This window comes from Dermacentor silvarum, chromosome 8 (assembly GCF_013339745.2).
Source record: "Dermacentor silvarum isolate Dsil-2018 chromosome 8, BIME_Dsil_1.4, whole genome shotgun sequence".
Taxonomy (NCBI): Eukaryota; Metazoa; Arthropoda; class Arachnida; order Ixodida; family Ixodidae; genus Dermacentor; species Dermacentor silvarum.
This window is the reverse complement of record NC_051161.1, coordinates 101,303,359-101,375,447: the sequence shown is the minus strand read 5'-3', so window position 1 is coordinate 101,375,447 and position 72,089 is coordinate 101,303,359. Positions and strand designations below refer to the sequence as shown.

At 44.4% G+C, this 72,089-nt stretch overlaps 1 protein-coding gene and 1 pseudogene across 1 annotated transcript; one reads left to right on the top strand and one right to left on the bottom strand.

The window, feature by feature from the left end:
• The first annotated feature begins 21,683 nt into the window (after nt 1-21,683).
• Nucleotides 21,684-28,268, top strand: LOC125947695 (uncharacterized; annotated as a pseudogene).
• Nucleotides 28,269-37,676: 9,408 nt separating this feature from the next.
• LOC119462781 (uncharacterized) lies at nt 37,677-44,046 on the bottom strand. The gene is made up of 3 exons (XM_037724038.2): nt 43,870-44,046; nt 43,265-43,376; nt 37,677-37,847 (listed from the first exon to the last, which is right to left on the bottom strand). The coding sequence occupies exons 1-3, from the start codon at nt 43,973-43,975 to the stop codon at nt 37,736-37,738; spliced, it is 330 nt and encodes a 109-aa protein (XP_037579966.1). The 5' UTR covers nt 43,976-44,046; the 3' UTR covers nt 37,677-37,735.
• Between the last annotated feature and the right edge of the window lie 28,043 nt (nt 44,047-72,089).

The window sequence follows — 72,089 nt, the reverse complement described above, 5'->3', positions numbered from 1 at the left end:
TGGCATCTTTGCAACTGTATTCATAATAGAAGTGCGTGACCTAAGGAATGTGCTCAAGTAGGTCAGAAGGAAGCCCATCTAGGCAGGCGTGCACTTGCTTAAAGAGGGTAGTTTGGGAAACGGAAGTTAGAAAAAAAAAAAGGTTTTGCAGGAAGCAGACCGACCGATTGCTGTGTGTCGGGAATGGACTGGAAAAAAAACATCTTCTGCAGTTTCTTTTTTTTCTACCTCGGTTAAAGAAGTGTAACGTAGAAGCTATCCACGTGGGTTATCATTACCAGAATGAAAAGGTAATCGCCTTTGTAACGAGGCACTTCTTCTAAACCTAGGATAACACTGATCAAATTTGTTATTCAAAATGCAAATAAGTAATTACGCAATATTATATGGACATGGAACAGTTTTATGAAGATCTTCAATTAGCAATGGGGAAGGTGCATACTCAGTATACTGTAGTAATGGGCGATTTCAATGCAAAAGTGGAGAAAAAGCAGGTTGGTGAGCAAGCAGTTGGCAATTACGGCATCGACTCTAGGAACACTAGAGGAGATATGTTGGTAGAATTCGCCAAAAATTAATACCTTCTTCAGCAAGCATTGCAACAGGAAGTGGACCTGGAAAAGCCCTAATTGAGAGACCAGGAATGGAATAGATTTCATACTCTCTGCCAATCCCAGCATAGTGCAGGATGTAGAAGTGTTAGGTAGGGTAAAGTTTAGTGACCATGGGTTAGTAAGGTTTAGAATTTCTCTGAATTTTAAGAAAGAAAGAATAAAATTAGTGAGGAGGAAAAGCCAACCTAGATGCAGTATTGATAAAAACAGACCAATTCAGGCTAGTGCTAGTAAACAAATATGCAACTTCAGAACAGAACCTTAAAGAAAACATAGAGGTAATGAATGAAACCGTAACTAGGCTGATCTCGAAAACAGCAAGTGAATTGGGAGGTGAGGCACCAAGGCAACAAGTAGGTAAGCTCTTTTAAGTAAGAAATGACCTGATAACAAAACAACAAAGCTTGAAAGTGTCAAACTGGAGAGATCAGATAGAAGTCGCTGAACTGTCGAAACTGATCAACAAGAACAAACTAAGGGATACCTGAAATTATAACGTGGCAAAGATTGAGAAAGCAGTAAAACATGGACGCAGAATGAAATCAGTGAGAAGAAAACTTGGCATAGGACAAGGCAAAATGCATGCACTGAAAGATAAGCAGGGTAATATCATCAGCAATTTCGATGACATAGTAAAAGCAGCGGAAGAATTCTATACTGACCTGTACAGTGCCCAAAGCAGCCAAGCTACTGTCATTCGAAGAAGTGTTGAACAGGATACAAAGGTTCCTTCTATAACTAGCGAAGAAGTTAGAAGGGCCTTGAAAGATATGACAAGGGGAAAAGCTGCCGGTGAAGATGCAATAACCGTCGATTTAATCAGAGATGGAGGAGATATCATGCTTGAAAAGCTTGCGGCCCTTTATACGCAATGCCTCATGATTTCAATTGTACCAGAAAGCTGGAAGAACGCTAACATTATACTCATCCATAAGAAGGGAGACAATAAACAATTGAAGAATTATAGACCCATTAGCTTGCTTTCGGTAATGTATAAAATATTCACCAAGATAATTTAGAATAGAATCAGGGCAACACTTGACTTCAGCCAACCAAGATAACTGGCTGGCTTCAGGAAGCAATATTCTACGATTATTCATATCCATGCCATCAATGAGGTAATAGAGAAATCTGCAGAGTACAATCAACCTCTCTATATGGCTTTCGTACATTGAGAAAAAGCATTTGATTCAGTAGATGTACCAGCTGTCATAGAGGCACGCCGAAATGAAGGAGTACAGGAGGCATACGTGAATATCTTGTCAAATATCTACAAGGATTGCACAGCAACCTTGGTTCTCCAGAAGAAAAGTAGAAAGATACCTATCAATAAAGGGGTCAGGCAGGACATACAATCTCTCCAATGCTATTTACTGCATGCTTAGAAGAAGTATTCAAGCTCTTAGATTGACAAGGATTAGGAGTGAGGATCAACGGCAAATATCTCAACAACCTTCGGTTGGCAGATGACATTGTCCTATTCAGCAACAATGGGGACGAATTACGGCTAATGATTGAGGACCTTAACCGAGAAAGTGTAAGAGTGGGGTTGAAGATTAACATGCAAAAGACAAAGATAATGTTAAATAGCCTGGTAAGAGAACAAGAATTCAGGATCGCCAGTCAGCCTCTAGAGTCTGTAAAGGAGGACGTTTATCTAGGTCAATTACTCACAGCGGACCCTGAAATGAGAAAGACATTTACAGAAGAATTAAATTGGGTTGGAATGCACACGGCAGGCATTGCCAAAGCCTGACTGGAAGCTTACCGCTGTCATTGACAATAAATGTGTACAATCACTGCATTCTACCGGTATTAACATATGGGGCAGAAACTTGGAGGTTAACAAAGGAGCTCAAGAACAAGTTGATGGCCGCACAAAGAGTGATGGAGCGAAAAATGTTAGACCTAACGTTAAGAGACAGGAAGAGAGCGATGTGGATCAGGGAACAAACAGGGATAACTGGTATTGTAGTTGACATTAAACAGAAACAAATGTAGCTTGGTAGGCCATGTGTTAGGTTGGCGTAGGATGGATAACTGGTGAACCATTAGAGTTAAAGATTGAATACCAAGAGAAGGGAAGTGCAGTCGAGGACGGCAGAGAGAGAGAGAGAGAGAGAAAAACATTTATTTAGACCATTCAGATCGTTGATCTTGAGGACGAGTGGGTGGTGTCCTCATTCCAGGACTCCACTGGCCATGGCTGCTCGACGTACTTGCTGGACGAGAGCTTGTTGTCCCGCCAGGGTATCGCCGGTCAGCTGTACCTCCCACCGCTCAAATGACGTGTTAGGCGTCTTTAAATGTTGAGGTTTGCCCCCGCACCCCCACGAGATGTGAAAGAGTGTAGGGCGTGTGTCGCCGCACCAGGGGCATATGCCGCGATATGTTTGTGGGTATATTTTGCTGTATCTGTGTAGGTTTGGGAATGTGTTTGTTTGGATAAGTCTGAGGGCTATTGCCTCTTCAGTGCTGAGATTTTTGTGAGGGGGAGGATAAATCCTGCGGTTGAGTCGCTGGATTTCGAGTCGGTCGCAGTAATTTGATGGCAGGGGCACAAAGGTAAAGGAAGGGGATTGATAAGACGATTGGTTTTGCCCCGCTCGGTTAATTAGCGCTCGAGCTAAGGCGTTCGCCCTTTCGTTCCCCTCCAGTCCCGCGTGACCCGGCGTCCAAGTGATTTGATGGGTTTCTTGTAGCCTCGGGCCTAGAATTTGAGCCGCCAGCACCGGTGTTCGTCCGTTGGTAAAGTTTCGGCAGGCCTGTTGCGAGTCGGTAACGACATGAACTTCCCTGCCCACCCTGTCATGTTGTTTTATTACTAGCGCTGCGGCTATGGTCTCAGCCGCAGCTGGGTGCTCTGCCCTGACGGAGGCCGCGAGGGTTAAGGAGTTGTCTCTCCCGTTCACGGCGGCTACCGCGAAGAGGCCCCCTGCGGGGTACGCCGCCACGTCCACGTACTGTACGTACGGGTCACTCTTGAATTGTCGGCGCTGTCTGTTGACCCGCGCCTTGCGTCGTCCTTCGTGGAGTTCATGACTCATGTGCTTTGGTATGGGGTTCGCCGTGATCTTGCTTCTGACCTCGGGCGGGAGTGATCGTTGCCCATCGAGGGCACGAAGCTCCGTGGCCGTGCCGGTCCGGTGGAGGATGGCTCTGCCCGCCGCCGTGTTCTGTAGTCTGGCTTTTTGCGAAGCCATAACCGCGTCCGACAGCTCAGCGAAGGTGTTGTGGATGCCGAGAGCCGCTAACCTCTCGTTTGAGGTGGTAACAGGGAGACCCAGGGCCGTTTTGTACGCGCCTCTGATGATGGCATCGACTTGTTCTTGATCGCGTTTGTTTAGCGAGTCGTAGTAATACGGCATGCTAAACGTTACTCTGCTGATCACCAGAGCCTGGACGAGGCGGAGCGTGTCCTCTTCTCGCATGCCCTTGCGGCTTCTTGTTATTCGTTTGATAATCCGCGAGATCTGGTTGGTGGTGGACCTTAGGGTTTGGATGGTGTGGGTGGCTTTCAAGTTGCTCTGGATCCAAAAACCCAGAATCCTAGTCTTTTTGCTTTCCGTGATCTTGTGGTCCTCTAGATAGAGTTCGATAGGGCCGGGTGACTTATAGATTCCTCCTCCATGAACCCGTATGACCTCGGACTTCTCGGGTGCGCAACGCATCCCGCTCGCTGCCGCAAATCTCTCCACGGCCGTCGCGGCCTCCTGAAGGGTCGCCTCCTTTTGCGCGAGGGAGCCCTTGGTGGCCCAGAGCGTGATGTCGTCCGCGTATAGGGCGTAACCGAGGTCCGGTATCTTCCGCAGCTCTTTGGTCAGCGCTAGCATCGCGATGTTGAAGAGAATCGGGGAGACTATCGCCCCTTGCGGCGTTCCTTTGTTCGGCACGTCGATCGTATCCGATCGAGTCTGGCCTATTCCGATGGTTGCCGTCCGGCCCGTCAGGAACGATTTGACGTAATTAAAGATGCGCTCTCCGCAGCTGATGTCGTTCAGTCCCTTGAGAATGGCCTCGTGAGAGATGTTATCGAAGGCCCCTTTCAGGTCGAGTGCGAGCAGGAGGTGTTCTCCTCCCTTCGGGATGCCCTTGAGAACTTCTTCCTTCAGGATTAGGAAAGCATCTTGCGCAGAAAGTCCCGGCCTGAAGCCAAGCATGGTGTGCGGGAAGAGGTCACCGTCCTCTATGTAGTGTTGGAGGCGAGCTCCGATGACCCTCTCGTACAGCTTGCCGAGGCACGAAGTCAGCGAGATGGGACGTAGGGCGTCGATCGCGGGCTTCTTGCCTGGCTTGGGAATGGTCACGACTTCCGCGTGTTTCCACTCGTTCGGTACGTGGCCCTTGCTCCAGAGTTCCTCGTTTAGGTATTCGGTCAAGTCCAGGATGTGCTTCGGGCTCAGGTTTCTAATCATGGCATTGGTGATTTTGTCAGCCCCGGGAGCAGTGTTGCGCTGTGAGGCTCGTGCCGCGGCATACACCTCTTCCTCCGTGATCGGAGCGTCCAGTTCAGGTCTTGGTTCCCCTTCGTATTTAAGGAGGCAGGGTCGTATGGGGTCGCTACCCAGGTATCTGGTTTTTAGGGTGTCAATCAGATCCTGGTCATTCCCGGGGAATTTGTGAGCGATTTCTTGAAGTGTCCGACTGGTTGTCGCTTTGGCCTTGTCGGGCTCGATCAGGCAACGCAGGATGGCCCACGTCTTCGCCGTACTCAGGGTACCTTTGAGCGAGGTGCAAAACTGGACCCAATTTTGCTGCGTCAGCTTGGTCGCGTAATCTCTGGCTTCTTCTGTTATTTGAGCGATTCGTAGACGGAGTTTCCGGTTTAACCGCTGTCGCTTCCACCGTTTGAGGAGGCCCTCACGGGCTTCCCACAGGTGTAAAAGCCGGCGGTCGACTTCGGGTGTCTCGACCGTGCGCTGGATGGTTTTGGTGGTTTGGATGTGGGCGTCTCGGAGGTGCTTCATCCATTCCGCTATGTCCGTTATACCGCTTTCGGGTGGGGGGTACTGCCTGTACGCCTCCCAGTCCGTGAGCCTAATTTCTCCAATTGTTCTCTTGAGTTTCGGGGTGGACACCGAGATGCTGAGGATGTAGTGATCGCTGCCCAGTGTTTCGCCCAGGTGCTTCCATGAGTATTCTCTTACGTTTTTGATAAATGACAGGTCCGGAAACGTGTCCCGACTAACACTGTTGCCTACACGGGTTGGTTGGAGGAGGTTGGTTATCAATTCGAGGCCCGTCTGGTCAACCGCATCGATGAGCGACCTCCCCTTCTGCGTGTCTTGTTGGTAGCCCCAAGCCGTGTGTCTAGCGTTCATATCGCCCACCACTACCAGCTGGTTGCAGCCAGCGGCTCTCGCGCTGTCGTAAATGATGTTGCGGAAGTCGTCCTTTTGAGCCCTCGGCGGACTGTACAAATTCAAGATGAAAGTGCTACGTCTACCCCTCTTTTGCGGGAGGACTTCCACTAGCACGTGGTTAATGTCATGATGTTGATAATGTTGTCCCACGGCCGTCACCGTTTTGTGAACTAAAACCGCAACCTTTGGTGATCCCACGTGTCTAATTACGTAGTAACCCCGTAGCTTGATGGGCTGGTTCCCGACCTCTTGAAGGCAGATGACGTCGGGGGGGTATGGGTGGTTTTGGATGAAGAGCTGGAGCGAACTTGCCTTCTTGTTGAAAGAGCGACAATTCCACTGCCAGATCTCGAGGTGTTCGTGGGCGCTGCGTGTGGTGTTAGCCATTGCTGACGTTAATGCCGCCGCCGTCGCAGTTGTCGGCGTCGCTGACGTCACCCGTATTGTTTGTGGGCCTGTAAGCCTTGACGCGTGTGTTGTTGTTCTCGTCGTCAACCCGCTTGCGCGAGCCAAACTCAACCTTGCGTATTCTTCTTTCAAGGTCTTCACTGCTTAGTGTGTTCTCCTTGACTTTATTGTTCAATTCGCCCATCTGGTAAAGCATCTGCTGCATCGTAGCATAAATGCTTTCGAGGGTGACTACACTTGACAGGCCTGCTGCTGCCGAGACAGCACCAGGGAGCGAGGAGGGCGTGGTGGTTCTTGAGGGGGGAGGAATGGAAATGGTGGGCTGGTAGCCTTTCGTTCCGCTTTGCGGCCCTGCCTGTGTGTTGTTGTTTGTTTTGCTTAGCATCGCTTCTAAGCGTTGCATGCGTTGATTTAGGTCATTAACCTGAGCTTTGAGTTTTTTATTTTCTTCCCTAATGCGCGTACATTCTGGGGAGCAGTTACTATTGTCACTGGTATTTTGAGCGGAGGAGGTACTAGACTGATTCCGGCTCACCTTGTTGTTGGCTTCTTTCTTCTTGCCCGAATGGTTTTTCTGCTTAGACGTGCATGACGAGGTAGAAGGCAGCCGCTGCCCTTGCTTCTCTCCTGGCTTTGGCCACTCCGAGCGGTATCGGGACCTGGACCTGGACTGGGACTGGGATCGCGACCTGGACCGGGACCTCGACCTGGACCGGGACCTCGACCTGGACCGGGACCTCGACCTGGACTGGGCCCGGGACCTCGAACGGCTCGCCGACGACTCCGAGCTGAACCACCGCAGGTGGCTTCGCCTTGTCCTTCCTCCACCATTGTCGTAGTCTTCCGTCCACCTTCCGGGCGGAGGATGCTTTTTGGTGGTAGTACTGTTGTTTTTCGAGGACGGCAGAAAACTAGGTGGGGTGATGAAGTTAGGAAAAATGCAGGCGCAGGCTGGAGTCAGCTGGCGTAAGACAGGGGTAACTGGAGATCACAGGGAGAGGCCTTCGTCCTGCAGTGGCCATAAATATAGGCTGCTGCTGATGATGATATGAAACGGCACTCTAAGAATGCTAAAATCAGAGATCAGAAAACATATTTCAATGTTCCGGGCACTCGGTGTACGTCACAAGGTAACACGCTGAAGTAACGCTACATGCCTGTCAGTTGCCATCAACAGTGTAAGAAGCCTCATGCACTCTATCCGTGTGCAACTGCAAATATCACTAAACTTGAAAAACAATGCAATTACACTACGTAAGAACATTCAATGGCTCAGGGCAGCGTAATGCTAACATTAACACCTGGAATACACAACACGAGTGGTAATTACAACCGATTTAACAGCAGGATGTCGCTACTATTGGTACAGACGATCGAGATACAAAATATTACCTCACAGCTGCGAAAGTCAGGGGTCGACACAAGGAGCTCGCTCGACACCAGACGTTACTCCAACCACACCCTCAAAAAATCACTCTTATAATAACTACTGCACAAAGCAGGCTTACAGGGATGGTCAGCACTTCGCGTTCCAGCGCACTATTGAACTAAAAAACTATACTGCTAAAAAGCACAATTTGTAACAGAAAATAATATTGGTTTTAACATTGAAATGCTTACAGGAATCGCCATAACCTCGCATTCCCGCATTCTATTCAATCGGATAACTCTGTTGCTAAAAACCGCAATTTATTACAGATCATTTTATCGTAACAATGAAATAAAGTTTATTGTTTTTGCGTTTTTTTTCATAAATCTTTGCAGCGAAATTGCATTTTGTAAACTCCTTGTAGTATCGACTCACCTGGTATCTTTCTTTAGCTTTGTTCTTCGGCCATTGATTCGCAAATTGGAGAAAACAATAGCGCCCATACACGCAGAATCACGTTTCACCGATGTACAGGGGCGTATAATAATGCTGGCTTTCCACTTTTGTCTCTGCAGAGTAGAAAAACAAAAATGCGGAGTGTTTTATCGAACGATGCCGACAAACATAAGACATTGATTGCAATACGTTAGGAAGAACGACTTTTCTTTTAAAGTTGGGTCAAATAAAATTCAGGACCATGTATCGTCGTCTAAATGCTCTCGACAAGCGCATTTAGGCCAGCACAATGCTAATTGCCTATCAGCACCTTTTTACAGCGCTCGGTCTGACCAACGTAAACAAGGTAAAGTTGTGTTTCCCCTACAGCACGCCTTGTGTGAGGAAGGAATAGCTCATGACAGGCCGCATACAGTCTTTTCATGTATACTCACAGTTTTCTTTCTTCAGAAACCAAAGCAAATTGTTCTAATTCTGCGTAAGGGAAGTATTTCCCTTGGTACAAGTATTTAAAATATATAGGAGCAATTTTCATGTGAGCGTTATAACCATAAAAAAACTTCAAATTCCACGAGAAATTTTGCGAGTAGCATTCCAGTGCAGTGATCAATGTTGCAGAGTCATTTAAGATCGTTATTCCTCATCCTTCTAGCAGAAGCGCTTTTTAAAATTAAATATGAAGCTTAAAGAGCGATACCAAGATAAAATATTTCCAAAAGTAGAGCCTGGATTTATATACTAATTATGTTCCGAAAAACTGTAACAAGTTTACATAAAAATTACAAATGTTATTACTTTGTGCATTTGTTTCTTGCAAACAAAAAAAAAGCATTTCTTGTTGGAACGTTCTGAATTCGCCAACACTCTTTGCTAATCAGACTAATTATAACCAAGAAAACAGCATCGGCCTACATGCTTCTCGCATCTGGTCGGTCCTAAAGATTTCTTTAAAACGTAATGCTTTCACCGTTTGCCTCGGCGTATGCAGGCCGTGATGGCTGAATGAGTCTTTAATCATCAGACCTAAGCTTAACTTCTAGGCTGCCGCCCAAGCTCCTCATGTGCAAGGGAAACGAAATGGCATCGTTTTCTCGCGGTTCTCAACCATGCCAGGCGTCCGGCCTAATTAGCTTAGGTCTGAGGGGTAAATTTCAGAGGAGTGAAACCGCTGAGCTGGAAACGGCACTGGAACCATGGTGACAATTTCGCCATTTTTTGTATGCCACTAATAACATGTTCGTAGGGCAAGTAGATGGGGAAGAAGACTATCAGTCAGAACATGGCGCATTCCCACCTATTATTTCGTTTTCCTTCTACAACGAACATGTTAATAAATACAACGGCAAACTAGCAGAGCGGAACAGAATTTTATATGAAAAAAAGATTTTGAAAAAAAAACTGGGAAATAATAGGGATTCCTGTTTGAGCTATATTTTAATATTATGGCGCCAGAAAACTCATTTATTAAACTCTGCTGTGCTCCACAGTCACTAAATATTCTCTACTCTCTTGCAGAATCACACAAGATAGAACGAATTCCACATCGCAATGGTCCTTGTTTATCAATGTCAGGGGAAAATAACACGGTGACAATATGCGCAATTGCCTATGAAATTAATCAAAAATCGTAACCTACAATATTTTGCTCCATCTCCTGGTGTACGACACTTGTCATAGAAACCTGATGGCAATAAAAACGCTTAATAAATGTTATTTGCAATAAAAGTATTATAGCACCGTAACATTTGATCAGTAGTGCTCTGATGTGTTATTTTTTTTAACTAGCCGCTGTGGCTTAGAGGCTATGGTGTTGCGCAGCTAAGCACGAGATCGTGGGATCAAATCCTGGTCGTGGCGGCCGCATTTGGATGGGTGCGAAATTCCTAAATGTCCGTGTCCCGTGCATTGGAGCAGGTTAAAGATCCCCTGGTGGTAAAAATTATTCCAGAGTTCCCACCAACGGCGTGCCTCATAATCAAATTGTGGTTTTGCCGCGTAAAACCCCCGAAATGATTAACTCCGATGGGTTTTTACATATTTTTATAGACGGGCATTAAATATGCCGCATATTGACTTGCATGAAAACACATAATTTTGCGCTCTATAGAAATACATTGCCCCTATTGCTAAAACCGGACATCAAGGTGAGGGTAACGTTCTCGGTGGTATTGGCTCTGTCTATACTTTAGTTAAATTTCTAAACTTTTGAGCAGTTGTTCAATTAGCGTTTTCGTTGCGCAATTTTCAGAAAGACATTTATACCGATTGCACGAGCAAACAAAATAACACAACATAAAAAGTCGACTGTAATCAGTCATTGAGTGGTGAATACTGTAAAGTTTTTCGTGTCAGCTAATTATGGTTCAACATAACGGTGCACATATTGTAATCAGGCGCACGACCACGCTATTCGCAAGTAATGTGCGAGACAGTCAGCAAACAAGTTTTAAGCACTACCGCATTAACTTTGCTTTTATTTAAATCCCCGTCGAAGACACAGGGCCTCTCACTGATATGAAGGTACAGGCTTAAATTTTCACTATGCTTGCGCACACAGTTAGCTTGTATTTCTCGGTACGTTGGCTGATATCCATGTGACTTATTTATTATAATTATGTAAAGGACAAATGGTGTATACTACGCTGCCTACGCAGTTGGCTGGAGCCGGCGGTCGGGAGGAAAGAGGACTAACGACTACATGAATAAGCACAGAGACATGTTTCTTACAGTTCTTATATCAACTTCAAAAACTGCCTTTTTTGCTATTTCACCTAAGTATATCCACACTTTTTAATGCGTTCATACCTATTTCGTTCAACATATGTAGTCTGTGTTTTTAGAGTTACTGAACTCATTTTTCTGCATGACTTCACGGCCGTAGGCAATCACCACTTCTCAGAACACCAAAAGCTCATGTTATAAAAAATCACATTTGTACGAGCTTTTTTGCTCTGTAAAGTAGTGTAAGCTGCCTATATGAATAGTTTGCGACAAGCCTGCCTAATTACTCGCTGTACTCAGCTGTCCTCTTTCTTCCTTCTACGCTTGTGTCCTTAACTAACTTTCTGCTGCCTTGAGTGGTTTTTCACAAAGTAATCTCTAATGTGCCGTCCCATAAATCACGCTTCCGTGTGATTAACCAGCTAATAAACGGAGCGTCTAAAATCTTATTTACAACACAATTCCCAAAGATGGTTTTTTTTCTTTATTTGTAAAATGCGAGCACAGTACGGCTTTGCATTTCCCTGAAAATGACCATGTTTCAATGGTGTTGGAAGCGCATTCTGCGCCTAATTCACGGGAGCGTGATGGGCAAGCGCTCCCAACAAAGGGGCGCACTCAATCAAATACCCTTGTCGTGAAGGGGTGCACAATGGCGGATGGCAAACGCAATTATCTTGCACTGCAGCGCGCATCAGATGAACCTTTACCTCGTCTCGCAGGCGAAGAAGAACTCCAATTCTCTTCACCCGTTCGCGTTTCCACGGCTTCAGCGTTAGCTAACAGAATAATGGTATCAGCCGTGATAAACCTTTTAGCAATTATCAGTCTCTCCATTAGTGCGTTTGCAAGGGACGAGTCAATGGGTTCTCTGTATAGAGCGCCTGCAACTTGCGTTTCATTGATCATGGATGTCACTACGAAGCCAACGCATCCAATAGTAACTAAGGCTAAAAACTTGCTGACACAAGTGTTTATTCGAACTAAGTTAGAGCTAATCGGCGTTAACCCATCGTAGAGCCTTCGCTTACAACTTTCACGTCTCTTTTGTCCCCAGATACACTAGCAGCAGTGAACAATGATGTAGATTCCACAAAGAGAGCGATGTAGTTGGCTTCAAGTCAGAACATTGGGCTTGCAATTATTAGGCTGAGGTTGGGAAAACTTTCTACTTTAGTCCCAATAGAAGGTATTGACTCTGCGGATTGTTCTTCAGCAAAGGTTGAAGGGGACTGCTCAGAGTGGTGGTTAGGTCGGCGCAGAGGCGCATCCAAAGAGTTGCCCTGCATAAGGTTAATATACAGAAAGCCACACTGCGCGATGTTCGCCTTACGTCACTCGTACCAAAATGCTTTATTACAACGGATGATTGCTTGATGAAAACAGACCTAATAAAGATCTCCTTGACCGGTAGTACAACTAGGCAGAATCACTGAGATTTCTCGAAGAGGTGGGCATACATGACATTTCGGAACTTTTTGTTAGCTGTTCAACTAAGTTTTAATGTGAACACTTTTTTTTTCATTTGGCTTAGTTAACATCTTCCAAATCTCAGGAACATGTGAACAAAGCTTTCAGGTTCCACACGTGTTTCCAAACAAAGTTTTTGTTTCTCAGAAACTAAGAACTCCTGATTAAATCAGACGGTAGAGCGACCACCCGTAAAGGCGTTGGTGCGCGCTCGAATCCGATTTCAGGACGAATTTTTTAGTTATGAAGCTTTCTTTCTGAGAAACCCACGTGGGTTTCCTTTGTAGCTTCGCGTTACATGAATTTGTCCTTTCAATCAGTTGTAATAAAGTATCATTCATTAAACAGAAATACTGTGCTCAGCAGCATATTCGAGTAAAGTCCTCAAATTGTGTGGCAAACTGATCCAATGTTTCGGTTAAAACTTACCAGCGCAGTGGAGAAATGCAGCCTCGTAATCAGTCAATGGGCTCCTAAGAAAGACGACCAAGATGGAAATACTGATGGGGATGGTATAAATGAGCTTGTGTTTCAGAAGTGACAGCCCAGAAATACATGGTCGTGGTTTCTCTTTTTTTAATATAAATTGGCGATGTGTTCCTTGCTAGTTTGCCTAAACCATAACAGTTCAGATGCTCCTCCAGGCTTGAACTGCAGAGGAAAAGTGCTCGTAAGCTCAATCATGGTCATTGTAAACTGTTCATCGCCGTGGAATTTTATAGCCAAATTTATAGCGGAATTCCTAGAAAAGCAAGCACTATTTGTGCTGTAAGTAGATCCGGAAAACCGGCCACTCACACCATTCATAAGCCCGAGCTAGCTTTCAATTGAAAAAAAAACATTACTCTAGTCATTTCAGGGAATGCCTCACGGTGTTGATGCATTGTTTAAGGGAAACCGCATTCTCCACTCACAATCGTGTCTACCCTGCAAAGCCACAACGCCAATTGAAGCCTCGGGCAAACAATATAACGTATGCATCAGTCTGCATAGATTACCTAAGAACGTTAAACTGACCAGAAACATTTGTTTCGGGGTATTCTTCTTCGACAAACTTACACATATTCCGGATGAGTACAGGCAGTCAACAACGTTTTGTTAAGAAAGAAACTGGAACGCCAACGCGTTTCTCCGGAAAGTTAGGGAATTGATATCTCGAAACTGGTGTCATTCTGAGAATTGGTTCCAGGTGGATACGCCTTGCGAACTCCACGGCTAGAAATGGTAAGTTGATATATGGGCCATAAGTTATTAGTTAAAAACTTAACTTGTGAGCTTTTTGTTAATTAGTTGAGTATGCATTTAGGTTTTTTTGCAAGTTATGTCCGCCTCTTCGAGTAGACCAGCTCATGAGCTAGAGAATTGGGATATCTGCCAAAGGCAACCTTTAAAAAATTTTGAAGTCTCGCTGAAACACCCGGTATATCGGTATATAGGAAGAAAGCGCGAGCGAAAAGTCTTTCGTGGAATTACACCGTAAATATTACGTTGCCGTAGCTCTCACGCACCTGACCACGAAGCGAGGATGCACTATTGCCACTCAACAGCCTTTGCCATCGTCGAACTTTGCAAGGTAGAAGAACGTGCAGTGTTCTGCGGTGGTACTCGTCTACGAGACTAGTAAAACGAAGTAGCATTCTTTTTCAACAGCTTTGCATTTATACATACAAAGCTATTAAATTTGAATGGTACTTAGCTCTATTTGACCGCTAGTCGCGAACTTTTCGGTTGTGAACTGCCTTTCTCGCTTACATGGCGCAACATTTTTGCAAATGGTCAATTTCCAGCGTTCTTGAACTAGCTCGCGCTCGAACTGTGCGCACCGATGTATACTGAACTGTCTTCTTTTACTTCATTATGGTCATGATCGTGATCAGCTAATTTATGTCCACTGTAAGACGAAAATCTCTCCCAGCGATCTCCAACTACTCAAGTCTTGCTGCAGCTGATTTCATCTTGTGCCTGCAAACATCCCTTTTTCGTCACACCGTATAATTCTCTACCGTCAAATACGGCGCTTCCCTTCCGTCGGCACCCATTCTCTAGATGTAATGGTCCCCCAGTTATCTACCCTACACATTACAAGGCCTGCCCCTCTCCATTTTTTTCTCTTAATGTCACCTAGAATACCGGCTATGCCCGTTTGCTCTCTATGTACACCGCTCTCTTCCCATCTCTTAAAGTTACGCCTAACATATTTCGTTGCATCGCTCTTTGCGCGGTCGCTAACTTGCTGTCTAGCTTCTTTGTTAACCTGCAAGTTTCTGCCCCATATGTTAGCACCGGTATAATCCATTGATTGTACACTTTTCTTTTCAACGACAATGGTAAGCCGCTGGTCATGATTTGGTAATACCTGCCTTTTCATTTATTCTCAAACTAAGAATATCACGTGTGCATGGATTTTTAATGAGAGGTGCGTGATAGCCACTGAGCTGCAGAATAATCTCATAGTTGTCTTTTGAGATTGGAATGAAGGATGACGTTTCCAGAAAGATCGCTTCAGTACATGGCCGTTTTTATAATCAAGAAATGCACTGATAAAGAGAATGAATACCAAGAATTCTAGGGGAAAACTGAATTTCTTGGCAACTCACAAGGAGCCGCTTAAAACTGAAGAATGCACTTCTGTACTTGTAATGCTAAGTCTTAACTGCTGTCTACAATTTGTACGGCGAGGCATTGAGATTTTTTTTTTGCACGGACCTCAGTTCACGTGCTTGCACATCACATATGTTGTGCGAGCTTGACTTGTAGTAGGAGGATTAATAATATGTGGACGACAGGGTTTTCATGCGAGTGGTGCGTTGCGAAACTTGTACAAAAACGTGATAGCTAGACAAACTGGCGTGAGGAAAGCTTAGGCAAAATAGCTATGATTTTTATATATGGAACGTAGATATTATACGGCTGTCAGCAACGTGCAGATTAATTTATACCTGAGGCACGTTTATGAGAAGAAAAAAAGATTCGTGCATTGGTTGTTTTAGGTGATGTAAGACGTGCATTACCACGGCACTAAGCTTCGTATGCCGCTTTCATGCTATTCCGCCACCAGGGACTGAAATAAAGTTGTCAGCTCTCCCTGAGGACGAAGCATTGCTGACAAAATGTCAACCCGCCAGAAAAGAAAAAAAAAGATTACCGTGACAATTTTGTGCAGCATGGAGTGATCGTTGAAAAAGAACTTAGCAGCAAGTTCGTATGATTGTTGAAGATTGCTTTAGCGAAACGCAATGCGCATACTTTCGAACAATCGGATCACGTCAGAATTCAGGGTGACCATTGTCACCCGGCCCTTAGTGACAGACTGTACAATGAAGTCAAATGCTCAGCGGTGTATGAACAGGGCCCGCACTTTGAACTGACTCCACATGATGCAGCGATTGTTCCTTCTTTGGCTTAGGAAGTTGCGGGGTACGATATGGCGTGGGTAGCGGAAGAAAATTGCGTTCCCACGTTCCTCAATAATAAGCCAATTTGTCGTAGAATGTTTCTAGAACGGGATTAAACGATCCGAAACCTGGGGCGCTTTAACGTAAAATGATTCCAAACTGTTTTGATTGCAATCTATGCAATCAGCCTCCACGATTGGTCAAAACATTTTCGGGCCACTCCCAAATTCACCTGTCTGTCACGTGACGTCACGAGAACCTCGATAGCTCCTAATCTTATATAACGTGTACACGCTGATTAGGCATTATTAAACGGCACAAAAGAAAAATAATCATTCCTGATTCGACGCCTTTTCACCATTAGCCCTCTGCTATTGGTCCAGTGTTTGCTACGCCCACTTCGCCTGTCTGTCACGTGATGTCACAAAACCGCGAAAACTCACCACGTTCAAACTGACGTGTACGCGAAAAACGTGCCAAATAAAATAACATTTTGGCATAATAATATGCCAAACAAAATTGAAAATTTTTCTGAATAGCCACAGACTGCCCCGTTCTGGAAATAATAGAAGATGGCTGCCCGCCGATCACTCAGGCCCTCGCTACTCGCAACTGCCGCTGATCATGTATTTATTTGTGCATCAGAAACCTTTTTGCGTGGCAGTAAAACGTTATCGAGCCCTTTCAGCATGCATACGACATCGCTCTGCCAACTCTTCCTTGCTGAGGATCCGTTTTAGCGGCATTCTTATCCTTGCGTTGCACGCCGCCGCGTTTTTCGACCAGCCACCGTAAGCTAAATAAGGCGAAGCGGACCAATCGGAGAAGCCGGCGCCAACCTCTTCGTGCAGTTATCTATTTTCACTGTTCTGGCTCAGCCCTATTGAAACCGTCTCCACTAGAGCGTGCGCCTCGCCTCTTGTCAGCCAATTACATAAGAAAAACCGCTGAGTGTAGACAATGTTATTCGTTTTGAAAGCGAACAAAGGTGACCTCCTATAAACGAGGAGAGTGTTTGATTGGGTTGTTCAGACAACGCTGCGGGTCACCGCCCCATGCTTGCGTTGGTGGTTACGTAAATTTGACGTCAGTAGTTTGGAATCAAAACATTTTGGAATCGTTTTATATTAAAGCGCCCATGGGTCCAAATGTTATTGCTGTTGGCAGTGTTCAGCACAATGTGGACAGAAACAAGTGTAACCTGTCACACTGGCAGTATACGCAATCAGGTTACTGGTTGTCCTACTTTCTTTTGCCGTAAGGTGATTTGGGAGGAGTAACTGAGGTTTTAGAACTAGGCTCCGAAACTCCAAGAAATCTTCCGAGCGCTCGTGTGGGGTGCTAAGCGCAGTCTTGTTGTGTGCCCTCTAGGATCAGGAATCAAAGTGGAGAGGCTGTTTTAATTTTCTCTAATGTGGAAAGGTGTTCCTGCTTTGTGGAGACAAGCCTCGTTATCTCTAACTGGAAAAACGCTTCTGGTGTCCCATCTTTGGTGGCAAAAAAAAAAAAAAAACGACCGACGGAAGCGGGGCAAATGAAGGCATATGTTTTACTCAAGAAGCTTAACGTGTGAGTTAGAAAAAAGAACTAGAGGTCAAAGAGGAGCAGAAATTTAAGTATTTGAAGATTGGGAAGCGTCGGCGTTTTCTTTTTCTTTGCTGTACACTATCCACTAGTTCCACCGTAACGAATGATGGTCCCCAGTAATGTCATTACTGTGCTCATTTTATGGGCCCTGCTGCGGACTGCCTGTACAGTCACCTTCACAAATCACCGCACATGACGTCGGATACACACAATTGGTGCAACTGCTGGTGGAATTCTGCATGTGTGAGTTTCTTGGCCCGCAAAAAGTTTATTACAGCCCTAAATTTGCCTCCGGCAAGAGACTACACTATACAATCCATCTCCCATTTCACTTCGCGTAACAATTGAACGGCTTCAGCAGCGCTCAAACCGAATTCACGCTGGGGCAAACGAATCTTGCTCGGACACCTGGCGCCACCTGTCGGCTGTCTTAAAAACCAACGGCTTCTCTAGAGCAATTTATTTTTACGTTTTGCCAGCCATGCAGGGCTTTATACCGCTCTGTGATCCTGGTTGCAGAAATTGTAAGAAAATTATGTGAATCACTCTCCCAGAGAAAAATGCTTGACATAAGGAAATAGACCTAATTCATCATTCTACTTGAGATAAGAATTGTTTCACATGTCCTCGTATCATTTAAAATGAATTGTAACTCTACTTGATAGACGCGCTTAATAAAACGTGAGTACTCCAAGCAGGCAGCACCTGTATATATATATATATATATATATATATATATATATATATATATATATATATATATATATCGTATGTAGACAAAATTTTCTGCAAGTGACAAAAGTGCCATGCGTAGAAAATGAACAGGTACTTTACGATTATTTTAATGCCACGAACTCTCCTTGCACCATGTATATAATTATATAGCTATGCGGCAGCGCTTCTAAACTTGTTGCGTGAACAATTGTTGTATAGATCGAAGGACGACTTCAATATCACGCGTTCTTATATTGTATCTCACTAAGAAGTACTAATTTTTTCCGAGACTTCTGACAAGTTAAGAGTCAGGTGGTGTTCATCTGACTGCGACTTTAGCAAGAGAATCATTTGTTTCGCGTTGTTTATGAACTTATCAGCCAATGTTCTTTGTTCTTCTCCTTGTGCTCCTTAATGTTCCCCAAAATTTATCCCAATTCCTTTCTACCTTTTGTCGGCGAACGCAATTTATCAACCAAACAGCTCTTGAGCCATTTATTGCGAATGACTTCACTACGTCTGATTATTGCGCCCATATAAAATATTTTGCACGAAATATATTTTTTTAATTACAATAGGTTTTATTTTAACGAATCATCCAGCAGTTCTTCCTTTTCTGTTCAATAAATTTTCCCGGCAATACCTACACTGCACAAGCATTGACTATGCTATGTCTATGAACCTGTTGCCATCCTGCCATTTCGTTTATAATCTAGCAATTGCTGCAATGCCTGCTGCACTGAATCGGCACTCCTACGTCTAACAAATTGTCATGTGATCGTTTTTAGATCATGTTTGCGAGATTTGTAATATCAGGTGCAGACTCTACACAAAATTTAGATCAATGATGCCTACGCGGTTGGTTCACGAGCCTTCCTTTGAGTCACAGACCGACTTTGTGCTGTGAAAGAATTGGCAAAATTATAAGAAAAGAAGGGCAATGCAAGAACTTAGGCGTAACTTTGTAACTCGAGTAACTATCAGACGTTTTTTTTTCGGTTATAACATATTTTTCAATAAATGTACGAACGGAGTCAGTGATTGCGCTGAGCCGTGTTTTGTAGGTTTAATACCGGGCAGGACAGGAAAAAAGAACAGCGTGGTGCAGGTGCAGCTAATAATTCATCCCACATTCACTCTGCTTAAAATCCACAGCTACAGTAACAGTAAATGTTAGGTGCGATGAGACAAGAGTCTGTCTAATGAAATATTCTCGTACATCATTACGCATCACATATGTGCGTGCTGTTAAAATGTGGAAAAATGAAACCAAGTAATGCAAATTTTAGAAACGTTGGCCACCCTTTATTATGTGGTACAAGTTCGCCAAGATTATCATGATAGCGAACAATCTTGAATAAATTAGGAAAGGGCACTTATCTCCCGCTGGAGAGGAGATGAGAAGAGCAGCTTGTAAGACCCCGGAGAAGTTATTACAACAATATGAGCTTAAACACACCTCATGGAAAAAGCAATGCAAGCAATGTCTTCTTTCGTAGCTTTCAACATGGAAGCAACAAATGCATTCACTACTACTATATTAGTAGCTGCTTCATATTAAAGTGTTGGCACAAAATGTTCGCCGCAGAGTATTTATTAGTTACCTATGGAAGACTTCACCAATAAAATTGCTCTCGAGGACCGCAGTGAGATTTTAATCCCGGCTTAAAGACAAAACTTTCGTGCTGCTTGGCCTGCCACCAACAATAAAACATATGTCCTCGATTACACGATGAATTCATTCCCTGTCTTATATCTATGCGCTTTGCCGATCATACCTCTCGCAGGCTCGACTACCTGTCTATGTGGACCACAGGCTTTCAGGCACGTCAGTAGAGAATCGGTACCATTGGCCACAGGTGAGTGTATAGCATAACGTCCACTTAGTTGACAGCAGCCAAGCATCTGTGGTGGAATTTTAATTTTGAGCCCTTTTTTCTAGACTACAGCAATTTGCGCCTACAAGCGTTACTTTGTATTCTATAGGGCAATACATAATGAAACGCCTACGTTATCTTTTCAGCCCCTCACGTTCACTGCATTCACATATTTAAAACCACGATGGGTTTTACATGCCAACCGCTTTGGAATGTGGTATGAGTCGAGTCTGTCGGCTGCAGCTAAACCTGATAAAACTATACGATAAAACAATAATGTTACGATGCGGAAGTCACATATAAAGATGTATACTATTTACAAGAGAGACAACGATACATACACAAGATGGCTGTCGAGACTGAGTCCACCCCTACACGCTAAATCGTTTTCTTCTGAATGGCGCCACTATTGGTTGCACCGTAACGTAACACTCGCCTGGAAAGGTGCCGTCTCGGCGCTAGCTATATGGCACGAGAACTCGCAGCAAAGTAAGGCTTCAGCCGGGACACATGCAGAACGTCAGTGGGGCCACGCGAGTCCAGCGGGACGATCTCGTAGTTCACATCGCCAAGCTGACACAATATCGTGTAGGGCTCTGTGTAGCACGACATCAGCTTTTCAGGCAAACCAATGCGGCGACGTGGTGCCCATAGAAGGACAACGGAGCCAGGAGAAAACAGAACGTCCCGATGTCGGCTGTCGTGCCGCATCTTCTGCGCGGCTTGAGACTCAGTGAGCCGGGATCCGGCAATCTGGAAAGCCGTGTGAGCTCGGGCGAATACTTCTTGGGCATATTCAGTGGGAGTGGTCGTCGAGGAAGGAAGCAGTGTGTAAAAGGGCAGAGTAGGGTGGCGGCCTAACAGAAGGTAATATGGTGAGAAGACAGCGGTCTCGTGACGGGACGAATTGTAGGCAAACATCACGAAGGATAACGTGTTGTCCCAATCACTGTGGTCCTCAGAAACCTACACAGAAAGCATTTCTGTCAACGTGCGATTGAGCAGCTCCGTGAGTCCGTTTGTCTGCGGGTGGTAGGCGGTGGAAAGCTTGTGCTCGGCCAGTGCCTCCTCCATGCTTTAGTGCCCGGCAATGCGCTCTCTCAACGCGGTCGTACTCCCTCCTCTCTACTGCTCTCGGCGGCCGCGCGAGGGCGCCACGCAAACAGGGTAGTTGCCGCTCCCATTTTTTTTCTCACGTTGTCAGAGGAGACACTGGTTCTGTTCGAGTGTGTCCTCACTGTGCGTTTTTTTTTCTGCATGAACGCATTTCATCTGAAATGGCATACTGTTGTGTGCCTCTGGGCAAGTCTGACAAGAAGAAGAAAACCACCGGGATATCGTTTCACGAGGTGCCGTCGGACTTGGAGTTGAGGCAAAAATGGCTGGCTGAAGTTCGGCGGGACGGATGAACCCCAAACGACTCATCGTGCTACACAAAGGTTTGTAGCCGGCACTTTAAGCAAGAAGATTTTATCGAAGGCAAGAGACAAAGGCTCAAGAAGGGTACTGTGCCGTCCGTGTTCGACGATTACCCCCTTCATTTTCAGCCAAAAGCTGTACAGGAGAGAAGTTTATCAAATGTAAACAAGCGAGCACGTGTTACCGTTGTGCTACAGACGAATGTTTCTCAAGCTGTCGCGTTCCCATCGATCTTGCTGCCATCTTTAATATCTGACAAGCCAATGGCTTAAGAGGAAGAAGACTCTTCCATGGAGGTGTCATTTTGCACGCATGAGCCGGTGGGCCAGTGCGACGCCCTCTATTGCGGAGACAAGGCGCAGCGTGATCGAAGCGTCCAAGTGGATATAGGGCGCCACCAAGCTTGCTGATTGCGGAAAGTACAAAAAGGAAGCGGAAAGAAAGAGGCCTCAAGATACAAATCCAGCAACTTCGACAGAGAGTTGACAGATATAACCTGGAGCTGAATCGCCTGAAAGAGGACAGCGTTACGGGTGACATTTGTTACATAAGAAAGGCAGCATCGGAGAAGCAACCTGCGGGGTTTTTCTGCTCGACCAGATCAGAAACTTCGAGAAGAAAAGACCAACTTGGTCTCAGGAGACAACTCGCCGCTGTGTTATTCTCAGGCGCTTATCAACAAGGGCCTATGAGCATGTGCGGGGCAAGGAACTTCTGAAATTGCCTAGCAGAAACACTCTATCTGCATATGTCGGTATTCAAAATGGAGAGACGGGCTTCACAAAACTTGTTGAAGCACGGCTAAATACAGCATGCCAGAATTTGCAGGCACCCCAGTCCAGGGTGTGCTCTCTAATTGTTGATGAGATGCGAGTGAAAGAGAAACTCCAGTACCACAAGCAGCAAGATTGTTTTGTGGACCACGCAGACCTTTGCGCGGCAGAGATCAAGGATATTGTGTTAGCAAACTCGCTCCTAGGTTTCGTGATGAGCGGATTGTCCACGTCCTACAGAATCCCGGTAGGCTTCTTTTTTTACCTAAGGGTTGCTGGCGCTCAACTCCATGAGCTAGTTCTCTTCATCATGAAGAAAGTGGAAACTTGTGGGTTTCGCATCTCAAGTCTCGTTACGGACAACCACAAGGTAAATGTGCATGCGTTTAAGCTCCTGTGATGTGGCTGTCTCATTTATCGGATTGAACATCCCTGTGACTGAGCGACCCCTTTTCCTAAGCTTTGATCCGTGCCATGTTCTGAAAAATATGCGCTCCCAGTTCTTGGCCCATGACATCGGGCCAAAAGGAGAAATATCATATTCGCATCTCAAAGCTGTCTACGAGCTTCAAAAAGACTTGATAGTAAGACCAGTGCGCTACCTCAGTCGCAAGCATGTCTACCCAAACAATATTTAAAACATGAATGTCGGAAGGGCCGTGCAGGTGCTGTCGTCTGCTGTAACTGCTGGCTTGGAGCACCTGAAAGAACAAGCGGGTCACACTTGCAGCGTATCATTTGCAAGCGCAGGCCCTAGTATTACATTCATGAAGTACATTTACCGTTGGTTTGTTCTTCATGATACAAACAACACAACGCAGCACCTTCGTCAGAACTTTGCAGATGCCTGGCATCATGATGATGTTGATGATGACCGGCTCGAGTGGCTTGAAGCTACTATGCCGATGTACTTGGAGTATTTGAAAAAGAGATGTAGCCATCCGAAGGAGTTTTTCACCAAGGAAACATACGAAGCATTTCTCATCTCTACGTATTCAACTGTGGCACGCATCAAGTACCTGTTGAGTATTGAGAAGTTTTCATTCGTGCTTACGCGCAATTTGTGACCCCATAGAGTCTCTCTTTGGGACATTGCGTATGTCTTCGGGTTGCAATGATACCTTGGATGTGCGTGCAGCCCTTTCAGGACTTGAGAAAGTGCTTAAAACAGGAATTGCTGCCTCAAATGCACTTTCCAACGTTGCTCCCAGCGAGACTGCAGGAATGTCCACTGCATTGCTTCGAAAGACACCGGCAGAACAAGTGCAGCCGCGGTCAGAAATTGCAAAAAACTGGAATGACTGTTCTAGATCCACTGAACACTACGCTCCTGCCTCTGCACTTGCCCTCCCTTCAGATTTCTGCGACAGTGTACATTGGAGGCTAGATTGCTCAAGTTATAACACAGCAAATGAACTGCGAAAACTGTGTAGCTCTTTGCACAAAGCCAGTAACTAATCAGCCACTCCTGACATTCACCCAAAGCCACGATCGAGGTGGATTGCTTTATCCTTCGTACCAGCTCCTATTTGTCCTTGACACCTGCGGACGTTTACTGAACAGGCATTGAAGGAAAATCGTACCCTTGAGAAACCCCTCACTAGACTTGTAGAACGTGCAGTTCCTGCTCTCTGGGGCTTCAACCTGCAAGGATAGTGATGAGCCGCACAGGCTGAAACTCATGGAACTGATTTCTGTGCTGTTCCTGCCACCTCTTCTATCGAACTATGCATTCTCCGTGACGGACAAGCGCGATGCCTATAGGTACTTCGCGAAAAAGCCCCTTTCAAGGAAGTGCCTCAAGCTTTTAGACTACAGCCAATATAATAAATGCTGCTGTCATTTCCGATACACACCATGTTATGCATTACTGCGCGGGCAGCCCCAGAAACGCGTCTGCTGGCTTTTCCGTTACACCGAAAGCGAGTGCGCACGCTGCTGGGTGGCGCCGCATAACAACATTAGTTACCGTTTACACTTCACAATTCGTACAGCAAGGAACAAACCACATATATGTGTGTGAGCCTCTGAGCTGCGAAATTAGACATTCAAGAAATGTGGGCAGTGCGGCCAACGCGTAGAAGCGCGCGTAGAGGGCCGCACTTGCCAGTCGAGCCCGGCCGTGGATGAGGGAGGAGCGCCCTGTTTAGGTGGCGGTGCCTGGCGGCGGAACGCTGTACTCGCCGCGGCGGCGGCGGCCCATTGTTGCAGCGCTCGTCTGCCGGACACTGAAGTATAGAGGAGGCACTGGCTCGGCAGAACAGGAGCGAAGGAGGTCTTCAACAACTCGGGACAAGAAGGTCCGGTCGTGATCAGTGAGGAGCTGTCGGTGCACGGCGTGATGGAGGATGGCGTCTTGTAGAAGGAAATTCGCCACCTCAGTTGTACAGCTTGTGATCAAAGCTCACGTGATCACGCACCAGGTTGCGCAATCAGTCATGACAATGAGCCACTATTGATAGATTTCGACGTCGAAAAAGGACCGGGAATATCGAGATTGACGCGACAGAATGCTTCTGAGGGCACATCGAAGGGGTGAAGGCGTACAGCGGGCAGCACAACTGTTTTTTTTTTTTTTTTTGCGGCGCTTACAGAGCGCACAGGCTGCAACGTAGCGGCACACAGAGCGGTACAGGCCGGGCCAGTAGAAGCCAGTAGAAGTAGTAGAAGACCAGTAGAAGTAGGTCGTAAGTACGAGAAACGCCGAGGTGGCCTGCAGTAGGCGCGTCATCCAACTGCTCAAGAACAGATGTCTGGAGATGGCGCGGGACAACGAGTAAAAATTCTAGCCCTTCAGGGCGTAAGCTGCGATGGTAGAGAACGTCGGCGCGGAGTACGAACACGTGCAGCGTGAGCTCCGAATGTCCAGAATTCAGACGATCGGTGACAACAGGTAATCAGTCATCACGTCGTCGTTCAGTGTGAATGTCACGCAGATCAAAAATGGCAAGGACGCAAGCGTCGCTGTCATGCGTATCATATTCAGGGTTGTCGATAGGACGGGAGAGGCAGTCGGCGTCCTTGTGCAAGCGCCCTGACTTGTATAAAACAGCAAATGAATATTCTTGGAGCCGTAGCGCCCATCTACCTAATCGTTCAGTGGGGTCTTTAAGAGACGAGAGCCAGCACAAGGCGTGGTGATCGGCAACCACAGAAAATGTGCGTCCGTACAAGTAGGGGCGGAACTCCGCTACTACCCAAACTAACGCCAGGCACTCCCGTTCAGTAATTGAAAAATTCCTCTCGGCGCGTGACAGGAGGCGGCTGGCGTATGCAATTACGCGCCCTTCGTTACGCTGCCATTGAACGTTATCCCCAATTCCATGGCCACTGGCGTCCGTGTGAAGTTCAGTGGGAGCCTATGGAAGATAATGAGCCAGTAATGGGGGAACCGTTAGCAAGCGTACAAGGGCGGAGAAGGGTTTGGTCTGAACAAGACCCCAGGTGAAAGCAACGTCCTTTTAAATAAGTCGATGAGTGGGCGAGCGGTGTCGGCGAAAGTCTTGATGAAACGGCGGAAGACGGAAAAGGAAAGTTCTTGGACAGCGCGATTCTTGTCATGTTCGGGTTGAACGCCCGCAGCACTGCCGAGATGGCCAAGAACGGTAATTTGACGCCGTCCAAAGTGGCACTTGGATGAGTTCAATTGCAGGCCGGCGCGCCGGAAAACAGCAAGAATGGCCGATGGGCGCGTTAGATGACTCGCAAATGTTGGTGAAAGGACTATCGCTTCGTCTAGATAACACAGTCATGTGGACCATTTACAGCCGTGACGTACGTAAGGAGTACATAATTCTTTCGAACCTTGCCGGGGTATTACAAAGGCCGGACGGTATAACCCTACACATGAAATCGTCTTCATCTGACTGGCGCCACTCTTGGGTGCGCCGTAACAATATGATAAAATATTTTGTTGGTCCGGCATTAGGAAAACGAGGAATATATCCCAGTTTATATGTGTACATGGTCTTACTCGCACATCTGTCTGTGTTACACAAGTCTACCAAATGTACAGATTCAGCAATATGAAAGGTAAGAGTAAAATATTTGCAAGCGCACGAGGGGGTTAAACAGATATTCCCTTCATAAAAGTGTTCAATGAGACTGAATCTACAACAGAAAACTAGTTGTTACGTAATAAGGTCCTGCATTTGAACACACGCATCATGAGTTCTTGTTAAAAAAATCCCTTTTTGCTTTCATTTTGCTTACGGCTGTACCCTCTGAACAGCAGGTTACTAATAAACGCTCGTGCCCTGAGCTTTAATTGTGTACACTAAAGCTGGACAAAAATTCTTCTGGACAGGTAACATGATAAAAGACGTAGTTGTAGTCTATGACCAAGTATGGTAAAGCAACGCAAAGACATTGAACAATGAACCCGTACGGGATTCGAAACGTCTGTGTTCTTTCACCTTGACTAGGTCAGTGGCAGAAACTGCTACTTCATAGATTTTTAATTGTGTATATAAATTCTAACTACTATGCAACCTGTAAAGTTCAGCAACACTCGGGATGAATTACAACAAATGGTTGAGGACCTTAACTGAGAAAGTGTAAAACTAGGGTTGCAGATTAATATGCAGAAGACGAATATAATTCTCAATAGCCTGGCAAGAGAACAATAATTCATGATCGACAGTAACCGTCTAGAGTCTGTGCACGAGTACGCCTATCTAGGTCAACTGCTCACAGGGGATCCGGATCATAAAAAGAAAACTTACCGAAGAATACGAATAGGTCGGAGTGCATACGGCAGCCCTTACCAAATCCTGACTGGAAGATTACCACTGGCGTTGGAATGAAAAGTTTGCAATCATTGCATTCAAACGCGGCATTAAAGATACGGGCCAGAAACTTGGAAGTTAACGAAGGCGCACGAGAACAAGTAAAGCACCGCGCAAAGAGCAATCTAACAAAAAATGTTCAGAACTTTAAAAGACAGGAGGATAGTGGTGTGAAGTCAGTGAGCAAACAGCGATAGTCGATATTCGAGTTGACATTAGGAGAAAAAATGGCGCTGGGCATGCCACGTAATGCGTAGCGCAGATAGCCGGTTGACCATTATAGGGTTGCGGATAGGGCGTCAAAGGAAGGGAAGAGCAATGAAATTAGGCAATTAAAAGGCGCAAGTTGGGAACAGCTAACCCCGGACAGGGGTAATTGGAAATCGTTGGGAGAGGCCTTCTTCCTGCAGTGGACATAAAAATAGGCTAATGATAATAATAATTTCAGGTTTTCAGCAACAAAAGAAGGCGTAAATTCAGCCTCCCTTCTGAAGTGATACTACCAAGCTACATGGCTTTAGTTAGAAAAAGGCAGAGTTAGACTGACAACACATACGCCGAGGTTTGTTTCTTTGTACTTGTCTTAGTGTCTGCACACCTGCCTTTTTCTAACATCGACACCTAGCAACTAGCTACATATTCCGTCGTTCTAAGTGAAGGATTTGCCTGCTGAACATAGTTTTTGCAAGAACTTATTACACTGACTTAATGTTAAATAATGGTACCTAAAATGATTTCGCTTTGTGAACTTCAAAAGCAAGAGTTCTTTTTTATGCGTTGTGAGGTTATACTTTCTTTTTTTTCATGTCTTCCTCTCTGTAAGTCATATGGCGTTCTTGATTTAAATCATGCAGACATAATCTTGAGCCATGCGCGCGTCTATAATGCATAAAAACAACCTAAAAGATATGAGGTACTAGACGAGCAGCCCCCCGAAGCAACAGTGGCAGGGCTAATCGCAGGCCTCAGATAGTACCGTCCTATATTGACTACTCAAACCACACCAAAGCATACAACATATTTATGTAATAGTATGCCATGTTCTTTCTTGTTTTATTGCGCGGTCGAAGCAGCTTTCCCACGTTTTTTGCAGGCATGCTGTCTCCCTCCCCTGCATTGTTCGATTGTGCAGTCTTCTCGACCACTGGACAACTGCCTGTGCCATGTAGATCCCCATATTTGCATGGAATAAATCTAATGCGCCTTATTCCTTGCCCTGAAGTTTCTGTCAACTTTCCATTGTTACCTGCTTTCAGATTCGAGAGCCAAGAGTTTCGTCTATCAAGCGTGCGTTGCTGACACGCGCCCTCTATAGCATTCGTGTCTTCCAATTTCTTTTGACACCTCTTCTATGCCATGGCGTCTAGCGTTTGGCGCATACTGTCCAGTAAAAGAGGAAGAGGGTGCAGTATACTGTAGACCTAGCTGGTCTTGAAAGACATGCTGGCGATTCCTTCACCAGAGCGTCTCCGTTCCATTTCGCTTCCAAGTATGCCTTTATGTCCTGTTTCTACTTTCCTTGTCTGTCTGGTCTCTGCGAAGAAGTTTAGCTTTTGCCTCGTTTCCTAGCGACTGCGTGGCAGCAGCTCGTGGCGACGTGATTACGCCACGATGGCAGACGTCTCCCTTGAGCGTCCTTAACGGCGAGATCGTTCTTCGCAGCCGCACTGCGTCTGACATCTTCCACTATACCCGTACGATGTTTTGTCGTAACTCTAACCAGACTACTCGTGCAAACTTTCCCATCGAATTGCGACCTAACTCTACTCCCACGTAGTTGGTGGGTGGGTTCTCTCTCCACCATCAGTTGTAATTTTATTTTCGGTGAATACTTGTTCATTGTTCTTGGTACAAACATCAGTCAGAGACTTGAAGGCAGCTAAAGGGCATGAGTGTTTTTCAAGCTGTTTCCTATAATCGAGTGATACGTTACGAATACCAAAAAAATATACACCACGATTGCTTGCAGAAAACAGCATATCCATGCGCCTGTAACGTCAAGTATTTTCATGTTTGTTATGGTAAAGATCTGAGGGGCGCGGGAGTTAATGCGATCAGGATTCTTTAGATCCTTCATGCACTTTTCGATCTGCAGGCGTCGAAAATATTTCACGATGTTCTTCAGTTGCTGCAATTGTTAACAGTGACAACGATCGCTCTTTTATCTCATCATAAGTAAAGATTTTATGCTTCAAATACACGCCTATTGAATTGCGCCGTTGTGCATTCGAAGTCTTTTTTGCTGATCCAATAATTCTACAGTGTCAGGGGGACAAAACTGGCAGATCCTAGCGGGCAATTTTTAGTGAAGTTTTCTTCGTACCATCCTAAGGTGCAGACGTTCTGGTCAGTAGTGGTGCTGCGACACATGCGATTAACGTTCTTAGCTAACTTCCTGCACTACTGGTTGTCATTAACGGTGTTTTCAGCAATATCGTTTTTCAGTACCTTCCTTCAATGCGAATGGCGTTGACATCGGCAGTCAGCGTGAGATGCGTTCTTGCGGAACGTATTATGTCACAACGCCACAGGCCACGTTAAGGGCGCTTTGTACGAACACAGATATGAAGACGTGGCATCATCTTAGCGGGCGCCATATTGGTGCGGCGATGTTTATGTCTCGCGGTATCGAGAACAGTTTACATGGACGCTTTGGTTGCACATTAGTCTAGCGCTCCTTATCGACGATGTTTTAGAACTCTGAACGCAAGACTATCATATATATATATATATATATATATATATATATATGTGTGTGTGTGTGTGTGTGTGTGCGTATGTGTGTGGTTTTTGAGTGTTAATATTTTTCCCTGAGTCATTGTCATTTTGCTGAGTCATACTCATGACTATGACTTCTACCAGCACCCTTTAGAGTTTCCTTCATTTAGTGCCCACGTCCGCACCCATTTCAGTGGATTTTGAGTGTTAATCTTTTCCGCTGGGTCATTGTCATGACTTACATGAATGATATCATGTTTATTGCCCAAGGCTTTATATACATACCCGGATCGGGAGAGGGCAACACAAAGATCACTTGTACTCATCAGCACGTGTAGTAAGTGCCGTAGCGATATCATCCGATACACCTGCTATTGAATAATTAGGGATGAAAAGCGTAGTTATAGCAGCACTAGAGAGGAACTCGGATAGAGGCCAAAGAAACCTGGTCACGAAAGTAAAATGCACTATTTTTTTACATGTTCAGCCGTGCTTTTAGTTGCCACTGCGCCACGGTGACAAAGAATAGTTGCTCTCGAAATGAGTACTGCATAGAAACCAGCTGGAGCTTTAAGTTTGTCGCCCATGGGCCTGCGAAAGCGGTATTCACACGCTTATTAAAATGCTCATCTAAGTTAATCACCGCAGCGGCATTCTTATGCATTAGAATGCACATTTATTGAAGGCATCCAAGGTAAGTACGCACTAAAACACAAGGAGACGGGCATATAGTGTTCAATATGCCCCTTCGGGGCTTTGTGCAATTTAAACCACGCATATTGCCTTTTGTCAAAATGACCTGTAGGCATAATTTCACTTTTTTTAGTAGGCCTGCTGAATATCAGACGCATAACTCCTCGACGTTCTGCCATGAGACCTCAGGAATTCGTACGCGTTATTTCATACAGGAGGAGGAGGAAAAGCATTTATTAAGAAAAAGAAAAAAACAAGCAGGCGTCTTCCTGCTTGTGTTGGGAGGTGCCCTCAGTCCAGGGCTCCTGCGGCTCTTGCTGTCTCCCGGGCCCGCCGCACCAGTTGTTGCTGGTCACGAGGGTCCGAGCTAGTCAGCATGGCCTCCCACTGCTCGGGTGTGGGGTTGGGTATATGCGGGGCTACCTGTATATTGGGGCATGCCCATGTGGTGTGATATAGGGAAGCGTAGTATTTCATACAGCGTAGCATAAGTTCTTTGATGTAAAATACACGTTTCTCTGTCATGTTACAGGGTTATTGCTCCTTGACGCTATAGATTAATTGAGAGCACGACAAAGGCAATGCATTTCTTTAGGAATAGCGATGCTACTTACCCTGTGATGTGCCCTTTGTTGGCATCTCTATCTCAGTATCAACTGTGGCATGGCGTTTCAAACTTAGCGTCATCGTGGTGATTGAGGGTTCTGTTCTGAAAGACGCATTTTCCTAAAACTCAAAGCGTACAAATGAAATAAACAGCATCACGATTTGCGAAAGAAGTTGAATGTAATAGGGATTAAATAGGATTGAATATTGTTAGTTTCTCCCCAGCTGCAAAACACAAAGTGATATAAAAACCATCATTAGCGCACATAGTGAAACAATTTAACGTTACAATAAATTAGCAAAAATGTAGGCGTTTGATATGTGAAGAGAAGTATAGTGACAGAATGAATGCATTTTTCACATTTGCTATATAAAAAGGCGCAGCAGTTGTAGCCGTCTCGTAAGCCGTATCTACGTTCAATAAATGTAATCCAATTGTACGCTTAAACTTCAGGTACTACCGGGTGCATGGGTTTAATTTAACAGTTGGTATAATTTGATACAAAAATGAATTGTCAATATACACATATTACTTTATTTGCGCCTAGCTTTTATATGTTTTTTTCTGGTAATTCCGTCAAACTAAATGACGCTACACTTAACAGAAGAGCTACCAGCAACATTATTCGCGCCAGACAGCCAAATTGCGCACTCTGCACAGCTGTTCGATGCACCTTAGCCACAGTAAAATTAAGATCGGTATTACTTGAAATGCAGAAGTGAAATGACGACTATAAAACCGTGGCTGAAGATGTCGTTCTATGGTCCACTAGTCAGGAAGTCCAAATTCCTCCATAGTGGGATGATATTTGGGTGGGTCTCCGGTGAGTTTGATGAGATGGCCCTGCACGTCTTTCCACAGTGACTCAAGCTCAATTCGTATAGTTACGCGGAGCCACTGCACACTGTACTAAAGCCTTGGGTGGAGACGGCAGCTGCCTGGGGACCTCATTTGGGTCAGCAAGACTGGACAGCACGAAATTTTACAATTTCACCGGTCTCAACATCTGGCTCACTACGTGCCCTGATTTCGATCCTATGAACTGATATATGTTGGACGTCGTTGAGAAGGTAATCAATCACAATGCAAGTAGCACCAAGAGGCACCTGATCGCCAAAAGTCAAGCATCCTTTTCGGCTGTCCCTCCAGACTCCATGAAAGCCGCATGTGCCAGATTCCGCAGCCGGCTCTGGGCAGTCGTAGATGCCGAGAATAGCTTCTTTTGGCGACTTCACTTTAACAACGTTTCAGCTTTACGCGCACTTTCCACTTGTCTAATAGTTTTACAGCGAAGCTGTTTCTAGCTAGAGCTCTACATCTTTTTTTGTGTGCGTCAACAGATCTTCGTGTGCAAAAACTCCACTCCCGAATTTAATGCAAGATCGCTTCATGTATGCAAAAGCTTATACGCATCATGACTTGGATATGCATTTTCAGTAGATTAGTTACCAATGTGCACCGTTTTCAAAATCATTAGACTCTCAGGTAGAAAATAAGGGTTTTTTAAATAATTGCCGCTGTGCGACCCCCGTCGGCTGTCTACGCTAGCCCGTCCTTCTCTTTGTAGTCCTTCCAAACGCTTGCGTGCCTAGTTTCCTTCCACTCTCCCGGTGTGGCGGTCCCGTCGCGCGTATCTACTTTCCTCCGCCTCACTGAGGTGGTGGTAGTCTTAAATGCGAATGTATGCCGCCGATCAAGATCGCCGATAAAAATAAAAGTGTGCCTGTGCGTGTGTGTGTGTGTGTATTCGGGATGACCGCCGTCGCCGCTCAAAAGAAACAAAATTTGCTCAGACCCTTGATCTAAATTCTGTGTCGCCTCTATGTCGTGTGCTGAACTGCTTCGCTGGTAATCTACCTTCACAGCAGTGCAAGGGCGCGGGGTTTTTTGTTGGTATGTCATCTCTCCGTCTTTCACCTATAAGTGTCGAATTTACCGCGAACGCCCTAAAGCGAAGGCAATGAATTAACAAATGCTTCAAAGAGTTCCTATCTTTCAGTACGCGCCTTTGATAAGTGCAATACATACTTAAAAAACAGATTCATAAGATCTATTTCTTCTGTGCAAAGTACTAATTTCTAAAGACAGCGTTATTAAAATATTTCAAAATAGGGCTCCCCTTACTGTCGACAACTTCTACATAAGATTGGCGTTAGCATGCCTCAGTCGGACGGCATGCAGGGTCTGACTATCAAGGCGGCAACGATAATGAGATATCCAACATGACAGTTCATCTTGACGAGCAGCAGGTTCTGAAAGTGGCTCGTTAAAGTCGTTGCGTTCAACTTTCCTCCTAGCGCACGGCGACAATTCAAACAATATTAAAAAAAGGCTGCAGCCAAGGTCATGGTTCTCATCCTCGTAATATCTGCGTACGATGTCACCGCACCAAGAAAGAGTGCGTCGCAATCTTTAAACGCGTGATCAGCGCAGATATGGGGCAAAAAATGCCTCATTTGATTTTTGGTGCACCACTTATGAAATGAAGATGGAAAGTTTAGAAAGATTATTTACTAAAACGAATTAATCATACTTTCCTGTACTAAATTTTCATCACGTGGCTTAAAATTGAGCTAAGCTGTGGACGAAAGCCTTAACAAAAAGCGAAACATGATTTTTTTACTCTAAGATTATGTCCCAACTACGAAAAAAAAAAGCCTTCGCAATAATCAGTGGATCCTACGCGTTATGAAGCACTGTGAAGGTCTGTACGTGCACTGTAAATTACTGGCGTTGTGGCGTCGAAACTATGCCTGCTTTCAAGGTTGCGTTAAGGCTGAGCAATATTGCCACTCCGCGGGTCGCTTCTGCTTTGCAGTAGTTGTTGGAGTGTCACTGCTGTCCCCTGTTGTCTCACTGCGATTGAAGACTGGGCTGTTATTATCTCTCTGTTTCGATTTCTAATTAGAGCACGCATAAGTAACACTGGCCTTTCCAGCAGTTCTGGAAGTGAAAAAGCTATTGAAGCCGTCGGCAATGAACTTAAGTGGAGTAATTTAAAATAATATCCTTTACGTGTAGCAACGCGTTGTACGTGGAAAAATATATGCTTGTGAATAAAGCGGCATGCCTCTGAAGTCATCCACTTCACCAAGATACCTTCATCGAATCAGACGACCCCGTACTATGATCGAGAATTCCACAGCTACTTCCTCGTTAGTAAAAAAATTCTGAGATCAGCTAGCGTTCACGACAGGTTAGGTGTGTTCCATAGGGCATATCACTAATCCTTACTGGGGGAACTAGTAGTTTAAAGGAGGTGAAACACGCATAGCTATGCCCCGCTTCCAGCGACGAGATACGTTGTTTTACGTGCTAAGGGAACAACTTATATTACCATCCACTAACGTTACCTTGATCTTAGCTCTTCAAAACAGTCGCCGGGCCTTGGATTTATTTTTCTTATACCTCTGAAAAATGGGTTAAAGAATGTTCACTTCTTAATACTGTTACGGTGAAGGGAAAGAAGAGAGATGCTGCAGGAAGAAAGGAGGCCCACGAGTGTAGAATTATCCACATTTACAAGCGATGTATATGATGACGATGATGATGACGACCTTATCATCTTTGGCGCATACCCACTCACGGGGATCGGCCAAGAATCGGGCAGATTTTATATATGTGCTAAGTGAATAAATTTATCAAATGTATAACTTCGGTGAAAATAATAAAGCGAGTAAATGGTAAGACGATTCAGTGGATAATGAATATATGAAAAGTCTACATACTAGTACAAGAGGCAATAAGGTAAAGATAAATTTAATAATATGCTTAACAATGAAATCGGTTTGTTTCAGTAATGAATTTCTCTATGGCGATGCATACATTCCTTTGAGTGTCCAAGCACAGAAACTCTGAAAGACAGCAGTTCCGGGGTGTCCAATGGCAGGCCGAACTGTCGCATTGCAATTTGCAATGTTCATTTTCTTAGGGAGGAGAAACGCCGGCATTCCAGTAAGTAATGGTCGATTGTTTCTAACGCGTTACAGAAATGGCACAAAGGGGAAATCACCAGACCAGATTGGTGCATGTAGAAATTTAGCATTAGGACTCAACATCAGAGTCTTGCTAATGTCACTTGTGCCTGTCTGGATTTGCGAAAGTTCCTGCTCCAAGGGTGAGTGCTGCAGTTTGGTGGATTATGCGATATTTGATTTTGATGCCATGTAACCCTTGGTACATGGGGGGATGCTTTTCTCAGACGCTCGTTACTTGATAATATTGCGTGGTATTTTCGTAGGAGGTTTATGTATGGGAGGGCATTAGAATATTTTGTTTTAAAGGCTGGCGGCCTATGAGATTCTGATGTAGGTTGTTTCTTAGATAATACTTACTGCGTCTCTAATTTTCACGCGACGTCATGAGCCCGGTCGAGAGGAATTTGTGGACAGTTTCGTTACACTAGCGTTACTTTAAGGTCATTTAGGTGGTGGATATAATCGTCTTCACTACAGATATATAAGGGTGTATGTTCTAAACCTGACAGACGTTATGAAACCCACGGTTTGAAGAAGGGAACACACAAGGCCTGCAATAGAATCCTTTGCCAGGCTATCTGCCGCTTCATTCATAAGTATGCCTTTGTGACCAGGTACCCATACTAATCGCGAACTGCTAAACTAACTTGGAACCAATGAGTGCAAATTTTTTACTATATGCGACTCGCCGGGAGCAGTAAGTGAGGTGCACACGGATAAAGAGTCCGTTAATATTACCGCGGCTGTTGTGGAAGGCTTCAGCTTACGCAAAGCTAGGACAACAGCTAGGAATTCCGCTAGGAATATTGGAGTGTAGTCGAGGAGCTGAACAGAAAAAGGTCAATCTAATGCCGCTGAAAAAATTCCAGTTCTGGCCTTTTCCTCACTCTGCGAAGCATCTGTTGCTATAATTACGTTTGTGTGGAGCTGGTCCAAGTGATCCTGGAGTAAGCCGTTAAGAATATGCCAGGGCAGTTGCTTAGCATGGTTGGCGTATATGTTATAAGTAATAACCAATAAATTTGGGATGCTGCTTACCGTGATTATATCAATTATACCTACATTTAACGGACTTAACAATGACTCTGTTTTATTCACCTGTGGCGTGTGAAACCGAGGCCACGAGACTCAAAAAAAAAAAGCTGGTTGAGTGATAAAGATAGACTGGGATCTTCTTATTGGAGATTCATAGAGCCTTATGAATGTTTGAACGGTGAGTATGTTAAATCTCATTTCTAGAGAAGGAAGTCGTGATTCCTTGTAGAGCACGGCGTTTGCTAAAAACTTTGGCCGCCCAGGACATAAGCGAAGCGCTTCCCTTTCCAGCAAAAGTAGTGGACGTAGTTTATAAGCAGGGGAGCCGGAGAATAACACAAAGCCGACATCAAGTATTTGTCGGATACACATGCGGTAAATCATTATAAGTGTGTCATGCGCATGCCCTATCGATTATTGCTAATCCTTTTCAATATCACCATTGCACGGGATGCTTTTGAAGATATATTTTCAATATGTTGACGTCAATTAAGATTTCCATCATAAATAATTCGAAGGTACCTGACTTTTTCCAAATTTATGTGGCGCTCAGGCAACAGCCAGAGTCTTCGTCTTCCTCTAGTTCTAGTCACGGTCTTCTTTCCCTTCAACTTAACAATATAAAGAAAGCGTGAATTTTTAACCATCGTCACCCCTGCAAACATCGCTATCAGGTTTATTCACACAGTTTATATTACTTTTTCTTTCCGCCCTTTCTTTTCGCTCTACTCTGTAATCTTTTCATCCACTTTCACTTTCCTATGCAGTGTAGCACGTCTGCGGTCGTATGCACACCAGCAAAATTATTTGCCATTCAATATAAAGCTCGGTCTCTCTCTCAGATACACCGCGACAGAGGTAAAACACAAACAAAAAATAATACTTATTACAACTTATTGATCAATCACACAATAACACCTAAATTATAGCGACAGTCAACAACAAATTGCTAACACCACATCCTATATCCCATATAGAGTACATGGTGCCTACGTTCTTTAAACAGAGTGCTTTATCTATTGCTCCTATTCAAGGAATGTTACAAAGGCGACAAGAGAAATACCTACGGCTGAATCCACCCAGTCCATGGATGCGATAGCTGTGATGAATATGGAAAACCGACCGAAAGTTGGGGAGTTCTACACAACCATGAGTTTGAATGTCACATATGAACTCGGGTCATATAGCAATCCCATTAATATCTGCGAAGAACCTCTCTTATTTAAATGGTTCTTATTCTTATTTCCACGTCATGTCACGCGTTGACATGGACTTGCCATTGGTTCACGGGGATACATTTACTGTATGGTGAAGCCGTTTCTTATATTTCAAAGGAGCAGGGAGGTCACCCTTAGCTTCACTTACACAATGTATGGTAAACCTGTCTAATGTAGGCGAAGCTGAATGCAAGACAAAATAATTGTTGCGTCACTCAACCCTCTGATAGCGATTCCAGAAAGAAAAACACTTCAACAAAATCACACAACTCCTCAGCCAACACAATGTTTGGGCGGGACAAATGTGCACGATGTGCTCCAAGAAAATGGAGCGAATTGTCAGGAGATTAGCGCGGTTGTTCTGACAGTTACGTTGCTAGTTAGACAGTGAAGTTTCTCCCATAAAAGCGAACATTCTTACAGAAGGAGCGCATACTCAAGCACAGAGCAATGATAATGCGCTGCAACTATGACCAGGTTTATGCACTGAACATTCTTTATTGCTTCCGGCGGTCGCACGATGCCTATATATTATTTATTCTGTTCCGAATCCAGGACCGTCGCAAACCAATCGCGGGCAGCAGTCCGGATATGTTCCGTTGCCTCTGATTTCCGTGCATCCTTCGAGCGGAGCATTGGGCGTACACCTATAGGGTGAATGAAACATGTTAGTAATATAAATAGGCGACTATGCAAATGAGAAAAAAAGTTGTTCCTACTCTGTAAGTAAATGAAAGGCGGAATATCAGTTCTCTGAAATATAAGGCTTTTGCGCTTGTGTTTGTGTGCGTGTGTCTGTCTGTGTGTGTTTGTGTGTCCTACATTTACAGCTATTCGCCAACTCTCGCGGAAATTCACCGTTACACTCCATCCGTAACATATTATAACATATTTGCGATTAGGGAGCCCTAAATTAGGAGATGCAAGAAACTAGTGTACGCAAGCCCGCATTGGTTGCAGCAAACATCAAGCAGGGTTTGTGTTCTTGGGCATACTAGCTGCTTGCGTCACCTCAATTCAAATTTCCTAATGAGAAAATATATTATCGCACAACCTATCATCCTCAAACTATGCATTCGTTAACTAATAATGCATCAGGTTTGTTTTAAAAAATATGATCAAAGGTTTGTTCATTCAAGAAATGCCCAAGCACTTAATTTTTTATGACCGAAAGTTGCCGCGTATCATTTATATTACACCTTGCAGTTAACAGGATATTTTGAAACCAGAAAGGAAAACGTTTGCACAGGTAAAAAAACCGGAGACAATATCACAAGCATTACAAGCTTTAAACTATGGAGTAAAAAATGAAAAGTATTACTTTCAGCAAAGTTTATTATATTTTTATAACTCATGACGTCAAACTTGATTGACTAAAATATACCGGCTATATTCAAGACGGATACCTTAATGCGCTTACTTTTCTTCCTGATTTTAGCTTTGCATATGCTTTAAGAGCTTAGCGCAAGCAGAAAGAATATCTGCTTTGTCGGTTTTTTATGTCTTCTCACGCATTTCTGTTGGCATTTTTTTGTCATAGAAGGCTGTTGGCTCAATATTACGTCCATTGTAAAACAGTTGTATTTTTAAGTTTCTTGCATATAATAAATGACGATAACGGGTTCATGACACAGTAAAATTCATGACAGAATAATTGGTGTAATCAACAATACAACCTATACAAACATATTTTTCCACCAACATTGTTTTTCTCGCCACGAAACAAATCACTCCTCATCCACAGAACAAACAATGAGTGCATGCTGTAATAAATAATAAGATACAGCAATAATTTTTTCCTCATAGAACCGCCAGTACATCCTTTTTTGTTCAGAACATGGCAGTATATTTACAAAGAACGCCCACAATTCTTTTTTTCGCTACTGTAAGGTGTGCGAATTATGAAAATAAGCTGTTTGTATATGAAATTCTCGCAGACTGTGTGATGAACTACCACCATACATATTTCGAGAGAAATATATCTCAGACATTATTTCCAGAATTACAGACTTTATATATTTCAGTGCTACAGATAGCACAGATTCCGTATAAAAATGTTTTGTCTTACATTGTGTTGATTTTATTAAGCTAGACGCAGTCATTCTATGCGTATCATTAAAGAATTCTGAGATTTTACGTTCCAACACCACCATTGAATAAGAGGTATGCCATGGTGGGGGAATCCAGATTAATTTTAGCCACCTGGGGTTTTTTAACATGGACCCAGTGGCGTTCTTGTTTCTCGTTTTGGTTTCTGTTTCTTTTTTTTTTCATTTCACCTCACCCAAATCGGCCGCCACGGCCCGGATGCCATGTCGCGCCCTCGCGATCAGCCGCCCAGCTATGTGTGTCATGTATGATACACCATGCGGTAAAGGGTTAACTTCTGTTCATTTCAGAACACCCTACGGACACGACAATAAATAAAATTTTAATACCGCTAGTGCAACTAAGAATTAAGACTTGCGGAACATATTTAGCTTGATGACATGACATGAAGACATGACCCTGTTTTGTCATGTCTCCCGTTAGGCATCTGGTGGCAAGACGGGCTGGCCGTAGCGATAATATTACATGTGGGCAATGATACCGCATTCACTGTTCGTGATTCTATGTTAGCACAAACAGGATCATCATCGGATGAGATACACTACCAAAATAAAATTGCTCAGAGAGAGAGGGATGAGCTGCGAAACGCTTAAAGAGAAAACAATTACTGAGCTTGCTACCCTGCACTTTCGAAGGGGTAAATGGAGCAGAAAAAAAATGAAACGCACAGGCGGAGCGAGTGGGAGAAAAAGAAAACATGCAAAGCATAAATGATAGGTGTAACACTGTATATAACTGTCATTCATGTAGTGCAGTGCGCCTTATAATATTCAAGCATATTCGCAAAAAAAAAAACGGTATACAGGACGAAGGAATTCCAGTAAACTATATCGTTATAATTATTACCGTATTTTTGGACGATATTACGCAGACGATATCAGTTTGAAAGGTGAAAATTCGGGGGGGGGGGGACTCTACTTGATTTTATTCTTTAAGAAGGCAGGTATTACCAGCTTATACTTGCAGCTAGTGATATTGTTAGGATGTATGAAATACACGCCGTACACTGTGAAACACCGTGAGAATATCCAAGTTAATGCAGCTCGCAATGGGTAAAGTGGCTGCTTTCCAGTGTTTGGATTTGTGAGCTTATGCGCATAACCTCGTTGCAAGATGTGCTAAACATTTACACGTGACTTATTATATATGCGCAAAACACAACAGTTCTAATGATCACCATGCCACTGTTAAATCGTCGTCTAGTACAAAGTTTGTACAGTTGTATTGTACAAACTTGTACAACTTGTAGTAGGGACTTTTTGCAGTTGCACAGTGTATTGCAGCGTTTGTTAAAAATCTGGTTTCATTGCAAAGATTTAGCTCATGTTAACATTTCCTATTTTTTATCTCTCCTTGATGTTTTCCTTCTTTCTAAATAGCAACCAATATCGTTTTCTAACGTTATACAACTCATTTGTCCATACTCCATAGTTTATATGCACCATTGATGCAGGGCGATCCAACTAATTACCTGAATTAGCTATGCTCTAACGTAAACTCTAACGGCTGTCATCCGTTTCTCAATAACAGATTGTAAACTTTAAGACAGCAACAAGTCATTCTTCGAATCCGACATGATTCACGTCGGGATTCACGACATTATTCACCACATGTACTGGCTGCCCAGGCGGCAGGTTTCTCGCGGCTTTTACTGTTGATTATATCTTATATTTATTATGCAGTCTTATAAGAACTGGCATTTTAATGCAAGAGAATAAAATTTTTGCTTAGCTACTGTTAATTCATGACAAGCTGAAGAAACACCTATATTCTGTTGAAGTTCGTCCCTGCGGACTTTACACCGGACGCGGACTATCAAAGAAAATCTTATTTAAAGCCCAAAACGGCTCCTGCGGCCTTTACGCTTTGTGCGGTCAATATTGAAAAAAATTACGGTAATATTATTATTAAAAATGGCATAAGAAGTGTTGAAATTTGATTCATGCCAAACGTGAAATCGATGCTTATTGTTCGTCCTGCAACAAAAGCTGCTGTAATTGGAATGGTTCTGCATGACTCACTATGAACGACTTAGCTTCTTCGTTGAGTTCTCCAGTAGCGTTAATCACGAACAGGCGCAAGCGAGAGCAGTTGACGTAGGAAGAAAATATCATTTATTAGTTAAACTTTGAAAACAGGAACAACTACGTGACATTAGAATAAAAAGCTCGACTACTGTCTTCCCACAAACTTCGCGAAAGCATCAATTCCTTCAAGCAATGGCCAGCTAAACTTTGCTCCGGCGGTGCGTGCAGTAGGCCCACGCGCCAGCCTGGCCTGAAGCAGACTGCCCCTTGATCAAGCATTGGCGACGCATGCGCCATGATGGAGGTAAGAACACGTGACCAGCTTTCCACAATCACAGCGGTTGCATCATGCAGTGGTGGCTTCTTTTTAAACTTTTGTGGCAAGCAGTCGATGAGGTCGCTGCAATCCCCACAATTGTATTGCCACCATATCACACTTTAGTAGCTACAATGACCGCGTTAAAGGCTGCTGCTCTCATTATTTGACGTCGTTAGAATCTATATAGCGTGAGTTGGGAGCACTAAGATATTCAAGTTCACGATATTGAATTTCGAGGCTGGGTCGTTTCTTTCGGCTGCTAAGCACGAGGTCGCGTGATAGCATTCCGGCCACGGTGGCCGCATTTCGATGGGAGCGAAATGCGGCCATTTACATAGATTTAGAAGCACGTTAAAAAATTCCAGGCGGTCCAAATTTTTCGGAGTCTACCACTACGGCGTGCCTCATAATCAGATCGTGGTTTTGACACGTAAAACCCCATAACTTAATTTTTATTTTTTGTGTCGTTTCTAGAAACCATAGCGTTCCGTCGTGTTCCCTACCGTGGTAGTTCATGGGATATGGCAAGCTGCTGCCGCCTACGTGAATGGCAATATAATTTCCGGCCAGGCAGGCATAGTTTTACATCTTTGATGTTCTTCTTCTCGAAGCTTCCACAGTCAGACATTGTCATGGGGATGTCTTTTCTGCCATTGCAGAGTTTGTTGAAAGTGTGGTTTCTTTGCAAATATTTAGCTCATGTTCCTTTGCTTCTAGGTAGCACCCAGTGTCATTTTAGAAAATTATACGACTTGTTTGTAGACACCCCATAGTTGCAATGCGCCATTAATGTAGGGTGACGAAACTAATTAGCTGAATTATCTATGATCTAGCGTAAAACCTAAGAGCTGCCATGGATTTCTCAAGTACAGATTGTAAACATTAAGATAGAAACAAGCAGAATGTGAGAATGAATGCCTGCTATTATTTAAATATTTCACATGAAAATCCTAGTTATAGCAGCAATAAGCAGAAAAAAAGGATAGAGGCTGAGGTGACATAGTTACGAGAAACAAAAACTATTTTTCAATCAGCTCAGGTGTACCGTAAAATGACCCAGTTAACCCTAGCAGAACGGCGACAAGTGGCCGTTGTTGAAATGAGGAAGGCATATCAAATTATTTGGTGTTTCTTTTTTTCGCTGGTATACCTGCGAAAGCGATACTCACCCTCTTCCTCAAATGCTGAACTTTTATTTATTGTAGTACCTCATTCTCAAGAATTAGAAAATACATTTGATGAGCGTATATAGATATGAGCGCCAAAACCCACAGTGGCGTGCATATAATGCTAATAAGGACCCCTCTGGCATTTATGCAATTGATGACGGCGCATACTGACTTTCTTGAATATCATTTTAGACGAATATATTGACAGTGTTTTCTTCTCATTCATTATCCAAATTAGTTATAAGGCGTGTGTAATTCATCCCCTTTCTACGAATAGACCTCAGGATTGCGTGCGTGTTATCCCACACCGCGTAACGCAGATTCTTCGTGTTAAATTTACAGGGTCATGGTCGTTTGAGATGGTTCGTGCTCAAAGACGCTAACTGACTTGACAGCACCAATAAGGCAATGTATTTCTTAGCAATAGTGAGACTACTTACCCTCCGATGTACACTTTGTGAGCTTCAGTATCACAGAACCAAGCTTGGCATGGCGTTTCAAACTGAATATTTTCGTGGTGGCTGAGGGTCCGGTTCTGAAAGACACATTTGCCTAAGAGGCAAAGAGTACGTACAGATAAAGTAATTATGATGGCTATTTAAGAAGTGGGGATATATTAGGACTAAATAAATATTTAGACATGGTTAATTTCTGATCAGAAGTAACATCGAAAACATTTACAAGCCCTATCTAGCCCATATATCGAATTTACATTAACTATACGTTTGCGTAGCAAACTACTGCCTATCTGCCATAAATTTCGGGCCTCGACGTGCAAAAAGAATGACAGTGATTAAATTTCATCAGTTTGATAAAATTTGGCAGAAAAAAGGCACCATTGATTTAGCCACCTCAGGGGTAATCTTCAAGAAATGGTTTCATTGTCGCTAGACACTTTAGTTACCATAAAGCAAGGGCAATGGAATAACTAATGCTTACAAAAGTTTACGTCCTTCAGTACGTGCCTTCAGTACTATAACCTGTGTCGAACGTGCTACATTTTAAGGCCGGCGTTAATTAAAATTTTCGAAATTGCACCACTTACCGTCGACCACTTCTACAGAAGATTCGCCGCTGTAAGCCGCTGTAGGACTCCAGAGTCTGACGGTGAAAATGGCGATGATCGCGAAAAAACACACATGACAGTTCATCTTGACGAGCGGCAGGTTCGGAAAGTGGTTCGTTTGAACTGTTTGGCGCGACTTTTCTTCTTCTGCCGCACGGCGACAACCGTTGGAAAAAAAAAAGCTGCAACGAAGGTCACGGTTATATTCCTCGTAGTGTCTGTATACGCTATCACTATACCAAGAAATGGTGCGTTGCAATATGGAAAGACGAGAACGGCGAATCTACGGGGCCAGAAAATTGCTTGATATGACTTGGCACGCTGCTTATCTAAACGAGAGGGAAAGTTGTGTCATACGCGAAAGATTGTGTTTCAGCGAACAAATTTTTTTTTCATTGCCCATCTTCTGCCACGTGTCTTAGCGAGGAGCCAAGTAGCGGGAAAGGGAAAAGGCCACAGCAACTAAAGCGAAGGAAGACATCACCTGATTCTTTACTCGAACATTGTGTCTCTGCTATGAAAACACATATAAATAAATTACAACAGCAAGACATCCATAGGGAGTAATAACCTTCCCGCATCCCTAGTCACTGTTAAAAATTATCTAACACCGTAAGATAAGCTATTAATTATCAACGTATGACAAGAAAGCTATGTTTTGAAGCAAGCCCTACTGTGTTTTTGCATAGCCAAACGCTGCATAGTTATTATGGTTGCCTGTATCTTTCTATTATGTTTGTTATCTATTTTAGAATAACTATGGACGTGCAGTAACATTTGTCTCAAACTTATCACGCATTTAAAAACAATCTTGCGCAACCACTTTTCCCGGTAATGTGTTTTGTTGAGTGTATTCTAAATACATAAATAAGCAGATAAAGAGTACAGTAATTGAAATTTGTAAGACTTCTTTAAAATATTTCTTTCAATCTGTTTTTTTTATTTGCTGCCTACCTCAGTATTGCTCACAAATGTGTGATTTTGCTCAGGTTTCAAACTTAGACTGAGAAATCGGCAACACATATCTGCCTCTTCTCGGTGACTTCCATCAGTGAGCATCTGACAAGAAAAGGTCGTGTAATCTACTTGAGCTCATTACTTGTGGTTGGCCAGTTTCAGGAGAGAAAATATAAAGGTTCATATACACAAGTAGCTCAATTTTAGTTGACATTTCGGACTCATGAATGATGACGGAGTGTTACGAGGGGCAATGATCGGCGTTTGCCTAGCGCAGTTGAGAAACATATTGAGCTGCCAGGAATACAGCCAAAACACTCTAATTTCATTACTTTTTCGGATTGCGCAATAATTTGCTTACCAATTGCTATAATTCTGCATGAAATGGTTGTTCTATTTTCATTTGCAACGCTCACTGCAGAGTCTAAGCATTTGTTTCCGCTATATGAAGCTGCTATTGTGGGTTGCATAGAAGCGTAATACGCCAACGAATTAAAGAGCGCGTTAAATACTTCACTTGAGATGACTTTAGCGATCTTGAGGCGTGAGTGAATTGGTTGTTCTGTTCTTTTAATGCCGCTATAAACTGAGCAAGCCATAGCATGCTTTAAAGAAAAGAAACTGGTTTCTTGGTTTTCCGCATATCGATGACAATGAGCTAAAAAATGTTGAGGATTAAAGCTTGCTTTTGGGCTTCCAGAGATTGAATATTCAAAAAAGATACTTCCGAGTGGTTGCAGAGGCAGCATCGTCTCCAAACGCATTATATTTCCTTGGGGTGCACGCAAGTACACACCGAAACCACTGGAATGGGTTCGGACGTGAGCACTAAGTGAAGGAAACACTAAAGCATGATGGTAGAAGTAATAGTCATGAGTATAAATAAGCAAAAATGACAATGACTCAGCGAAAAAATATTAACACTCAAAAACCACTGGAATGGGTTCGGACGTGGGCACAAAGTGAAGGAAACACTGAATGATGATGGTAGAAATCATTGTCATGAGCATGACTCAGAAAAAAAGTTAATGACTCAGCGAAAAAAGCTTAATATTCAAAAGCCACTAAAATGGGTTCTGACGTAGGTAAAGTGAATGAAACACTAAAGGATGATGGTAGAAGTCATAGTCATGAGTCATGACCATGACTGAGCAAAAAATTACAGCGACTCAGCGAAAAATATTAGCACTCAGAAACACTGCAATGGGTTCCGACGTGGGTACTAAGTGAAAGAAACACTAAATGATGGTGGTAATCATGAGCATGAATAAGGCTTTCACCTTAGAGTCTCTTAGGACTCATGACACGAATGTCATGACATGCGTGCCATGCAGGTCATGAAAGAGCCACCTACGTCTTGCTGCTCTCATGGCCGTTCCTTTAACTTGGCAGGCTCCCCGCACACTGCTTCGCATAACACTGATTCCCACAGGGTGTGGGATCTGCCGGCGTTTTTCTCCCTCTGATTTACCCTAGTCGTTTTTTTTTACTATTAGCGCTTTGTTCGGGAACTTTGACTTAAGTAGTACAAGTAACTGAATTACCCAGTTCTTCGAAGTCATTAAAAGCAACGATTGGTGCATTAAAAGGTGGACATATATAAGAAATGAAAAAAAAAAACAAATTTGATGAAAGGAAAAAAAAAATATTCGTTGTGGCGAGTTTACAATCTGCGACCTTACGCTCACAAGCCGAATGAATGTCTTAACCACTGGCCTAAGTAGCCAGGCTTCCGCAATGTGCATATATCTGAACCATATTAATCTGTTGCACCTGCGGTGCAAAACGAATGTCAAAGAGAACCGTTTCTATAAACGCTTTGTTGAAAGATTCGGTGATGGTGGAATAAAAGCCATCTCTAGGAGCACCTGTGAAGCTGTTTAGGAAAATTGTAGACGTCAGAGAAATTGTGATTTCGCGAAAATTGAATGCTAAACACGCAACATTCCCGATGCGTTTTGGTGCTCACGGGATGCGCCTTCCGTTGGGACGTTCCTTCGCCGACCAAAATGCAGCCGACCTTTGAGGGCTCATGGGCTTCAGGTCGCGTAATACCCATATAAGCAGTGAATGAGTTGATAAGGAGCGATGAGGTGTAATATGGTATCATGACGGTCGATAATTGTTCGACGCGGAAGAATAAGGTGTTAAAGAGCGATAAGCGATGATATTGGTGGGAGCAGTAGTGATAAGGCTAAAAAGTACACATAAGCATTGATCAGGGTTGGATCATGTCCGATGAGGTTGATAAGGACAGATAAGAGTTAGTAAGCGTCGGCTCGATTGCGGTGAGATTGATACTGACAGATAAGGGTTGATAAGGCTCGGATCGAGACAAATAAGATAACAACCGATAAGAGTTTATAAGGCTCGGATCTAGGCAGAGAAGGTTGATAAAGCTCGATGAATGGGTTATACGGGCTAATACTGTTCGGATCAACTTTCATATGATTCATAATGACACCAGACTGCGTGGAGATGAGCAACCAGTACAATGCTTACGCATACTTAGACAACTCCCCTGCGAGTTTCTGCGTGAATGTTTATAGACAATCGCAATACTGCACGTGGAATACAATATACATTTTCATTATATTGGCGCGTGATCCTTTGTGCATGTACCTATATTGCTGTCATCCTTCTCGAAATAAACCACTCGTGAGTCATGAATGAAGTGTTCGTCCTGTCATCGTTTATGTGTCAGACAGCTTAAAAATTTATAATGAAAAGTTCAGTCACTATCCCATAACTATTTGACCCTTAAACGCTCAATCATTTATTGAGCTTTTCAGTGCCAGACCACTATGTTGTTATCAGGAACGCCATAGGGAGGCGGGGTGGGGGGGGGGGGGGGGGGGCACCGCATTATTTTTACCAGCTGGGGTTCCGTAACATGTATATACGTAAATCTAAGTACTACATGAATGTTGCTGCATTTAATTTAGGACTGAGGTTTGAACAGCGCGAATAAAACAAGGACACGAATAAACAAACACCACAAACAAGCGCTGACTGCCAACTGGACGTTTCTTTGAAAATCATCAGCCATTCTTTACTTTTATCCAGCATAGGCATGCGTACACCAGTCAGATAAACATCCGCAAAATCAGCAACATCAGAACCTATCATGTAAAAAAGCTATTTCTTTCTCCAACAAGGCGAGAGAAGGAATACTTAAAAATTTGTCTCCTTCCTTTCGAATGTGATATGTCTCTATTATTTCTCTTTCCTTTTTACTTTTTTCCTTTCCCTATGAATGTTGTCTTTTTCAAAATAAGAGTGCATGGACACTTTTTGCAATGGCGTTACGGTGGCTAGATGGGTAGGTGTGCCGACCGAGCGTAGTTCACCACTTCTCCGCATCATGACGCAGAAGTGGCGCTGCGCACAGTATAACGGCTAAGCTGCGCGCAGCATCGGCTGCGCTGTGTAGACGAGCAGCCGATGTTACTGTCTTCTAGTCAGAAGACACATATGCTGAAGTCAATTTTATAGCTTGGCGAATAGTCACATTTATTGGTATAGACGCGGCGCACCAGCCCATTGAAAAAAAATACGTAGATGCATTTTTTTCATGCATAAAACAATATTGCAGTGGTTTTATACGGTATATGGAAACGTGTTTACGTGATATTTAGTGATTTCTAATGTTTCAATATTGATAAATCCAGCGATTGTGTTTATTGCTGCCACAGTTACGGTATTTAAATTGTTACGAGACGAATTGTGTTGGTAAGTGCATATGGTTCACTGTTTGGTTGCAATAAAATAAAACAATACGTCATGGGCTAGATTCATGAATATATTTAAAATACAAGAAGCGCTCTCATAACTTCAGTCAGCAGACGCACCTACATAAATAGCCTAGCACCAGCAAGTCGCAACGTTGGTCCACCCCAAATCATAACATTATTCACAGCACACGCCTAAGCTTCAGGTGATTCCTCTTCTCCCTGTTTCTTTTGCGCGCCGTGTTTTTGCCCTTGAGAAGAAAGTAAAGGCGAGCAATTGAATAGAACTTCACAACATTGTTTGTGAGCTCTTTCTTGTGCCGCTCACAGCCGATCAAATTCGGAGGATTCCGCTGCAGAAAGGATGCAAATTAAGTCGGCGATACTGTTCCTTCGTAACTCATTTAAACTGAAGCACAGCTTGAAGGCGTCTTCGAGCGATGCTACCAGTTTCTTTAAGTGATTCAGAAGGGAGCAACAGTTGTGACCTACTCATTCTGTTGAATTCAGCAATGTCCCTGAGCAATCGCAACACTTGGTTCTTCGCAGGAACTCTCTTGCTACATAGCCTGCTATACAGATTATAAGCCTGGAGTCACTTTTCTTTTTCCTGTAGCAGCGCAGCGGAGCTCGATGTCGCCGGCGCTGAGCACCTCATGTGCAGCTTCCAAATTTCCAATGTCGAGGAGCTCATTGACGTACGCTTTTCAGTGTACGGCTTGCACATTAACGTCGCCGATACTGAGCAAGCTACTGAGCAGCCCGGGGCGAACATTTCCGCTGTCAGACAGCGGAACATTTCTGCTGTGCTTGTCACAAATTTAGAGCCTCAAGCCCGACTTGCAGTTCGGAGCGAAGCAGTCAACCTTCTAGGTGGTCTTCTTTGGTGGAGCAATGCCGCCGCTAATCTCCCCGGTCATTTTTCCGACCTGGAACATCCACATCGCTTAGGAACTTGCAAACAGTACGAGAGACGCGGAGCTCTTCACCTTTGAAACTGACACAAACAGACGACATACAACTATTCCAATACGGGCTTTATTTTTTTTTTTTTGCTCGCCGCTAGCCCCCTGTAGCAGACGACGAGCACTGCCGAACCGTTCTAGTGACCGCAGCGCCAATTTTTCGTCATGACGCGGAGAAGCGGTGAACTACGCTCCAGACGCGCTGGTCGGCACACCTACCCATCTAGCCACCGTAATGGCGTAATAGTTCAGCGGAAACCCGCTAGGTGGAGAGAAGTAATTAAACAGAAAATGAGACATCCACCCAATCGTAGCAATTGCTACAAAGGAAACCCATACGGGTTCCTCGAAAGAAAAGCCTCGCAGTTGAAGAAAAATTCGTCCTTGTCCGCGACGCGAACCCGGGATCACGCCATTCCGGGGCAGCCGCTCTACCATCTGAGCTAACCAGGCTAGTCCTGGTCCGGGACCAGGACTAGCCTGCTTAGCTAGCCGCTCTACCATCTAAGCCTGGTTAGCTAACCATCTAAGCTAGATCTAAGCCCGGTTAGCTCAGATGGTAAAGCGGCTGCCCCGGAATGGTGGTGGTCCCGGGTTCGAGTCCCGGACCAGGACGAATTTTTCTTCAACTTCGAGGCTTTTCTTTCGAGAAAACCGTATGGGTTTCCTTTGTAGCAATTGCTACGATTGGGTGGATGTCTCATTTTCTCTTTTACTTTTTGGAATGTACCGCTAAATGACTTCCATAGCCATTCTTCACGTTATTGTTGTGCAGACGAGCTCTATCATTGAAACACGGTCCTGTTTGCCCAATATAATTTCTGCCACAGCTCAGCGCTATCTGATAGAAGACGTTGCGCGTGCAGTCAGTGGAACGGGATTTATGGTCGATGGTGCACAGGTGCTTATTGAGCGTTTTCATACGATTGCATATCGATGAAAGCTTGCACGGGCCACTGAAAAGTAAATTAACATTATGTCTGTTGGAGACCTTCTTTAGATTGTGCGACAACTTATTCAAGTACGACACCACATGCACTGGTCTCATGTCTTTTTTTTTCTTTGTGTGCTGGTTCCAAACAATTTCTCTTTTCTTTCTGCAAAATGGCTTCGCATACTGAAGTGATGACAGAAGGGGGATAACCTGCGTTCTGTAATCGTGCTGTCTGATTTTAAAAAATTCGTTCACATTCGTGCTCACATGACTTATTTAGTGCTGCCTTAGGCATGTGGTGGCTATGCCTCTCTTAATCAGTTTTGAGTGTGCACTATCGTAGGGTAACAAGGTTTTCTTAGATCTGGAATGGTATGCCCAGCATACATGCTCATCGGAAGAAAAACAAAAATTAATATTGAGAAACTGAATGCAGTTGTTAATTGGCACTTCGTGCGTGAAATTAAGACCTCCCGATGACTTTTTGAACATGCCCAAAATTTCTTCGACGGCGTTGTGACCATGATCTTCCTTCAAAAAATTAGCTATAGTCGTCCACGTACCTAAACACTCACGTAACAGGCGTGTGCACCATCTTAGCAGAAATTTCATTGTCAACCGAGGATCAAAAATGTCATAGAATATTGGGGCTATGGCTGAGCCTATACAAATTCCAGTACGTCGGATGTAGAACTGGCCATCATAGTTGATTGCAATTGAATGAAGATAGAAATCTCAAAGCGTTAAAAAATTGTCGCTGTTAACACTGAAAGAATTTTGAAAATTCAGTTCTCCTTAATATTCTATCCTTTCACGCACAGCACACAAGAAACCATTACGCGGCACTGAATAATATAAGTCCTGTACGTCTATTGAAAATGCGGTTATTGCAGTTAGTGCAGTTTTAAATCATGAACCAACTAGCCCTCATCAAGACCTTACTGATGCATTTAATTGTTGCCCGCATCAAAATGTGGCTGGCGAAGCCGCTAATTGAACCCGCGACCTTGTGCTTAGCAGGCAACGCCATAGCCGCTAAGCCACTGCTTTGGGTCAGTCGTGTTAACACTGTAGTTTTATTGCTTGTTGTGCGAAGGGAATAGTCCTAGACAAAGTTATCTCAATCAACACAATCAATTTCACCGATAGGTGTGGTAGCTGTTACCGAGCGTTGTAGTGTACGTTTGTGCAAGGTTTAATTGATCTCACTGAATAAGGGACCATCTTACACTTATCCGGCATTATAATAAGTCCAACACTGACTCATACTGCCTTTTTTTTAGTTCAGTTTATTCATTCATGCGGTGTCCATGTAGGATGCTTCATCTTGAGGCACCTTTGCACGCCACCGCAGAACGGCAAGCCATATCGAATGGCACCTTTACTAGAGCCTGGCGCACACCAGCTTAGGGCAGCAGTTGGGATACGGTCCTCTTCCTTCCATCAACTTGCAACCCCGTCCAGCTATTTCCTTAGGACACCTAACAAAATACGGTAAAGTGCAGTCAGGGCAAAACAACAACATAAAAATTTTGTTAATTGTGCATGTCGCAGAAATTCACGCATAGAAGAAACGTGGGCACTCTAAGCTAAGGCTCTAGAATTGTAAAAAAATTGGATTTATTTACGCCGATTTGACAATGTAGGAGTTCCTTTCATCGAACATCGAGAATGTTGCACTCGTATAATGTACAGGGCAAAGTGAAGTTCGCATGTGTGGCCTGTGGCATTCGCACCTGGAAGGCGGTTAGTGGCCTCACGTAAAAAGCATTAGTCGCCAGTATGCGAAGCGTCTATTTATTTTCGAAATCAGTCACTGACGTTTCTAGCTAGTATTATGCACGCTAAAAGGCACCTTAGGCAACGACATGTGAAAGTTCACACGGAACACAAGCAGAATGAGAAATGATAGACCTAGTAGCCGCGTTTACATGAATACGGTAGAAGCATATCGCAGTAATTTATTGTATTGCATGTACTCATACGCCACCGTTTACATGAACGCGCATTGTCCTGTCTGGCAAGCTAACGACATTTAGTGTCTTATTTGAAACTTAGCACTTGGAGATGTTATACGAGTTGCGATACTCTTGAAAGATGATACGATATGCTTCACTCGCACTCATATACAGGCAGCTAATGATTAACACAACAAACTGCTGTTGTACATGCTTTCGTGGAATATATGCACGCTTAACAATACTGTATTCAGTGATGGCACGACAGATTAAAAAAAAATATTAGACACGAAAAGATAGTGCTGCTTTGCAGCTGGCAACTCGAGTAAAATCTCAACAATTTCTTTTGTGCACAAGCTTATTATATTTAAGCCCCTAGACTGAATAAATAATAGAGCCTAAATGCCGTTTTTGACGACAAAGTACCCTTCAACTTGTGAGCCGCCTTTGTTTGGTCCTTCTTTTTCTAAGCACGAAATGATTTTAGCTTGCTTTGTCGGCAACCTGCAAGTGACCGTGAGCCAAAAGCCAGAGCCACTCAAACGCGAACATCCGGGCATCGCTGCGAGAACAAAACGCGATCATCCGGGCCACCAGTCAAAAGTTATGAAAATGCGGTCGCTGGCCCCCAACCCTTTGTACAGGACTGCATTGCATACGCTAGTTACTGGCCAAACAAGTTACAAACATATTTCTGCCGAGTTCTTGCTAATGTTCGTTAACAATATCACTCCAGCTGTAACTTATAGATCGCTGAAGTTTTATTTCCGAGATGGCGCCAAAGAGATGGTGCCGCGAGAGATGGCAGCACGCGGCTTGGCGCCTCCTTCAGGCGCTTTCTTTTCCAGTGCGCTCTGTCTTCCTGGCGTATTTCACTGCCTGTCGTGCTGCCTTTAGCCGGTTTTATTCTAGCTGTGCAGCGTCCATATGCACCAGTGCACAGTATTGCATGCTGTTCTGTGGTGCGGTGTGGTGTGGTGGGGCACGCCGTTGCGAACATGCACTATACCCATTTTAAGGTTGTGGCTAGTATCATTTCCCACCACTCTGCTTTGCCGGTAGCCATTTCATGCTTAAATCTGCTCTCGATTTCGGGAGAGCCAGCAATTTTTGTCTCTGCTAAAGATCGGCGTGAACTGCAACCGATAACGCAGCAGAAGTAAAATATTTTTGTAGTTGAAGCCTCATCTGTTTGGTACATTTAGGGCAATTCAGTAATTTCATTACAGTTGGACGCCATTACCACGATACTTTTTATTCAATTTTTTTGGGCTGTAGATCATATTTGCCAGGTGCCATAACAATCTCCATAGTCATATAGTTCATATAGTCACTTTACGCTTTTTCTCGAGTCATATGTTATACTTTGAATGAAAGAGATATGTAAGTTAAAGGGTGTAGAGAGGATACAAAATTTGTGTCATATTTACTAGGGTAAGAAAAATCCAGCACCATAGCTAATCGAAGGAGTCACTATCGGTAATCTGTAATGTTAACGGCATTGTGATCATTCTTGTGTCTATGCTAGCAGAAAACACAACATGCTATGTGGAGACATCATCGATACGTGAGAGTGGCGCTGCTGTAGTGTCGAAGTCGAGGTTCCCCGAGATTAGTTTTTCAACATAGAGTGGCGTTGCTTTCTTGCATTTAGTAAAAATATTGCTGTTACACATCGGCCGGAACTGTATTTATTTTCCTCACTTGTACAAGAATCGTTCCAAAGTATTTGGTATTAAGCAATAGCGTCACTTTCAGTAAAGAGGACACTGTGGCTAGTTGTAACTGATAATCAGTGCCACAGCGCTCAAAATAAAACGTGAATGAAGCTGGACGGCACAATTGCTACAAGTCACATCTGTGGCGAGATGCAATGATTTGTCGTCCACACTCTTCCTTTTAGGATTTATGCGATCACACTGGCAAGCCGAAGAAAATAGAAGACTTGCGTGAAAAGGTATGCACCATTGCTGCAAACCTTCAGATAACGTACGTCTTGCAAACACTTCCGGATTACCTCAACATCAACCATTATCTATAGAGTATATACGGCAACGGCTTTGATGACCGAATAGATATGCGCAATAATGCTTATCCAATGTCATATCTTGTTTGACTTGTAGGAGTGGAGAAGTCTCTCTATGATGAAACGTGATCAATCAAAGAGAAGAATTTCGATTCAATGCTTGAAATGACCCTTGTTTGGAGGTGTCATTGCAGAATGTTCATCATATTAGATGAAGAAACCTAACATTTTCTAGTTATATCGCATGATACATAAACCGACAACTGTGGAGGAAAGTAGACCGGTTATCTGCGCCCTCTTTATGCTACTGTTCCTGACGCAAAGTAAGTGTTGCGAAAATTACTGACTCCTTGTGTTTGACAATCTTGAATTTTATAATTGGACTAAGTGTGTGCAATTTATTTAGGATATTACTCGAAAGGGTAAGAGAATGGGTGTTGAGTGAGGTGGAATTCCTCCGAGAAAAACAGAGAAATAATTATATCCTAGCTGCCATGAGATTAGGATATTTACAAGCATAAAATGTAATAGCTGATGCAGAGTATACCTGAATATTCTTGGGAGGTGTTTACGTACACCAGCGTACATGAAACAGCCCGGTGATGACACAAAATTCGGTTACCTACCCAGAAATGAGCACAGATTTGGATGTTCCATTGCATCTCCATTTTTCACAAGGATCCTCAAGGCTTAAGAAATGATTCACTTCAATTGTTTTTCCTTTGTACGTACACATACCTGCAAAACAAGTACGTAAGCTTTTATCGCGTCTCAAATATTTTTCTCAAACAGCATAAGGTGTTCCAGAGAGCCCGGTTGCAATTTTCCAAAATATGAAAAGCAGGTATTTAGCCGCAAGAAAATAAAGAGAAAAGCTTCTTTTAGGCAACCATTTTGCACTCACAAGGCTATAGGCGGAACGTTTTTGCGTGCCAGTTGTATATTTTAGACAAACTTATATACATGACGGGCTCGCATGTTCTAAACCGCAATTTGACTGTACGAGGGATGCCATAGCGAAAGGCTCGGCAATAATTTTGGAATGCGTCTACTTTACCGAGCTTTCATAACTATTCAACCTTACGCAATGGAGGGGCTTCGGTGGGAAATGAAAGCGGTGATCGTCTGCAGCAGCCAAACTCCACAGCCAATGGGTCAACGGAAAAGGTGAACCCAGATAACTCAGTAGCATTATATATTAAGCTGTAACACAACGATGTAAGGCTGCGCGTACAGCACTTGTGGCAGTACTATAAGAAACAAAGAGCGACATCGAGCTACTTCAACGTTGAACTTCAACGTTCAAAAAGTACAATCCTAAACAAGCAATCAAATACCATATGCATCACATCGGGTCGTTCAGCATTTCTTGGTTTCGTAGAGTGGTTGTTGGCTTTGGACTTTGACATTGATTCAGTTTGCATGGAACAAAGCTTCGTGCTGAACTATCTTTAAGAAAGGGGCTTTGATTTTGTTCTCGTCATTCATTTTTATCATTTTAGCGTTCGTCTCTAAAGCAGTTCGTCTCGCAGTACGTTTGTGCGTGTACCCTCAGGAGCACCGAAGACCTTCAGCACCGAATCAGGAGCGCCTGTATAATACAATTTGACTGTATATGCCATCCGCCATCCAAAGGTTTCTCACTCGGTAAATACAATTCATGTCTTACGGCTGAAATTCCCACGGCACCTAGCTTTGTTATAATTGAGGAGCAAGAACTGCTGTAGGCAACACGAGAGAAGAAAGACATCGTAAAAGAAGATCCTCGGGCTGAAATACTTTCTAATGCCTCTTCAAGAGTGACTGGATAAATGCCACACGATTACATTAGGTTAACTGAAGAAAAATCGTAAAGTCAGGCGAAGCAATCCAGACAGATAGGTAGCGCCTTATTTCACTGATGTTGTAGGAAGCTGGATGGCTGTGCAGCCCGAACGAGGACTACTGGTAAGGAATATAAATGTCGTCACACGTGCGTGGTCTCAACTTCAAAAGAAGCAGCTAGCTTCTCCCACCTGAATGACGAGACCAGTGATGATCTGCCCACGCATTACGAGTGGCTAGATAACGTTGTTCTTACGCACGCACATGTAATTTACGGCGCGGCAAACTATTTCATAAACAGGTATGTGCTTCATAAGCTCAATAAACAATATATATATATATATATATATATATATATATATATATACCCTTTTTGAAATGGTAGCTTGTGCCACAGGGTGCGGGAAACATGCATCGGCGGGGATTGCAGCTAGGCGCTGTAAAACAGCATTTCACTCAATTAAACCTTAGAAGTGTTGCAACCTGTGCTAAATGTCGATGTCCGATACACAAAAAACCTGAAGGCAAAACTGCCGATTGTGACCTAGATTACGCTTTCGAGAGATGACCTGCAAGAGTTCGTCGAAATAAACATGGACCCTTACAGTCGATCCACCCCATGCCTGAAACACAATCATTGAATTTCTCGCAGTGAACGATAACAAACTCACGGAAAGGCGTTCGGCTGGAGGGGGGACTGGGTCAGTTTATAAAACGTGCACCGTGAATATGAAATCTCAGTTCCATCCCCAATATTACAAAGGCTATTTCTGCCTAGTTGCCTTTGGCAATTCGCGGCGCAGCGTGGTGTTTCCTTACGCAGGTTCCGCTTATTCCGTGCTGGGTTCCCTCACTGATCAATTTGCGACTCGGTGTTCGTCTGGGGAAATTCTCATTCTCTCTCTCCACTTCTTAGGAACCGCAAGCAAGATGGGCGTGGAAGATTCGATATCAAAGAGCAACCCTTCCTAGCCATGGGGAAATGGCCCAAGGTTCACTCGCAGCGTCCATACACAGTTTTTGAGATTCTTGTTCACACTGAGAGTTCACAGCCAAAAAGATTGTGTTTGGTAATCCGCAATTTCCAAAATATCCTGGAACGTTTTCGTGTCATAAAGGAAGTATACCCAGCAAGAACGAGCAGGCATAGACCTCTTATGTTGCAGCGATGGTGCCATATACATAGGCACAATTTTTCGCTTTGTAATTCCACAACCAGAAAAATAGCGCAACATATTGTTACGGGAAGGAAGAAGCGTACTAGTATTTACAGAAAGCTTTTAATGGCTGCGTAGAGACGCGAAAACCCAAATCTTTTTCGTCGTCTCCTAGGCCACCAGCCATCTCCTCTTCGTTCCACATTACAGACTGTGACAATAGTGAATCAAAGTTAGGCTTTTCTTAAAAGTAATTTTTCAAGTAGTGCTGATTTACTAAGATGCCCAAACTGGATCGCCTGTCGGCAGTTTCTTGCGCCGACGATGGCAAATATATTTGCACTAAATTTCACCATTTAAACTAACAGAGTGGAAAAATAGGAAAACCGTGCGCGTTACAAAGGCGGACAAAAAATCCGGGCTTCGGCGACTACAATGCAATAAACTATGTGCTAATTTTTCTGTATAGTACAGGATTTTCAAAATTAAGCTTTATGGTATTCTTAAAATTAGGCACTGGGAGGCACACGAAGACCACCTGTGGAAATAAGTTATGTGGCCAGGGGGCACAAAGGGAGATGATAATTATAGCTGTCAGCAGCCCAATTAGCTAAAATTGAATGATGAACTTTTGTTCACTGCAGTAAGTATAGGTATGTTTGTATTGAAAAGTTAGAGGCAGTAGTGTTTCTACACAGTCCAGAGTAATTAGTTAGAATTGATGTTATTACCCATCAGGATGTCACTAAGTATTCTTATAGTCGCAGCCACAACACTTTTTGGGAAGCTAACCGAAATGTGGATTAGACAAAATCTGCAAAAACGCACTTCCGACTCACTGGGGGATTCTATAATTTTTTTATTTTTGGTTAACACAAGTTTTTATTGATTGCCCTTGGTACTGAGGCAACAAAATAAAGTTTTTGCATTAAAATTATAACGTTCACTGGACATACCCGACCGTACTTATCTGAACACGTCCATGTGATTATCAAGAGACGTTACAGCATGAGGTAATGTCATACGAAAAGAGTGCATTTGTTTCCATTATACGTTTTATGCTTTTATGCAATATGTTTTATGCAGACTTAATGAAAATTTGTCGCGATACAACATAAGTCACTAAAGGCTACGCATACGATTGTGGAGTTTCTGATCTTATCTGCCTAGGCAACTGCTGGCAAAAAAATTAAAACACAAATCCTAGTAATAAGTTCAGAGAATGGCCACTGGACAACAGCTAAGCGTTCAGCTGCCTGCCATAATCTTGTTGAAAAAAATACGAAGAAATTGAAAAAAAAAAGAGATACGTGCGTCCCTGCAACATCATGAACGTCATTCCAGGAAGTATACGCATGTAAACAGGTGTACACACAAAAACGGGACGGCGACAGCGCTTAAGCACTCACTTGAAAGAAATTTTATTTAAAAATTTTGAACTAAGCAACAGCGTGAAAGACAAGTACGCAAATGAGTCCCTGCAGATGACTGCCGTACTAACAACTGACTTTATTGAGACGAAGGACATAGATATAAATACGCTAGAGCCATTGTTAACAATGTTACGTGTGGCTGACTCCCACGGCTATTTACGATTTATTTATATGGAAGCTAACGGAGGCCAAAATGGCTACGCTATATCAAGCGGGAGCACGTCGTCTTCCTGCTATTCAGTGCTTTCACACTGTGGCGGCTAATCCGTATCATTACCCCCGACAGTAGAAGCACCGTCCCGGTGCTTAAGCTACATATCCGCGGTGAAAGGTGTGTGGTGTGGCTTTAGTCTCGCCACGTGAACGAAGATGACGTGCAGCTGACGATGACGCTGAGAGGTCGGCGAGGGATGATTACATACGTGACAGTATCATGCGGAAACATAAAGAATCTGAAGATATCGGATGGTCACCCTTACATCATTCTGCTTGCGCATGGCGAAAGCGGGTCGCATAAGATGTTAGCCCGATAAATACGCAAGTTCATTGTCAGATAGTAAAACAAATGTGGCTGTTGAGTGCCTCTTCTTCGTCCTCGTCTTTCGCGCTGTTCCTTAGTTCAAGATGTTCCATCAATTAGCCGACATGCTCACTTTATTTGGAAATAAGGCGCTATATAGATACGCATGTTTGCGACATATTTGCATTGCACATGTCAACAACACAACAACCAATCGACTGTGAACGCATGAAGCTATATATGGCAGGTGTATTTTTGACAATTTCAGGGAACACGATTACAATGCAAAACGCCGAAGGTGGGGTTTCCGCCTTGGCACTGTAGCAAGTGGCGAGAAGGATATACGTACGGGATGTCTTATTTGATCGTTATTGAAATTTCGAATTCACCCGCGACATTTAGCGCAATGTGAATTATTGAGAAAATTATCTCTCAGAGGACAGACATTATTTGCACGCGAAATGAAAGTGAATGCCTGATAATTACTAAATAACCAAATGTTTGCTACATACCCTAAATCAAATGACTTAATGACAGATATCGGAATTTGAGAATTGTAGCCGGCGACCTTAAAAGTCATATCCACTTGGAAAGAATTTTATGGATGACACCAGTTTTGAGATATGCATTCACAAAGTTTTCGACAGAACTCATTCGTGTTCCACTAACTTTTGAGCTTCAATGCATGAAAAGCGTTTTCGTAAAAAAGTAAGTGGAACAATAGTGCCCATTTACGGCAAGTTTGAGTGAACTTATCATAAAACTAGCGCCAGTTTTAAAGATCGTTCCAAGTGGATAGGCTTTGTGAAATCACTGGCTTAAAATTGTGTATTGTAATATTTAGTCAAAAATAATTAGCTCAAAAGGTAATTAGTGACATTGTGGGAAATCTACAATTATGTGTATTGATTTGCAGTGTAAGTAATGTAGACCTCTTAGAGTAATCCTATAAACAATAGCTTGTGTTATTTAACAAACACCTATACGAGAACACAAACAAATTTTATGGAGCTATACATGTAGATTTCTGCAAAATATCCCACAGTGATTTAAAATTGCGTTAACCATAAAATAAAATACCCGGTGTAATAAGTGCTCGTGCACAATGTTCAGTCCTCTCCTAGGCATGTATCCAGAGCTCTTGCGCCAGCATCAATGGACTTCTAGACCCGGCCGTGTGCATAGAATTCACGCTCTGCAATATTATTGCTAAACTTAGCAAGATACCCAGCCGCGTCATGCATCTGGCCAGACTCGTGCTTCTGAAGTTCTGAAAAGTATTGCTCCCCACACATATGCTAAGAGCGACGTCTGTGCAAGTACTTCCGAGGCCACAACTGCCAACACTGTACGATGCGATGACAACATTGAATGCATCGGTCAAAGAAGTTGTTCGTCCTAAAACGATGGTGTATCTGTGAGAACCTACAGCTGTAGCAGTAACTAACTTCAGCACAAAAAGATTTGGTGAATCCCGCAGACTTGTAACAATTTGGAGAAGACGCGGGTGTTTTGTAGCGGACATTTTAGATTGTTTCTACCCGCAGTTAGAGTTTCCTCGTAATAAGGAACCAGTTGACAGAACCAGGGTAGTGCAAATGTTTTACACTACGTTTCCAGTATGTCAACCTGTATATGTAGGTTTTGAAGTATTGACACTTAACGTGAACGCAATTGTGCAGAAACCATCTACGATGGTTGCCAACGCAAACAAGTAGCCCGAACTAGCGACCGATCGAACGAGAGAGAGTTATCGATCAAACGAGCGAGCGAACTAGTAAGCGAACAAGACATAGAGAGAGCGAGAGAGAGACCTAGAGAGCGAGCATGCGAAGGAACGAACGAAGGAACGGTTTCCTTGCCTGGCGCGACTACCGACTATCGACCAATCACCGACAATGAACCACCGACCAATCGCGAAAGCGGCCGGAAGAGCCAAAGAAAGCCATTCGCTTTAAAATTTACCACGGCTGCCAGAAACTTTAAACGCGGCAGCATGCTCAACTTCTACAAGGGCAATCGCTGGTTGCTTCATAACAAATAATAAGCTTTGTTGTACCTGATAAAACGCATAAAAGAAGCCGTTCTTGACCCAGGAGAGCGAATGTTGAAGCGTTCACCTGGGTTATCTTTGCCGAGCATAAGAGTTATTGCAAAGTGGATGTGTCACACCGGTGCCACATAAAAAAAAAGTGTTTTCGAGAAACTGGCGGTATGCGTCAGCTAATACATTTTGCTTTCTGCGCCGGGTCTCTTCCGCAGATGAGAATAATTAAATCAACTAATTTTGTTTCAGGGCTTACAGAATATGTGAATTTCTTTTTGACGCGGAGCTTTCCTTCGTTTGCGTCTAGCTTGCATACATCATGTCCTATTTTATTGCTGCTTCTTTTTTGTCACGTAGCCCGCCTTTGTTAGCTCTAGAAATCATCAGGCAGCTGCAGAAGGTCCATAAATATGGGCTCTATTTTGTGACATTTAGAAGATATTGCGAGGCATACATATTTACACTAGTGAAACTCAAACATCATCGCAGTGATATTTTGTGAGAACAATTCAGTCAACCTCAGCCACCAAATGCAATTATCTCTGTAAGCTGGCAGTCGTCGGCATGTTACATGCGAAGCATTGCAGAATTTGTTTAGGGTCGCGCGCGCAGGCAACCGACGGCATGCCTGCTGACATGAAATTTCATAGACTACCCAAACGAATGGTCCCGCAATCATTCGTAGCATTTCTGGTCACAAATGTAGTTTTGCAGCTGCACAAACGTTTCGATTTTGAACTTAATATAGTGTACTACTAGAAAGGCCTTCCGCGGAACAGCTGGTAGTGGCCATGTGTATTTCACTGCTTTATCAAAATGCGTGCTATTGGCTGATTTCTTTAATTAGTGCCCAATTTTTCTAGGTTGTGAAAACATTGCTCTTTTTTCTCGTTTTAGTTGTATTCAAGCCCGTGCCAGCACATTGCCGGGAGTGGTCAGTGTGGATAGGCATCGACGTGCCATTTATTGCTACAGCCTCAAAGAAAATGAGGAATACATACCTTTCTTGATTTCTGTCGCTGCCCGCGCTGCGTAGCCGACTACAGATCCCACATCTCAGGCAAAGCATGGCGAGAGTTGCCAACAGTGCCTCGCGGATGGAAGTCATAATCGCTGATGTGTATACTTTTTGCCCTCCAGTGCAGGGCGATTTAACTGGTGAAAGCGTAACGAGCCAGTCAGCCATTTACCCGCCGAGGGTTTAGAAGATATACCAAGACACAAGTGTGCTACGCACCACTTGGGCGAACTGATCCTTTATCATGCACCTAAATTGGTTTCTGCTTCAATGTATCTCACGCGTGCAGTCCGCCAGCGTTGTTCATTCGCAACCAACCACCAGAATGTATAAACGACGGAGCCTGGCATTTGCCACGCTTTTCTTTAAATGCCTTCTGAAACACGTTTAGAAGCTGAGAGGCGACCACAGGAAGCCTTCTTTGGCGGGTCTCGCTTTATTTTTTATAAATACGTGAGATTGCAAACTTCGAAACATGTGAGAGAAGAAGTGCTAGACCATAAATAACCAGCCAGTTTTATTGTGTGTCCAAATTAAAGTGTCAACGTGCTGCAGAGTTGAATAGCAGCCTGTGAAGCAGTCACGAAATATGTATACAAGCAATCTTATTTTTTTGTGAGATCTTGAAATCGCGGCTTTATGTTAAAACTCACTATGACACCGTCCCCGGGCGTTCGAAACGAAATGCACGCTTGTCATCGCCGAGAACGTTACGATGCAAAAACAAAACGATGCGCAGGGAAGCTCTGCTGCTTATTGTATTGCTACTAGGAATTGAGAAATGCTGTGCGCAGAACTTCAAGAAAGAAATGTGAATAAATTTCAGGACACTACGCGTTGGCTCTCGGGGCCCACACTATGGATGTCATCGCATTCTACGACAGCGGTTGCTCACAACATTCTGTTCACAGGTTTATTTTTGCAACTTATCGACAGCCATAGGTCTCTAATAGTGAGCTCAGAGTTATCATTGCCCAGGGATAGAAGATGGTGATACATGTGCGTATCCGATAAGCGGGATCATATGGCGCACGCTGTTGTTATAAAGATAACTACTTTGGAGCACGTCCAATTCGCTCGAAGGTAATTTTAATTATATATTACTTTAAATAAGCTACAGAGCACTATACAGAAATTTAGTAAATAAGAAGTTATTACTTAACAAGACCCCCTCACGTTCCACGGGAGACTCGCCATTAAGATCTTCGAGCGTAACCCCCCCCCCCTAAAAAAGATGTCAGCTGTTGAAAAAAGCACAGAGGTTAACTTAATTATCGGAAATGAAGAGTTGAAGGGGGATTATTACTTATGGGAAATTCGAGGCCGGCTACTGTAACTTGACTCGGCAGAAATTCAAGCAAGCGGATTTCATACTGTTAAAATAAGAGCGCTCTTCACCGCATATCCCCAGCTAAGTGAACCACTCAGCTAACGGAGTGTAGTGTTGCGGCTATGGGTAATATAAGTATTCTTATAAAATAAATCAAAGCTGTGCCTTCAAGACGACGGAAATTATGATTTCCACCTCTAGACATATAAAAATGCAAAGCTATATAAGATAAATCGTATGGATTTATATATATATTGTTACGGGGAGATATATACATATATATTATACGTTTTAAATGTTAGGGAAAATTCCGCACTGGACGCACAACATCGACTGCATCGCAGAGAAGGCCACTCTTGCTCTTGAAAAACACAGACATATCGGCAGGACCCATCTCACGATGACTGTGCATGGCAGAGCTTAATACAGCGACACAACATATTGACACCGTCGAAACGCGCGTATTGCCACCAGCAAAACAGCGGGACACCGCATCTTTCGCGCTTCCTTAAAAACACTCCGCCCCATCTGGCGGTGCCACCGCTAAGCCTGCAGCACTAGAGCTTTGACATGCATGACGCGCCGGTGCGTGGGAACGCTAATAAAACGCGTAGTGCGGCAACCGGGCTCTAGCGCTCCATTCTTGATACCCTGTGCCATCTAGTGGCGCTGCCGAGAAGTCCGCGCGTGGCCTCCGAGACCAGAAGTGTGACGTGGCGGTGCGTGCGAAAACTGTGGATTGTTCCCTCGCTTGCCGCAAACCCGCCGGCACATACTCAGTGACCCAAGTTTGCGAGAGGTTCATCGAAGAGCTGCTAAATACCCAGTGCATTCATGAAGCACCTCGCTAAAGCGCTAACGTGAAAGGCGTTCATTGAAAAGCAGTACGTAGCTAGTGCATTTGTGGCGCAGCCTGCTAAAACGTTGGATCGCTGTCCTTGAGGAATGCTTCTGACGTGGGTTCGATTGCCTCCGAGATCGGAAAAATTTAACGGATATGTTTGTTGACCGTAGACCAGCACCTACTTAGTTACTCAAATTGGCGCAAAACACGTTCGTTGGCGACCAGCAGGCATCACATTGTCCCCTTCTGAGGGACCAACGTTTGTCCGACGGTTGGTTTCGAAATCTGTTCTCTCAGCCCAGCAGTGCGATGCGCTACCCATTCTCCACTACGGCGTGCCTCATAATCACAACTGGTTTTGGCACGTAAAAGCCCAGAAGGAAGAAGATTCTGTAATGGACTTCCCATTGACCCTTGTAGGTGGGAACGCGGTTAAAGACAAACATACATATATGGGTGTTCAGTCGCCTGAAAGTGCGCGAAGTATATTAAGAATGCTAACGCAACTTAAAAGCTATGGCATTTGAATATGCCGCACGAATGTAAAAAATTGCGCATTCGCGTTTAGAGAAACGGCACGACATTTGTTTTCAGGCATTGCACTCTCACCCTTTCGCTCCGTCTTTTCTTTCTCTCTCTCTTTCCCCAGTGCGTCTGTGTGTAGCTTGATAAATGGAATCGCTACATTTCCTCACTGTACAGACACAGTGCCCCAATTCCTTCAGCATAATATGCGTAAAAAAGTGCGTAGGCTGTATCGGGGGCGCCACCGCAATGGCGTTCGTGAAACGTCTTCTGTTTGCAGCTGAGGTTGTACCCGTGGACCACTTCGGTAGAGAAATGACATTAAAAAATCACCGCATATCCACGACGTGAATGATGATGAGTGCGCGAACCACCGGGGGATCATTCGGGTAAACCAGAGCATAGCCTCCTATATTTTTTAATGCCCGCGCAGTGGAGCGGCCGAGGCCGTCCGTGAGCATTAGACGAATACTTAACTAAAAGTTTTTAACTCTTTATTAGTTCCTTAGGGACAGTGTCTAAACGGGGAAATCGAAGGTAGTCGCATTTTAAAGCACCCTCATGTTTCCAAACTCTTGAATGTCACACCTGATTCGAAATAGTTATAATCTAATTTCAAAGGTAAATCCAGACCATATCGAAATCAAGCACCGCGGGAGCGCATAAAAGCAGCCCAGCTATCATATCAGACGGAAACGCCCCGTGAGGACATCTCTTCTTTTAATGTAATTTTCTCGCAAAGTAAAGTATTTCGAAATTTTTCTGACAATACCGGTGAACGTACAAATAACAAGAGGAATTGGCTTATAGCGGCTATCGCTGCAAAAAAAATGTAACTTGCGGCGTCTGGAAATCACTTCATGGCTGAAGTTTGGCTTAAGGTCTCCAAGTTTGTGGAGTAAATCACTCGAAGACGAAAAATTTGAATTTCTCGCAAAGGTATTCGTGGCGCTTCTCCAGCAATGACACTCACACTCGCGTCCTTAACACTACATCTAGCAGCCAGCCAGGACTCGCCGCTGACTGGAAGATAAGATCTCACAAAGATAAAGCAAAAGTACGCCTTCTGACACGTTCTTCGTCGCAGCTCTCCGGAAAACGGGTGGACGGCAAACTGGAACAATCGGGTTAAGAGTTAGGCCTCGCTAATGGCTTCGTGGACTGCGGCCCTTGCTTACTTAAAAACACGTCACATCATCTACAGTGTAGTTAAACTCATGCTAAAGAGTTTTCAGGCACTTTGTTAAACTCAGGGGAACAAAAAAAAAAGCGCGAAGCTATCCCGGTTTCTTCTAACAAGGTAATTTGTTCACGGTAATGTCCTGGCTCTTTCCTGACGTGAGAAATGAAGCGCCCGTACGTGGCCGGCTTTGACTATACGCTAGTTTGTGCACAAACACCTTTTTACCCCATGCGACAACGTGTTTTAACGAAGAAGGCGTAATCTTTCGAAGTCTTGTACAGGAGCTGAATGAGGTGTCAGAAAATAAACTGCAAACTTTGCACACGGATAATCAGGCAGCTTAAGAGATCTGGAAAGACATATTAAGCGCCTTAAACGTGTAATTGAGAACAGGGCTCTGACAAATGGTAAGAGATAAGACTAAATTCTGAAGCGTTAATACGACTCCGGTCACTGTACTAACGCTTGGGGTTGCACATAAAGTGTAAGATATAACAGTTAATAGCACCCGTGCCCTTTTCAAAGCTCCGTATGCCCTTAACGAGTTACAACGTGGGGATGTAGGTATTTTCTCACCTTGTGACTCATTGTCAAAAGGTGGCGATATCGGAATGCTAAAATTACAACTCGATGTAATTAAAGTGATTTTTTTCTCGCGTGTATGTTCATGTGTGTGTGCTAGCATCGTAATATATTTTTTCCCTTTATGGCAATATGTACGCGTCTGAAAGTAATCCGCTGTGGCAATCGACCGTACATTGTACCATAACGCGTTAATACTTCATGGAAGACAGGTAGCTTTCCGCGCTTTTGTGTTACTGTGCGCTTATTTAGAAGCTTTTTTTTCTTCGAAAGATGCCTATTCAGCGATAGTATTGGCAAATTGCTGAATCCTATAGCAGCTGATTAAGCATTGCAGTTATCTTCTTTTTTTTTCGCTGTCAAACATCGCAACATGCAGTAGCGAAGTCTTTTCACAGCAACCCACATATAACCGAAAATGAACAAATATGCGGTGCCTAATTATTCTTAGCAATATATAATAATGCCCTGTAGAGTGTTTTTCTTTTTTTAACAGCGAAGTTGTTTAAGCCAGCCGTAATTTGTGGTGCGTAGCAAGAGACTACCAAGAAAGGAGGAGGAATAAACTTTATTTACAAAAATGAGCAGACGGTAAAATCATCCGAGCTGGGAGATGTCCCTAGTCCAGGATGCCGTGGGCCTGAGCCGATAGCATGGCCCTGCTCACCAGGCGATGCTGGTCTTCGGGGCTCTGGCTTGTCAGCTGGGCCTCCCACTGCTCGACGGTTGGTCCGGTGATGGGTGGTGTCGATGGGTTTTGTCGACATTCCCATGCCATGTGGGAGAGGGTATTGGGCGCAGAGAAGAAGGCGCATCCCATGAGCAGAAAGCTCATAGGATACATGGCGTGTAACAGGGTGCCGTGCGGGAATGTGCTGGTCTGTAGTATGCGGAAGATCACCGCCTATTCTCTTGTAAGCTTGGGATGCGGGGGTGGGTAGATCCTCCTACCCTGTCTGTAATGACTCAGGATATCGGCGTATCTTTTCGGGATGCTATCATGTTGGTCTACCAGTGCTCGTGAACCCGGTGGGATAGCCCGCCGCCCGGAGAATGTGATCTCGGGCATTGGCGTTAGCCGTTACATTACCCGCCAGGGACTCGTGTCCCGGGGCCCAGACAATGTACAGTTCTTGAAAATTGTCTAGTTTTTCGTGGATGCTCAGGGCTTGTTTGGAAATGCGTCCCTTTTGGTAATTTCTACATGCTGTTTGTGAGTCCGTGATGACTGTGATGTGATCTTCCTGTCGCTTGCCCGTAGTGGTCGCCGGGGCTATCGCCGTTTCTTCCGCGCAGTCTATGTCTGGAGTGCTTACCGAGGCCGCTGCTACCTCTTGTCCTTAGCTGGTGATCACGCTGATAGCATGGGCTGCTCCGTTCTTGTACTTTGCCGCGTCGGTGTATTTGACTTCTCTTTGTTTTCGTCCTTCGTAGGCCTTACATAGAGCTTGTACTCTCGCTCGCCTCCTTTCTCTGTTGTATTCAGGTTGCATGTTTCTCGGGATGCTGGCCACCATGATCTTCTCCCTCAGCTAGGGGTTGAGGGACAGGGAGATCACCGACCCCTGGGGGGTTCCTTTCTGCGGTATTTGGAACTTCTCGGCCCTGAGATTCCCCATGCCTCCTATGGTCGCCATTCTACCCGTCAGGAAGTCCCGGACGTAGTTGTATGTCCGCCGTCCACAGTTGGTATGCTGTAGGCTGTTTAGCACTGCTTCGTGTGAGACGTTGTCTAAGGCTCCCTTCACGTCCAGTGCCAGGATCGCACTCTTGTGGCGTGTGCTGAGGCAGTCGATGACGTCTTCTTTTAGCTGAAGTAGAATATCCTGGGTGGAGAGGTTAGGGCGGAAACCGAACATAGTGTTCGGTAGGTGCCCGCCCTTCTTCCAGGTAGGGCGAGAGTGGATTGTGGGCCATGTGCTCGAAGAGTTTTACCGCGCACGACGTGAGAAAAATTGGGCGCAGGTTCTGTAGCTTGATGGGCTTGCCGGCTTTCGGGATCATCGTTGCGTGCGCGCGCTTCCAGGAAGCCGGTATACTGCCGGTCTCCCAGTTTTCATTGATATATTTTAGTAAACTCTATGTCGCCCCGTCGTCCAGGTTACGGATGGTCTCGTTAATTTTATCCCTGCCGGGCGTCGTGTTTCTCGTGAGATTTCTTAAGAATGCCACGATCTCCGACTTAGTGAAAGGTTAATCTAGATCAGGATTGGGTTCCCCCTCGTACTCCAGGTGAATGACTGGCGGCGCCTTCCGTTGTTGCTCGTGTCCGAGGTATTTCCCGGTGGTGGCTTCGAGCACTTCTTCGGCGCCCTGGATGTTGTGCATAAGTTTTGTATGTGTTGCCTCGTGACAGTTTTTGATTCCGTCTTCGCCAGAAGGGTCTTTAGAATGGCCCAGGTCTTTCGGTTGCTGAGGGTTCCCTGTAATTGAGCGCACACTAGATTCCAGTGCTGTCGTCCGAGTTTTTCAGCATACTCCTCCGCCTGCCGCGAGACTGCGGTAATGCGGATCTTGAGTTTGCGGTTTCTCTTCTGCTTCTTACATCTCTTCAAAAGTCCTCGCCTGGCCTAACAGAGGTTAAGTACTTTGTGTACTTAGTAACCAAGTCCATCACCTTCTTGGTCCACTCCTCGATATCCTCTAGGCTTCTGGGGTGTTCATCTTTCCAGGAAAGCGGGCCAGTCTATAATTTTGGCCTGACCTAATCTCACGGGGGTGTTGTGGTGCGTGATTTCGGTCTGGATGATGTGATGGTCGCTGCCCAGGGTCTCGTCCAGTCTCGACCACTCGATTTGCCTTAGGCCAGTGGAGAAGGTCAGGTCTGGGCTGGTGTCTCTGGAGACACTGTTGCCGATTCTAGTTGGTATTTGAGGATCGATCCACAACGTCAGCAGGTTGTGTTGTGCCGCGTTGTGCACGTCCATACACTTCTTGTTGGTTGATCGGTAGCCCCAAGCCACGTGTGGAGCGTTAAATTCGTCCATCACGAGCATTTTTTCACCATTGGTGACTTTCTTCACTTCTCTCAAGAACTTGTCCGAGTCCTTGAGGGTATCGTGCGGTGGACTGCATACATTCAGGATGTAGAGGCTCTGCAGGGTTTTCTTGTGAGGAACCAGCTCAATCAGACTGTGTTCGATTCTGTGGTTGTTTTGGTGCTGCTGCGTCGTGTGATGTTTCTTGATCAGGACAGCGGTGCGGGTCCTTCCGAGGGCAATGTGCGTTTCGTAGCCGCGCATCGTAATATTGTTGGTTTCTGTTTCCTGTAATGCGACGACGTCAGGCTGGTATAGGGTGCATAGGCGAAGTACGTTTAGCCGTTTCCGTTTTATTCCTCTGCAATTCCACTGCCGAATTTTGAGGAGTTGGGTCCCCTCTGTCTTCTTTGCTATCTTACTCGTCATCTTGGCTTCCCAGAGTCTCGCTCATCTGGGCTTCTCTGACGGGGTATTTTGGCTTTTTTCTTGCCTGCTCTTGTCCGTTTCTAGGATGGGGATGCGTTGGCTGAGCTCGTTGCCCATCTGGGTGATCTCCTGGCGGAGCGTTTGTACGGCTGCCTGGACGGTGGCTGTCGCAGATTTGCTTATGGTGTGGACGGCCTGAGCCAGTTCGGCTTGGAACTGATTTCTCAGTTCGGCCTTGTCTTTGGTTCGGGCCTTGTTCATCTTGTACTGTATTCCCGATTCTAGGTCCTCTATCGGGGGAGTATGTTCCCTTGGCAGCGTTGGAGTTGTGGTCGGTTCCTGCTGCTTCTGCAATTGGTCAACGAGATGTTCGAGCTTCATCTCCAGGGCTTGTTCTCTGGCCTGAGCTCTTCGTTCCCGTTCCTTCTGGCGTCTTTCTTGCTCTTCTAGACGCTTCATTAGCCCTTCATTCCGCTTCATCAGGTTGGCGTTTTGCCTTCTGAAGAAAGAGATGGTTTCCTCGTATCTAGAATTTCGCTCTTGTCGGCAGTGAGGGAAACGGGTCGGTTGTCGACTTGGAACTGGCTATCACTTCCTCCCAGCTGATATTCTGGTGTTCTTGCTGTAGCTTATTCGTTCCATACTCCGAGGAGCTTGAACGTGTCTCCCTTGCGTACAGGGGTGGGGGTCTTGGCTTGAGCTGTTTCTCGCACTCTTTGCTCGCCGTCTCGTGAGGTAGTCCGCATAGTTTGCACTGCAACTGGCAATCATGGTCTGCTTGTGCGTTCTGCACCCCGCACCAGTTGCAGATATGTTTGTCTGGGTTGGGGCATACGTCCTGCCGGTGGCTGATTTCTCCGCGGTACTTGCAATACGGTACCGATATGCGGTATGGGAGGCAACGTGTGTACGAGCTGGCCACCTTCACATAGAAAGGGACGTGCGGGCCTTCGAAGGTGATAACTGTTGAGGTAGGTTTGGCGAGCATGTTCGCATGCAGGATGCAACAGTTGTTGGCCGCCAGAAGTTCCACAAGTCGTTTCTCCGTCGTGCATGCAGTGATACCCTCCACGAGCGGTTTGATGTACGGCGTCATATCGTATGTGACCGCCCCTAGTTACATGCCGTTGACGGAGCCGAGCTTGAGTGCGGAGTCCTCGTCTGCGGTGCTGGCAATTAAATTTTCTTGCCGGGGTGAAATTAGAATCCGCGTACCCCCGAGTCCCAAGGCCAGCGTCGTAAGCACTAGGCTATACAGCCACGCTTGCAGAGCATGCATTTATGCGAACCATATGATTGCGTTCGAGCTTCGTCGTCTTCGTGCGCAGCTGGCGCGTTCGTACGCTCGTGCTCTGCGAAGTGAAGAGGTTTTGCGGGCTATGAGAGCGAGAGAGAGACGCATTCACGGAGCGGCTCTCTTGGAACGCGGTGTCGGCATTGGAACGCGGTGTCAGTGTTGCAAGCTGCGCTATGCAGCGCGCAGTGATGACGCGCGGAAAGAAATCATCATCAAGATGAAAAGTTCGCGCACACTTCCGGAAAATGCTGGGCTACCATCGCCCAGCTTCGCTGTTTTTTTTTTTTTCTTTTTTTTACGTGATCATTTCACTATGTTCCGCTGTGAATCCCTCCAAGTGAGTGCACCTGTGCTACTTCATGGCATTCATTTTTTTATCTCTTAATCCAAACTGGACGTGCATTTGGTCGACCTCCATGACTTTTCAAACCTTCCAACTCTCAACATTCAGGAAACCAAAT

Bases quoted from the DNA above. Each gene is read 5' to 3' on its own strand.
- LOC119462781 (XM_037724038.2), bottom strand. From the start codon at position 43,975: ATGAACTGTCATGTGTGTTTTTTCGCGATCATCGCCATTTTCACCGTC. The intron at 43,377-43,869 runs GTAAGTGGTGCA...TTTGCCTCTTAG, and splicing joins TTCTGTAGAAGTGGTCGACG to GCAAATGTGTCTTTCAGAAC. The intron at 37,848-43,264 runs GTAAGTAGTCTC...TTCACCCTATAG, and splicing joins CACAAAGTGTACATCGGAGG to GTGTACGCCCAATGCTCCGC.